We start from the raw sequence: 70,367 nt of genomic DNA, 5'->3' as shown, positions 1-70,367 counted from the left end.
GTTCCCTTGGGACCCACCCACCAATACAGATCATACACTGGGTGTAGGAGGACCCAGCAGGCCAGGGCTGGTCCAGCTTCCAAGCACAGACTCCATGGCCGTGCCCATGATGGTGCTCTGGCTGGTGCTGCAGCTCGGGGAGGCAGATGAGGAACTGGCGGACCAGTATGCAGAGCTGGGGGACTGGTGTGCTGCCAGGGTCCTGCAGCACGTCCAGGTGGGGGCACAAGGTGGGCCCTGTACCAGGCACCCTCAGAGCCAGCCCCCGACCCTCCCCCCCACACCTCCTCTACCCACCCCTGCCCCAAACCCTATCTGGGCCTTTTGATCTCTGTTATAGTGGGGACAGGTGGATAAGGGGTACCCAGTCTTTCACCTCCCCGCTATGGGAGAGAGATCCTGGGGCTGAGGGCTAGACCGGGGACAAAAGAGCCACTGGTGCAAATCCTTCCAGCCTCTGGGCATGCAGGACAGCCTGGGCAGCGGTGGTGCCCAGTCCTGGTTGGAAGTGTGGGTGGCAGGACTGGAGAGTGGGGTGAAGTCGCAGAAAGCCTCATGCAGTTGTCTGGGACACTCAGGAAGGCAGGTGGGTGAGCTATCACCCATGCAAACAGAGTCCCAGCAGCCAAAATCCTCCATACTCCACAATTGCTGCCATGTTCACAGCCAGACTCCACTGCTCAGGACGAGCCTCATTCAGAAGTTGATCTGTTGGAAAAACTCATGTATGTGACTGAAATCTCCAGGCTTTCATGGGGTGGGGATGGGCTACTTCCCCCATCTTCCTGCTCTTCCAGAAGCCTGGTAGTCATACCCATGAACTGCCTCTGGGTCAAATAAGCTCATTAACGGCCATGATCCAGAGATTCAAAATTAAATCTTGAAAGAGATCAACAAGTTGCAGGGATGCTTCCGGACCCCTGCATCAGGCTGAGTTGTCTGGGGCACCCAAAGTCACCATCCAGTTAAGAATTTAACTCCAGCTCAATTATTCCATTCAAAATTTTTTAATTCCTGGAGTGTGACATCTCAAATTCTATACCACCGATAAACCAGGAGTAGCACACCACATTGGATGGGATATAAAGTAGAAGGCAACCAATCTCGATTAAAATAATTATAAACACACAAAGCTTAACCTGAAACAACGTGTTAGTAATCTCTTCTACAAGGGCTCCATGGTGAGATACAACAATATTCACACACCTTCTACGGAAATATTTTTTGATCGTTTTTAGCGAATTATAACAAACAATGTAAAATAGTTCAGGGCTTGCTGAGAATTGGAAATAATGGTGGTGGGAAGGTGCACTGGTGGTGGGATTGGTGTTGAATATTGAATGTAATAAATAATGAGCAACATTATTAAAAATAAATATATATTTTTAATTTTTTATTTTTTATAATAAATTTATTTATTTTTAATTAATGAATCACCATGAGGGTACAGTTACGGATTTATACACATTTGTGCTTATGCTTCCCTCATACAAAGTTCGGGAACCCATCCCTTCACCAGTGCCCATACTCCACCACCAGTAAACCCAGCATCCCTCCCATCCTCCCCAATCCCATCTTCCCCCACCCCACCCTGCCACTGTGGCAGGGCATTCCCTTCTGTTCTCTCCCTCCAATCAGCTGTTGTGGTTTGCAGTAAAGGTGTTGAGTGGCCACTGTGCTCAGTCTCTAGCCCTCATTCAGCCCGCAACTCCCTTCTCCCACATGGCCTTCGACTACATTATAGTTGGTGATCCCTTCTCTGAGTTGCCCTTTCCCCAGAATGTGAGGCCAGTCTCCAAGTCATGGAGTCAACCTCCTGGTACTTATTTCTATAATTCTTGGGTGTTAGTCTCCCACTCTGTTATTCTATATACCATAGATGAGTGCAATCTTATTTTTAAAAGGCCTGTACAGGAAGCATCTGGCCAATAGTAAAGGCAGAAGCTGAGAAGCTGACCCCCAAATCTTACCTTTGGAGGATCTGCTGCCATTTCATAGTGGTCCTGAAATGCATCTCCAAAGGGAATGGTCCTCATGGTTGTCAGAGCTTATAGATGCCCCCTCCCACCCAAGGCTCAGCCCACCCCCCCCCAACAGTTTTTTGCAGCAACTGGATTTCAGGGATTATTTCCCAGGTAGAATTTGGGACCTTGGCTTAACCATGTGGTCCAATCTCAAAAACCCTTTGGTATCTTCCGCCATCCTTGGGAGATTTCTCTTAAAAGGCTCCATAGATTTTCCTGAAGCAGTTTGTCAAAGCTGGTTGGAAATAGTTTTGAGAACTTCATTTTCCTTTCAAATTTCATTCTTTCCTGTCCACGTTCATGTTCTGTTCTTTCTGAGTCAGAGACAATTTCTGAAAGTCACAGTGCTGTGCGACCGTGCACGTTTCCTCCTGAAGCTTGGGCCTCTTTCACCCTTGCCAAAGGAGTCCCTGCATGAGTTTTTTACTGAAAACACTTGGGGCCACAGATGTAATCCGAAAATTAAATACTAAGTCCCATTCCACAAGTTCCTTCACCAGTGCCCAATTGCAAATAGTGAGAGAGATTATGATCTGTCTTATTAAACTCATCTAACCATTCTCTAGTTTGTATTCCTTGAAATTTGTTTTTGATTACACAAGCAGAACATGAATCTCATCTCTTTTACAAATATTAAACAAGAAACAAAATACAAGAAAGTCAAGGTAAATAAAAGATTGAATCGGGATCAAGCAGTTAGATGGGTCTGACTTCAGCTTCACCTGCTTCCAGAGAGCTTGGACCGTCCGTGCACTTCACAGCAGTCAGGTGGGTCAGGCTATGCTCCCACTCTAGAACTCCTCCCGGAGGAGCCTCCACAGAATATTCTGCACTTTCCACATGCAGCTCCTCTGGCTCATTCCATGTTGGCTCTGCCATTTGCCTTCTGCACACAGGGATGTGCTGCAGATTTCTGCTCGAAATGCTGCGACCTGGGCAGCATTGGCAGCTCACACCAAGCAGGAGGAAGCGAAAATGGCTTCCACGGGAGCCGTGGCAACTGGGCAGAGGCAGGGAGAAGCATGAAAATGGCAGCTCCATGATGGGCTTCCAGCCAAGCAGGAAGGTTGTTGGAGTGGCTCTGCTCAACACCCTCACTCAGGGACCCCAGCTCCTTGCCTGTTTTTTCTCTCTCCTTTCTTCTGAGAACATCCCTGGTGAAAACCCAGTGAACCAGCATGGACCAAGATTCTCATCACCACTTGCCGAGGACGCTGAGTCCCTAGAGAGGCTCCACGTGGCTTCTCTTCTGGTGCTCCAAGCCTCGTCAGGAATGCCAAGAGATGCCAAAGGCAGGCCAGGAAGCACAGCCCAGCCCATCCAACTGGTCTGGAAGCCGGTGACTCCTCTCTCTGCTCTCTTCCACTGGTATGCAGCAGGACAGGAGATAGATGCCCAGGCTTGGGTTGGGGGGGGCACAACAAACTGTGTCTGCCACAGATATCCAGATGCTATACAGGGCCAGATAGATAGCTCAACAGGCCAAAAGCACAAAAACATACCTCCTGTGAGGAAGGCCCAGGTCTGAGCTCAAGCACCATCTAGTCCCCCAAGCACCTGCAGGATTGACCTTCTGAGCACAGACCCAGGAGCATCCCTGGAGCCCCGCCAAGTTTGGCAGCCCAAAAACACAAAGAGTAAAAATAGAATTCCTAGTAATGAGCCTGAGAAGTGGCTCAAGGGACTGAGGGGCATGCAAAGCAGACCTTGCATGTGGAGCACTGGGTTTGATCCCCAATACTACACGGTCCTCCCAAGCCTCCAGGAACAACCCATAGCACAGAGCCAGAAAAAGTTCTCGAACACTGCTGGGTGCATTCTCCCAAAAAAAGAAAATAAAAACTTTGAATGGTCTGATGAAGGTCTGGAAGCATGGTTCAATGGGAAGAATGCAGGCCTGGTGCAAGCCACAGCACTTTATGACCTCCTATGAGTAGCTCCTGAGTACTGCTGACCACAAAACAACATCATAAAACATGTGATAAGGACACTGGGGACAGCTCAGTGACCAAAAACAGCTACCCGGCAAGTATGAGGTCATGAGTTCAAGTCCCAGTGCCACTCACCTAAGTTGAGCAAGGTCCCAATGACTTCTGTGTGTGGGAACATGTCGCTGAAACTGTGTGAAATCTCTGGCACACAGGTGTGCACAGATTCTTCCAAATCATTGCAAAAAAAGCAACAAAGAGAAGAGTAGAAGGGAAATAGATACCACTATCAAATTTCCTCCCAAGGGGCCTGGCAAGTGTACATCAGGGTTCCCATTTTCTCCCATCAAGATGCTTCTCATTATTACAGCTTTTTTCCTGATTCCTGGTGCAGTCAGGTAGAGCTTCTTTTCAAATATTTCTAGGCTATTTGTATCCAGTGAACTGCTTGTTCATTTACTTGTCATCTGAGTGATTTTTCAGTGTCTTCATATGCCTCTTCTGTCTTTATGTTCTTCATCTGGTAGCCATGTTGCATAGACTTTCTTTCATATTCTTGATCTCCATTTAGTCTCTCTGCATTCGTTGCCATGCAAAAGTTATATCTTTCATTGTTTAGACTGTCAAGTGTATCAGACTTTTCTAATTTTGCATTTTGTGCATGTCTTAATAAACTCTTCTTTACACAAGGAATAAAAAGATACTTTCCTCGGGTCCAGGAATGTGACACAGTGGCAAAGCACTTGCCTTGCATGTGTGAGGCCCTGGACTCAATTTATGGCACCATATGGTCCCCTGAGCACCACAAGATGTGGCCCCCCTCAACCAAAGAAAATATATACTTAATTAATATTAAAATAAAAATAAAAGACACAATCCTCTAGTTTTGTTTATTAGGAATTTACTTTTAGCATTTCAGGGTTTTTTTGTACTTGGATTTTAAGTTATTTGGGGATCTCTATGACTCTTTAGTATCTGGTTAGAATTTACTGTTTTCATGGCTGGAGAAATAGTACAGTGGGTAGGCCTTGCACACAGCCTACCTGGATTTGATCTCCAATGTCCTATATGGTCCCCCAAGCCCTGCCAGGAGTCTTCCCTGGCACAGATTCAAGAGTAATCTCTGAATCCCTCTGGGTGTGGCCCCTCAATAAAAACAGGGAAAAATTAATTCCTTTTTTCCTATGACTAGCCAAGTGTCTCTCAACACCATCCTTTCCCTCACTAATTTCAGTAACCAAATTCATCATCTATAGCATAAGCTCCTTGAGAACAGACTTTGTTTTATTCACCCCTAAATGCTATCTGAAACAGCAAACACAATCATAGTCAAATGGAAGGGTGGAGGGAAGGAAGGAGAGACGAATACTACTTTGCTTTATTTTTATGGGGTTTCTGGAATATCTTCTGTCCCATCAATTAATACATTGATTATACGTTTTGCTATCTAGTGGGTTCTTTTAAACCTATCTTAACATCTTTCAGGTTTTACAATCTTGTGCATTTGTCTTTCAAATGAATTTAACAGTTAGTGTCCATGAAAATCCTCTTGGGATTTTTATTGGGACTGAATTTGGCATCATATGTCAGGGAAGGTGCATCTCTCATGAACATTGAGTCATCTCCAGAAACATGATATACCTCTCTGTAGCTGTAGCACTGCACTGTTGTCCCGTTGTTCATCGATTTGCTCGAGTGAGCACCAGTAACATCTCCATTGTGAGACTTCTTGTTACTGTTTTTGGCATATTAAATACACCACGGGTAACTTGCCAGGCTCTGCTCTGCAAGCGGCATACTCTCGGTAGTTTGCCAGGCTCTCTGAGAGGGGCAGAGAAATTGAACCCGGGTTGGCCGCGTGCAAGGCAAAGGCTCTACCCGCTGTGCTATCTAGTGCCCATGATATATCTCATTTATTCAAATTTGCTTTTATGTCCAATTGTGAGGGTTTCTGTGGTTTGTTCTGTTTTCTGTGTTAGTCCTATATGTTTTAAGACATTATAGTTCAAAGCATTGTATAGATTGTGTTTCTCTTGAATAGAGATCAGGGTTTTTTAAAGATTATATTTGTCAATAGCTAATTGCAGGAGAGTCAGAATTAGAAAGCTCATCTGACCTCTAATGATTTGCCATGCATTTCTTTTAGACCAATACACATAGCATCGTGAAGTAGTTTCCATCTTTCTCCATTTCTTTCTTCGACTACATTGATCAGAATGAGTCATTGCAGAAGAGAGGCAAGGATGACGTGAGGAGCTGTTCACATTCATCAAATGCTTTTCCGACATCATTTGGGAGGATATATTTGTGTTCCTTTTCAACAGCAATGAAATTACTTATACTATTCACTTGTTGATATTCATCTTAGTATTCTTAAAAAAACTGATTTAGCCATGGTAAAGGATGTGATGTAGTACCTTCTTGTTTGTGTTCATAAGCATGATTATGTTCTTAAGAGCTTTCACTTCACTCTCTGTATCGAATTTTGGAGTCAGATTTATAATAGCCTCAGATTATATGGGTTTGGATGTTTTCCATATTATCCAATCCAAGAAAGAGGAGTGTAGACAATATGAGAATTACCTGTGTCTTGTTACCTAGAATTGAGCCATAAAACCATGTGGGTGGACCTGGGGAAGTTTTGAAGACTAGATCATGAATCTCTTTTCATTTCATTTCTTTTATGGGTATTATTGGTCCTTGTGATTTTTTTGCTTGTTGTGTGGGGGCTTGAGAGGCCCACATGCCGTTCCCCGTGGTTCTTGGCCGACCATGCTGAGAATTCAATGTGAGGACCTGAGGATGTGGTGCTGCTTGGGCCCTGCTGTGCCAGGGATTACCAGGCCACCCAGCAGTGCTCACGGGCTTCCAGAACGATGTTTGGGGACTTTCAGGGTTGTATCTGAAGATGACACCCATGGGACTACTTGGTGCCAGGGATTGAACCAGTGTCAGCTGCACACAAGGTGAGCAATTTAAGCCCTGAAGTAACTCTCTGACCCTTGAGTTCCTGCTTCTTGACCAATTATTCTAGCTTACATTTTCTTAGAATCACGAATCATGAAATCCCGTTAATCGTCGATTTCTCGAGCAGGCTCAGTAATCTCTCATTCATCTTTTCCCTGAGACCTTAGAAGTCTCTCTTGACTCGGCCCTCCCAGCGATGTCGCACTGGAGGCTCTTTCAGGGTCAGGGGAATAAGATGCAGCTTGTTACTGGATTTAGCATATGAATACACCATGGGAAGCTTGCAAGGCTGTCCCACGTGGGCAGGAAACTCTCAGAAGCTTGCCAATTTCTCCCAGAGGGAGAAGCAAGCTACAAGATATCTGCACGGCCACAAAGCGGCCGCGTGCTCTGGGAGCTTGCTTTTAAGTCTCTGGATTTTGGCCATTGATGGGATTACACACACCTGGGTTCCTCTGCTGGTACCTTCATGCATGAGGCCTGTCCAAACGTGTGGAGAGGGGCCTCGAGCATGGTTGTAGCTAGGTTCTGGTGGTCTTTGGCTGCCGGGAGCTCTGCTCAGGGCGGGGAGGGAAGCTGGAGCCCAACCCCTCCGGGGGGCCCCAGGGAAGACAGCCAGGCATGCAGGCAAGAGACTCTCTGCATTTTCTTTAGAAAATCATCTAATTTTAGAAAATTACATTTTCTTAGAAAATCATCTATTTTTATCTACTTTCCAATATAAACTTATAAAGCTGTATAAAGTATTTTATTATAATTTTAGAAAAAGTGTACCTCTGAAAATATCCCTGCATTCTGTTTGTTATTTTATGCATTTCTTCACCTCCTTCTGAGCAAAATTGCCTAGAACTTCACACTCACACTCTTTATTTTGAATTTCCAATCTCTAAGTTTAATGTTACGCATTCAATGAGTAGGATTTCTGATTTGGTACTTGGGATTTTCTTTGGAACCAGGTATATAGCTTTGGATACTGTTCAGTACAAATGGGAGTTTGTTCTCCTTGGTGGTTCAGCACAGTTCTCATTACACTGTGCGTCTGTTAGGTTGAGCTTATAGCTTGTGTTATTGGCTCTAGCATTGGCTCTAGGTTCTTAATTTGTGTCTACTGTCCTCTTGGTGTTAATTCCTTACAGAAGTACAGTAAATCTCTTTCACTCTGTTTATGAGCTTGTCCATTTCCTTTTGGCTTTTTGGTCTTTTTTTCCTTTCCAAAATTTTATTTTGATAAAGAACCATGAGTTTCAAAATTGTTTTATTTTGACTGCTTATTATTATTAGGGAAGAGCCTGGCAAGCTCCCCGTGGCATATTCGATATGCCAAATACAGTAACAATAACAGGTCTCATTCCCTTGACCCTGAAAGAGCCTCCAATCATTGGGAAAGACGAGTAAGGAGAGGCTACTAAAATCTCAGGGCTGACATTATTGGTGCCCGCTTGAGCAAATCGATGAACAATGGGATGATAGTGATGACAGTGATTGGTATTTGGCATACATTCTTCCATTACCAATCCCACCACCAGTTTCAACTTCCCTCCACAAGTACTCCCAGATTCCCTCTCCTACCCTTCCACCCTCAGTCTGCCATTTTGAGAGGCACCTTTTATATCTGGTACTAAAATTTGGGACTCAAAATTTCTGTATTGTTGACTCTGTGGTTTGAATATCTAGCTCTATCTTCCTTATGCCACCCATGTATCTGAGTCCCTTTGAACCCTGCCCCTGTTGCTTCTCGTCTATCTCTTCTCCCCTTCCCCTTCACTCTGTTTCTTTCTCCTCCCTAAACTCTGGGGCCAAGGGTGATCTGTGATGAAATCATGCAATTTGCTGCAATATGGATGGAACTGGAAGACATCATGTTAAATGAAGTAAGCCAGAAGAAGAAAGACAAACACAATATGATATCTCCTCTTGGTTTTTTCTTTCACTATTAAGAAGCTGTGTTGTACACAAAATTTGATGCCTTTTATAGCTTCTTTGGAATTGTATCTCATTTATATTTGTGAATATTCATATTTGTCACTCTGAGTTTGCTTTGAGTTTGTCATTTTACATGACATTATCATTGCTACCTGCTTTCTTTCTATTATTATTTTACTGGCATATAATTTTCATCCATTTATTTATGCCTCTCTTCAGATCTTTTTGGCAACAAGACCCTGAATTTGTTCTGGGAATCCCTGTGCCAACTTTCAAGCCTAGGTTTCCTACCACCCTTGCAGATCTGTGTGGCCAATAAAGTGAGAGTGGAGATGAAGAGGGTGAGGGGGCTTCTGGAAAGTCTTTGATAATGGGCTGGATTCGTGGGAACTGCTCCATTTAGTCTTTTACTTCCTTTTACTTACCCTTTCTCTTTCTCCCGGCCTGGAATACATGTCCAATACACATTCAATGGGGACCATTTCAGCATGACATTGCTAAGAGAATCATGACGACTTGACTTTGACATCCTTGAGCAACTACCTAAAGCAGAAACTGCATGTACTGGGATTTGTTTCTCCATCAAGCTGAAGCATTTGTGAGAGAAAGAGAGAGAGAGGGAGGGATGGAGGGAGGAAGAAAGGGAGGAAGGGAAGATGGGAGGAAGAAAGGAAGAAGGAAGGAAGGAAGGAAGGAAGGAAGGAAGGAAGGAAGGAAGGAAGGAAGGAAGGAAGGAAGGAAGGAAGGAAGGAAGGAAGGAAGGAAGGAAGGAAGGAAGGAAGGAAGGAAGGAAGGAAGGAAGGAAGGAAAAGGAAGGGAGATACACAGAGAGAGAACCTCCCAAGTGTGCTCAGGAGGACTCGGCCACTCTTGGCAGCACTCAGCCAATTGGTCTGGGCTGGATGGTTCGATGCTTAGACTCAAGAATGTGACATTTTTCAGATGCAGGGGGTAGGTCACCTAGACCATGACCAGTAGTACTCTGAGTTGGGGGTAGGGGAACATGTGGTTCCAGGGATCGAACTCAGGCATGCACCCCTCACCCCAAACTCAGTTTCTATTATGGAAAATCTCAGACATGTTTTTTTAAAAACCAGCAAATACTGTAATTGAAATTAACCTCCACGTACTTACCACTCAGTTTCAGCAACTATGTGTGCTCACTGCATGCACGGGCACACACACATGTTCACATGCCATATGCATAGGTCACACTGGGCCTTCCTTTCTTAAACTAAGAGTGTGTGCTGATGATGAGTCTGTAGCACTGCATCAGTTCTTTGTTATCTTAATGTGCGTTTTTATTCCTTTCCTGTCTACCTCTGTCACTTCAGAAATATGCAAATACATCTATGAAATTTATATCTTTGATCTGTCATAGCTGGGGCAAAAGGCAGATGCATGTGCAATTTTGATGTATGTTCCCAAAGTCCCTTCATGGCATTTCTGCGGCTTGCCGTCCCATCAGCAGTACAAGCAGGTGCTGTTTGCCTTCACCCTTGCATTGCTGGGTGGCAGCCAATTTTCCTATTTGGGCCAGTTTTTAAATCCAAAAAGAGTATCTTGCTCTCATTTAAAATTGTATTTACCTGACTTACAAGTCATTTTTATTTCTTTCCTCTTAGCTGTATTTATAGCCTTACAATATTTCCTGAGGGGTTGGCATTTTTCTACTATTTTGTTGGAGCTATTTATCTAATAGTAAAATGAACTGCCTTGTCTCTGAGTTACACATCTCCCCCACAATTCATCCATTTATCATTGGCTTTGGACTTTGCTAACAGTAATTTGTGTGTTAAAGAAACTTTTCGTTATGTGTTGAATGAATGAAGCTTTTTTCTATTTTGGCTTCTGAAGACTGTTGTGCTTAAAAAGTTCTTCCCTCAGGGCTGGAGTGTTAGTACAGGGGATAGGGTGCTTGCCTTACATCCAGCCAACCCGGGTTCAATCCCCGGCATCCCATATGGTGCCCCCCCAGCAATGCCAGGGGGGAATTCTTGAGTTACCCTTGTGAATCTCCAGGTGTGGCCCAAAGACAAACCAAAAACAATTTTTAATATAAAAAAGTCTCTTGCACTCATCTATGGTATATAGAATATCAGAGTGGGAGAGTAATACCCAAGAACTGTAGAAATAAGTACCAGGAGGTTGACCCCATGGCTTCGCGGCTGGCCTCACGTTCCGGGGAAAGGGCAACTCAGAGAAGCGATCACCAACTACATTGTAGTTGAAGGCCATGTGGGGGAAGGGAGTTGCGGGCTGAATGAGGGCTAGAGACTGAGCACAGCGGCCACTCAACACCTTTATTGCAAACCACAACAGCTAATTAGAGAGAGAGAACAGAAGGGAATGCCCTGCCACAGTGGCAGGGTGGGGTGGGGGGGAGATGGGATTGGGGAGGGTGGGAGGGACGCCGGGTTTACGGGTGGTGGAGAATGGGCACTGGTGAAGGGATGGGTTCCCGAACTTTGTATGAGGGAAGTATAAGCACAAAAGTGTATAAATCTGTAACTGTACCCTCACGGTGATTCTCTAATTAAAAATAAATAAATTATATAAAAAAATTAAAAAATAAAGAAAAAATATATATAAAAAAGTCTCCCTCTTCCAATTTCAAATAAATCATAGGGTTTCTAGTATTTTTGTCCTTTTTGGTTTTGGAATAACACCCAGCTGTGTTGGGGCTTATCTCTGGCTCCTGGAGGGTTCAGGGGACCATATGGAATGCAGAATCTGAATCTGGGTCAGCCACGTGTAAAGCAAGTGCCCTACACACTGTACTATCTCTCCAGAACTGATTTTGTGTTTTAGTTTTAGATTTAGTTGGTTGTGTTGTCTTGTAGGGTTGCATATTTTTATTTCCCCCACATGGTCACTTAGGTGCCTTGGTGCCCTTTTTGAGTATCCATTTTCCCCATAGGAATGGAAATTTTTATCATATACTGAATTCTTGTTTTATTTCCTTGAGAGGGAGTTGGGTCACACGTGTTAGTACTCAGGGGCTACTACTGGTTCTGTGCTCAGTGGTCACTACTGATGATGCTCAAGGGACCATATGCAGTGCTTGGGATCAAAGAGAGATTACTCCTGAACTATTTTTGCATCCTCTGGATTCTTCTTCTATCGAGTTCTGTTATAGAGCTCTTTCCCTATTCTTCTGTCATTCTATTCACGTGCCATTCTATTCACTGTGTTTTAAATGTATCAGACCTTTGAACTGGGGATGTGGCTCCACAGTAGAGCACTTACCTTGTATGTGTCAGATTGCCTTGCCCTAGGTTAGATACCTGACAACACAAAGAAGAATTGTTTTAACAGCAATAAATTAATTTCCCTACACTTTTACTCTCTGGTGGGCCTAGTGCTTCTCTCAGTTTTCCTTTAAGAATATTTTGCCGATTTTCACTCCCATTATTTTCAATATTAATATTAGAATCATCTTAATTCTAATATTAAGTTCCAAAATTTCTGATGTCATTTTGGGGGGATGGTATTAAATTTGTAGGTAGGTATAGAGATATTTTTCATCTTTATGAAGTTAAATGTTCCTATTTGAGAATATAATAGAGCTTTGCATTTAATAAGGAAGGTTCTTTAGTATACCAGAACAATTTGCAACTAGATTTTTTAATTGAGATAATCTTTTCTTGGGCCACACTCAGAGATGCTCAGGGCTTACTCTGCATTCAGGGAATGTAGATAACATTGGGTTTGTCATTTCAGCCTTGCTGCAGGGAACTTAGTTTACCTTAAAGCAATGTCCTTTCTGTATGGACACAGGAAGGCCATTAATATTATGCTTTGTAACTTCGGAGCTGATTGACTCCAATAATATTTACTCCTGGGCATCTGCTTTCTCGACTGAGTTGCCCTTAGTTCCTAGCACCCCAAAGGCAGGGTCCCGACGAGGGACTGAATGGACCCAGGGCAAGCTGTGAGCTACCCTGGCATCAAAATGGGCCAGGCCAAAGCACCACAATACTCAATTATAAGTTGAGAACATGGTCATAGACAAATTCTGTCATGATCCAAAAGTAACGATTAAGACTAGGACCCTGCTGGGGTTAGGAAGACTAACCTGGTCTGAGGACTGTGGTCTGGAATATATAGTGAAATGTCCTCAGGAAGAACCAAACTTAAATGATATATCTCTTACTGCACTCATACAGAATGACATTGCTAGAAATATTAGAAGTAAATTTGCTACAACTATTTAAGTGGACTACTAGCTGAGGAAGGAAGAAAGTGACACACCCTTGTTTGGATCCCACCCTTGAGCAGATCTCCTAGTAATCTGGAGTAATCTTCTTAGATGAGATTTTGTTAATCACCTGGAGAAATGGTCTTACCCCTCTTTGTTGATTTGTTAATGTTCAACCCACCTTTGTGTCATCGCCCTATGTGATTGCTATATAAACTAAGACTGTAACAGAAGTAGGGGGAAGACACAGAAGTGAGGGAGAAGAAGCAGAGGTAAGACAGAAGCACGGAGAAGAGACAGAAGCAGAGAGAAGACACAGAGGCAAGACAGAAGAGCACAGAAGCAAGAGACACAGAAGTGGGGGAAGACACAGAAGCAAGGAGAAGACAAAGAAGCAGGGAGAAGACACAGAAGCAGGGAGAAGACACAGACGCAGAGACAGAGAGAGTTTGGAGGAGACCAGAGGAGAGACTACAGAGACAGAGACAAAGATAGAGAGACAGACAGAAGAGAGCACAGCGGCACACACAGAAGCAGAGCACAAGGAGGAGCCATCCCGATCCGGTCCATACACAGCGGCTCGAGAGCACCGAACGCAAGCGTCAAGAGAGAGAGTGCCTCCCCGAGAGCCCAAGAACAACACAACACATATCATCGCACCTTCCGGCGTGCGCGCCTTTATATTTTTTTACAAGGGACACTCCTGGCAGGGCTCGGTAGACCCAAGCCAGCCACATGTAAGACAAATTCCTTAACTCCTATATTATCTCTCCAGACCCTGAACTAATCTCTAGATAGTCCATCTTTTGGTTAGATTTCTCTTTCCTTCTCTCTATATCTTTTTATTTACCAAATCTTATTTTACTTTTAAAACATTTTATTGAGGTATAACTACACAATGAAATACTATGCAACTTCAAGGAAGGGTGAAATCATGCAATTCGATACAACTTGAATGGAACTGGAGAATACCATGTCAATCAAAATAAGTCAACAGAAGAAAGACTAATACTGGATGTTCTCACTCATCTATAGTATACAGAATAATAGGACAAGGAAATGCAATGGAACAAATGGGGAGGTAACTAGATTACCCTTTCCCCTAGATTATAGAGCTGAGAACCCAGGGAAGGAGGCAGGGACCTTGGATATGGTGGCAGTGTAGAGTCGTGGTATATTTATAAATCTCAACTACAGAACCAACACTGAAAGCATAAGATCCAAACTACAACAAGACTTTAAAATGTGCCTGTCAAGGAGGCAGGCTTGGGCATAGTGCAGGGGAATCAGGGGGACTTTGGTGGAAGCTGATAATGGTGATGGGATTAGTGCTAGAAAATAGTGTACTCGAAACTCAGCTAGACTTGTCTTTCTTTACTTGCTTATATAAATGATTTTGTAACTAGCCAATTTGCTGTATTCTTACTTTCTGTAACATCCTGGTTGGGTTTTCCAGATATAGACGCATACTATTAGCAAATAATTATCTTTAGTAGAGGGTTTCTTAAGAACTTCCCAGGGAGCCTGCTGGGGGCCTCTCCAGGTGATTTTCTGCCAACCAGACCAGCAATTCAGTGCTATCACCTGCAATGATTCAAGGGCACTAGGGAGTTCAGAATCACCCCTAGAAGGACCTGAGGCCTCTGGGGTATGCCCTGTGATGTCTCAGGGAACCAAGTCATGCTGGGGATTGAAATGGAGTCAGCTGTATTGCACTTTAACTCCTGAACAATCTCTGCAAACTCAAGTAGTCATCATTTACATTCTGCTTTCTAATATTTCAACCTTTCCAATTGTGTAGCACAACACAGAGAAAATCATGTAAAATACATGTTTGACATGCATTTTCTACATTTTATAACTATCTAGAAAGTAAACATACTCTTATAACAACCCCCCAAATGAGGAATTAGAACCCTATTCCTGGCCCAAGCATCTCACCTGAAACACTTCCATAACTCCTGTGGGTACCATTTCCTGGGTTTTCATCAGCCACCAAAATCAAAATCTGGCCCGTTTTTTAACTTTATATAAATGGAATTACAATATACTCTGTATTTTGCTTCTTGGACTTAACTTTGTCTTCAAAACTCATCCATGCAGGGGGCTGGAGTGATAGTACCATACCCAGGGTACTTGTCTTGCATATGTTCTACCTGGGTTTGATCCCAGCAACCCATATGATCCCCAGGCCCTGCCAGGACTGATTCTTGAGCACAGAGCCAGAAGTAAGCCCTGAGCACAGCTGGGTGTTATCCAAAAGCAAAGACAAAAATCAACCACGCTGTAGTAAATATATTCATAGCTTGTTCCTTTCTTTTCAGTATTCTGCTGCATGACTTGATTTTAGTGTATGTATTCATCAATCCCAGCTGGATGTTTAGTTTTTTTCAGCACCCAAATGCTGGATGAACCATTGTACTGTCTTCCTATGGTTGCTTTAGCAAAATGGGGCCAGAGAGCTAGTACTGGGGTTAAGGCACTTGTCTTGCATATGGCCGACCCGAGTTCAATCCCTGGCACCCTGTATGGTTCTCTGAGCCCCATCAGGAGTGATCCCTGAGCACAGAGTCAGAAGAAATTCCTGAGTGCTTCCACTTCATGTTCTGGAGGCCTTACGACCAAGATCTAGGTGTCATGAGGACTGCAGCTCCTTGGAAGGGAAAGCTACTGCCTGGCCTTTTCCAGCTTCTGGTTGCTGCAGGAGGTGTCCCTTGGCTTGCAGCCTATCACTTCAGTCCTAGTCTCTAAGCCTCCCTCCTGGTCATTTGGCCGCTCCTAACACTCTATAATGACAAATAAAGTCATACACCTATCAATTTTTTGTGGATCCTTTGGATTCTATTGTCAAAAATGTTCAATATAAGGGTCAAAGAGATAGTACAGCAGGAAGGTTCTTGCTTTGCATGTGGCCAACCCAAGTGTGATCCCCAACATTTCATATGGTCCCCCAAAACCTCCAGGAGTGATTCCTGAGCACAAAGCCAGGATTAATCCTTGAGCACCGCCAGGTATGACCCTCAAACCAAAAAAGTTCAATATTTGACCCATTTTTCCATTGTGTTATTTGCCATTATCTTATCATTTTGTCTGTATCCTTTTTTCGAGTTATTGGAACATTGTCAGTTCGACACGTTTTTCCCTCATTTCTCCAAATCTCCTGTTGGAATCTGTCACACTGCCCACCAAATGAAACCTACAGAAAGGGCATTCTGGGGAGTGCAGGTCAATCAAGTCATACATTCCAAAGGCCCCTCCAACCTTTTGATTTCATAAATTTATTCATATGGGCCGTCAGTTTTCTGTCAGGCTGCTGACATATTCATGTTTAATAGCGTTTTAAAACTATTCATTAAACATTTCCTATTTTTATCATGCTATTTTCTTTGAACTATGGATTACTTGAGTGTGTTTCTTCACTCTCAGGTATTTGGGGTCTTTTCTAGTTATTTCCTGCCGAAGAACCCCAGGATCACAGCCGTAGGTAAATTGAGAGAGAGGCATGCCATGGGGATCCAAGTGATGATGGGAAAGAAACCTATAAAATTGAGTCTTTTGTTGGCTTCCTTGGTAGGGAGTTCAAGAAAGTAATAGTTAGCTCTGGCCTGTCAGAAAGTGAAGACAATTTTGTCATTGAAGATCTCAGTAAATCTTGATGGAGAAGGCGGACTTCAGCAAGGTTAATGCCACTTGGGAAAGCAGTATCAGTCACCCCTACTGGCCAAGCAAGAAGGAGATGTTGGCTATTTTGTACATTACACATTGACCTTGGTTTTATCTGTGCTTTAAAAATCACAAGGTGTCCTTGCTTCATCTCTTTTTATCATGGTCTCACAGTAACCTTGTCTGAGGTTGGTAATCTCTGAGATTGTTTATGACCTGACTAAGACAGTTTGCAAATGTCTTTGTATCTTTTATATCTGTTTCCCATGGATTTTTAGCTTAATTGCACTGAGATCAGAGATGCATACACTTGATCCTTTGAGGAAATTTAGAATCATGCTTTCAGTTTTTGTAAATCCTCCAGGTACTCAACTTTTAGGTGCAAAGCTGGCAGGTTTTTTTGATCCATGTTCCATCCATGTTCATTACGGTAACTGCCAAATGTTCAAATCAATAGCCTTGCTTGATCAGCATCAGCTTGATCTGCCATTTACCATGTATGAGTTATAATTGCTGGAAAAATTGAACCTGTATCCAACCCTTCATACCAATGGTTTCAACCTTTTTAAACCTATGGTGGACTGGTACTGATCCATGAATCAGAGGTTGAAAACCAGTGCTCTACAGCAAGGTAGCAAACAATGGGTCAAAGGCATGAGGAAACTAACACACAAAATTGAGTTTGTGAGGTGTGGGTGGTTGGAAGGGAGGGGTGTTGGGGTCCTTGAGAAGGGGAGGTGGGCACACTAGTGGTGGTGTGGTGTTGGAACTATGTACACAGGAAACCATAATTAACAATATTGTAAACCACTGTACCTCATTCAATACATTTTAAAAAGGAAAAAAAATGTGTTCCTGACCTAGCTATCAATTTACAAGAAATATGGCATTCTTAGGAATCTGTCAAATTGCCCCACAAGAATTTAATGAACACTCAGACTGTGGGAACTTAACAGTACAAGCAATATCGTTTTGGAAAAGAAATGCAAAGTAAAAAAGATTTTGAGGAAGACCTACATCCTCGAAAAAAATTAAAAGATACTTACAAATATCTCATCAGGGGCCAGAGAGAGAGCTCAGTGGACTAAGTGGATGCAGGAGGCCCAGGTTCAATCTCTAGCATCACGTAGTCTACCTGAGTGCTGCCAGGAGTGACTCACAAGCACAGGGGTGAAAGTAACCCGTGAGCATCACCAGTGTGGCCTCCCCAAAAGAATCTCATCACATCATCAAGATGGCACTAGAATTTTGGTGATGGATAGATGCAGCATCTACACATCTTTTTGTCTGTTTTGTTTTTGTTTTGGGGTCTCATTCAGCAGTGCACAGGTCTTACTCCTGGCTCTGCACTCAAGGATCCCTCCTGGAGGATTTGGGGCAGGGAGACCATGTGGGGTGCCGGATATTGAACCCAGTTTAGTCCTGTGCAAGGCAAATGCCCTATCCGAAGTATTAACACTCTGCTCCAAAGCACCAGCACCTACACTTCTTTTTTTAAAAAATTATTTATTTTTTTTAATTAGTGAGTCACCCTGAGGGTACAGTTACAAATTTACCCATTTTCGTGCTTGTGTTTCCCTCATACAATATTCGAGAACTTATCCCTCCACTAGTGTCCATTCTCCACCACCAATGAACCCAGTATCCCTTCCACCCTCCAATCCCGTCACCCAGCCCCGCCTCTGCGGCAGGGTATTCCATTTTGTTCTCTCTCTCCTTTTGGGTGTTGTGGTGTGCGATAGGGGCATTGAGTGGCCATCGTGTTCAGTCTCTAGTCTACTTTCAGCTCGCATTTCTGTTCCTGCACGGGATCTCCAACCACATTTTACTTGGTGTTCCCGTCTCTATCCGGACTGCCTTAAGGTGTGAAACTATACTCCCCAAATTATACAATATGGAAATACAACAGTAAACCAATAAAAATTGATTTATAAAAGTATTTTACAATGAATGAGCCCTCACTGGATTCTGGATTCAAACTAGAAAGAAAAAATTATAACAATGAAACTGTGGACATTAACTTGATATACAATGATATTAAAATTATTAATTTTAGGGGCTGGAGCGATAGCACAGCAGGTAGGGCGTTTGCCTTGCACGCAGCCAACCTGGATTTGATTCCCAGCATCCCATATAGTCCTCTGAGCACCGTCAGGGGTGATTCCTGAGGCAGAGCCAGGAGTAACCCCTGTGCATTGCCAGGTGTAACCCATAAAGAAAAAAAAAGGAGCTCCAAAGCTGGAGTGACACAAAGCATCAACGACTGCAGGCCCGGCATGGTACCCACATATGGACAGAAGAAACCACAAGAAAACAAAGAGCTGACCTGAAATCAAAAGATCCCAGGATAGGGAAGAGGTGTTCCGTGGCAAGCCAATCTGAGGAGAGTTTATTCCTTGGTTTGGAGACTCATCATCTCAATCTCTGTCTCATTTTTCAGAGAACAATTTGTTATTTCTTGACTTATAGAATCATCATCTCAGTCTCTGCCTCTATCTTGTCATGGTTCTCACCCTCTCTCTCTCTCTCTCTCTGTTTCTCTCGCTTGTCTCTTTCTCTCTAAATGCTCATTTATAAGGGTACCTGTTATATTATACTAAGGCCACCCTGCCTCACTATGACATGGCCCAATTTCTAAACAAAGTTTATTTTGAAATACTGGGAAGTTAAGATTTTAACATTGAAATTAGGAATATACGATTCAATTCATAATATGAAGGGGAAAATATTAATCAAGGAATTTTTTCATCCAGCCAAACTAACGTTCAAGTGGCATTGTATTGTATCAGAAAGCAATAAACAAAACCATTGGAGTCATGTCAGAAGGAACCAATATAGGCATTCATGAACATATTACAAAAAATATAAACCCATCAAATAAGCTTAAATCTTTAAGCTTGCAATACTTTCAAGCTAATTTATTGCCTTCAGAGGTATAGGAAACCTATTCATAATGTCAATAACTAATCAATTAAGGGAAAGAATCAAACATTCATCTTTAACCACTGGGTGACCAGAAGGGGGTAGTGACCTTTTAGTTGGAACTGGGGATGGATCCAAGGGGTAAAGTGCATGCTCTGCATGCATGAGGTCCTAGGTTGCACCTCTCCCACCAAAAAGGTAATTTGCTATTAATTAATTAAAAAGGAATTGAGAACATCAAAATTCTACCAATTATTGACTCAGTGATTCTTTGAGCACCAACACCTATCAACAACAGCCAAAAAATGTAAAAAAGGAAATAAAGCTGTGTGATGTCCCTCCTGATGGAGAAGTACGCCACCTGGAGCAGGCTGCTCCTGTCCAATGGATGGACCCTCAGTCTGGTGGTGTCTCTAATGCCAGTTAACAACTTAAGTTCAAGACTGAGGTCAGGGGGACCATGAGGTACTTAAAGTTTGTCTCCCTTCAGGGACCTGCCTGATAGGACAGCAGATAGGACAATGGCCTTACTCGCTAGCCTTACATGTGGCTGACCCAGGTTCTATCCCCAGCAGCTCATATGAGCCCCTGATCCCCACCAGGAGTGATCCCTGAGCTCAGAACCAGGAGCAAACCCTGAGCACCGTCAGGTGTGGCTCCAAAACAAAAAATAATAATAATAAAATAAAATTTACCTCCCTTCAAAGAACATAATTTTTTTCATTTTATTAATGTTTACTTTGTCAATATTTTATATTTGTGCTTTGACTGGAGAGATAGGACAGCGAGTAGAGCGTTTGCCTTGCACGCCGCTGACCCGAGTTGATTCCTCCGTCCCTCTCGGAGAGCCCGGCAAGTTACCGAGAGTATCCCACCCGAAAGGTGAGCCTGGCAAGCTTCCGGAGCCGAATTCAATATGCCAAAAACAGTAACAAGTCTCACAATGGAGACGTTACTGGTGCCCGCTCGAGCAAATCGATGAACATCGAGATGACAGTGCTACTTACTGGTGCTTTTATATCATCTAGAAGAAATATATTCTTCTAGATGATTTGTAGTTTTGTTGTTGATTGTGTTGTTGGTCTTAAACTAAGAGTTTCACATATCCAAGGCAAGTGCTCTACCACTGAGCCACATTCCAGGTCCCTTGATGCCTTATAGCCTTAATTTCCGTCTAGATCTAGCTTTCTTTTTATAAGGACTGCCAATAGTGCTTCAGATGACATCTGATGTCAGGACCGAGCCTAGGGTCTTGTACATGTGAGGAATGCACCCATCCTATATCCCTACCCTTGAAGGAACTTATATGTGATCTGAGAGTGTTCGCTGGACTGCAGTGATTCTATACATCAATGTCATGAAACTGCCCTCTTAATGACACTGAGTTTTCTCCATATGTTTGCTCAGTTATCCCATAACCGTTTGCTGAAAAGTCTAATCCTGTTTTCTGGTTCCTTCACAAAAATCAATTGAGTGTATACTCTCTTTCTCTCTCCCTCTCTCTTCCTCTCTCCCCCTCTCCTTATCTCTTTCTTCCCCCCTCTCTCTCTCCAATGTGTTTCTAGGTTCCATTCTATTCCACTGAGGTATGTTTATTGTTGTGCCAATATCATAATGTTTCAACTACTTAAGTTTTACAATAATTATTGAGATCAAGTATGATGATTTCCAATCTTTTTCTTTCTAAGGAATATTTGTATATTATATATCCTTTGCTTTTCAGTGTAAGATTTATAGTCAGTTTGTCAGCTTTCACCAAAAAGCCCAATGAAATTTTTATTGGACTGCAATAACTCTATGGATCAATCTCATGAAACTACCCTCATTATGATATTGAATTTTCTTATGAACCCCTCATTTAAGTCTTTAAGTTCTCTTATTTGTATGTATATTTGTATGTCTTGTATATTTTATGTTAAGTTTGTTTAGAAAATTATATTTGATGCTATTATGAATTAACTGTTTTCTAGTTTTCATTTGTAAATACTTTTATTTGGGGAATTCCAATAAAATAAAAGCTACCAATTTTTATTTTGGAAGGCCTGGGGCCACTCCCAATGGTGATTTGGGCTAGATCCAGGAGTTCTGGGGAACCCTTGCGGTGCTGAAGAGAGAACCACCGTCCTCCACATGTGAGCCATGTCCCCTAGCCCTTTGGGCACCTGGAAATATTTTGAGGGCCCCAGAAAACTTCCTCATCCATAAAAAGACTTTTTAACTCACAGAATAGGAACAAGAATAGCCTTCAAACACCTGTATACACTTTAATCATATTCATCCTATTAACACTTTGCCCCATCAGTCAAATGAATTCTCATGCCTGAAAGCAGGAATTCTGTCCTTTCTTCCCCTCCCCATTTGTTTCTAATGATTGTTGGTTTGAGCTCACATTTTCTAATGGTTCAGAAGTCATCACTGTCCTTACATATTTGATCACTGTATCACTGTCATCCCGTTGTTTGCAGATTTACTCGAGCGGGCACCAGTAACGTCTCTATTCCTCTCAGCCCTGAGATTTTAGCAGCTTGTCCTTACTCGTCTTTCATATTTGATACATATTTTATACTCTAATTATTCCATACTTTGTCAATGTAAAATCATTCAAACTAGATCCAGTGACCTTTGAACATGCCTTAATTTTGTTTTGAGCAATTTTTGCCCATCCCAGTCATGAGATCAGCCTTTCTTTGAAGATCCCTGGTTTATTTTCATTAGCACTGGCATTAGGGAGCTAAGATCTAAATGCTAAATACACTTATTGCTCCCGAGCTATTCCAGAGGAAGGAGCTAAGTAGTACACTCATGTGCTTATCTGTCCATATGTATATACACTCATAGACATATTCACATCTGCATACATTCCCATATTTTAGAAATCCTGAGTTTACAACTCTCCCTTCATTACATACGCATTCCTAATAGGACTCTTTCTCATATTCTCCATTCCATATTTGTCTCTCTCTCCCCTTTTCCACAGTGAGAACAGTCTCTTAACAATGACACATTGACTTACTTGCTCAATCCTATAACACATCAAAAAAATCATTTCAAAACTGCTTCACCACCACCCTTGCCAACAGCAAGCCTCAGAAGAACATGGGGTCTCCAGATGGTCACCTTTGCCCTGCAACCTTACCCATTACTAAGGGTGGTCCAAGAAATTTAAAAATAATTGGGGGGCACACTCTGCTGTTTTAAGACATCTCTCAATGTCTTACTCTTAGCTTTGTACTCAGGGATCACTGTTGGAGGGACTCAGAGGACCATTTGTGGTACTGGGGTTGAAAACTGAGGTGGCCACATGCAAGGCAAATGCTTTAAGCCTTGTACTGTGTCTCCACTTCCTAAAAGAAATTTTTAAAAGTGTTTCAGAGTTACTGAGATGAGCGATGCATTTTCTACCTATGTTGATGGTATGGTTTGCCGTATAATCGGGTTATCTGCTTTCCGTTTGGGGCTTGCCCTGCTTTCCATTATCATTGATTTCATTTAAAACATACATACAAACATGTTTTGCGAAGTCAAACTTCACTAACGACTTCCCCCCTGCAGTCCCTCTGAGCCAACCCCCTCATCCACTTGCTTTTTGGGTGATGACTCCTATGCTGCTTTTTGCCATGGTTAGTCCGTGTGTATGGATTTCCTTATAGTCCCTTGTTGGTACACAGAAGGCACACACATTACACACCATCTTTGCACTTGGCCTCCAGCAACTCTTAGAACTCTGCAGTGGGTGCCGAATGCTTCTTCCTCCTTTCGATTGGCTGCAGAGCACCCAATTTTGTGTGTGGACCATAGTGGGGCCGAACACCCACCTGTGTTTAGACAGGGAGTTTCCGAGAGGCTAGTCTTTGTCATTAAAAGTAAAAATGCAATAAATAGTTTGTGTCTAAATTCATATTATTCAAAATAGAGAAATGTCTGGAAGTGGGGTTTCTGTGTAGAAGGATCAATGCTATATTATCATTTTGCTGTGCTGTCAAATTCCCTTCACAAAGATTTGTACATGTTGTATGAAATTGTTTCTTTTGTAAATTATATTTTGGAATTTTGGGGGGCTAGTATATAGAAATGCAATTAATGTTTGTGTACTTATCTATATTCTGTAGCCTTGGTTAATTCTTAGATTAATACCCTAGAATTTTCTCAGAAATTCTGATGTCAGTGAACAGATATTTACCTTTACCTTATCATTTTTTAAAAGTAGCAATATTTGGCCTTTAGTTGGCCTTTAGAGAACATATACCAACCTGTATTATTGCTGTTAACCCCAAGAATTACTGAAATTTTATTAAAAGGGGTTTATTGTCCTATGAACTTTAATATGGTGTCAAAATAACAATCTCTTTGGCCCTTCCCTTCCCTTGTTGCCATTGTGGTAAACTGGGGAGCATATACACAGCTGTGGCATCAAGGACCTCAGAACAGAACTAGAGACTGCACCTGGCAGTGACATGAGGTTTTAAGGCATCAAACTTGTAGCATCGTATGCAAAGAGATGTCTATACCGCTAGGCGACACAGCCCTCATCCCTGGATCCTAAAAACTTAATCTTTAACATTGTTATGGGGATTTTCTTGGTTTGGCTCTTCAAAGCTTATTCCTAAAACAATATGGACAGTCCTTCAAAAACTAGAAATTGAGTTTCCATATGACCCCGCAATACCACTTCTGGGAATATATCCCGAGGACGCAAAAGAGCACAGTAGAAATGACATCTAGGGGCTGGAGCGATAGCACAGCGGGTAGGGCGTTTGCCTTGCACGCGGCCAACCCGGGTTCAATCCCCGGCATCCCATATGGGCCCCCAAGCACCGCCAGGAGTAATTCCTGAGTGCAAAGCCAGGAGTAACCCCTGAGCATCGCTGGGTGTGGCCCAAAAAGCAAAAAAAAAAAAAAAGAAAGAAATGACATCTATACCTATATATTTATTGCAGCACTGTTCACAATAGCCAAAATATGGAAACAACCTGAGTGCCCTAAAACAGATGACTGGTTAAACGAACTTTGGTACATCTACACAGTGGAATACTATGCAGCTGTTAGGAGAGTTGAAGTCATGAAATTTGCTTATAAATGGATAAACATGGAGAATATCATGCTAAGTGAAATGAGTCAGAAAGAGAGGGACAGACATAGAGGGACTGCACTCATTTGTGGAGTGTAGGGCAGCATCACATGAGGCTGACACCCAAGGACGGTAGATATGAGGGCCAGGGCGATTGCCCCATAGCTGGAAGCCTGCTTCATGAGCGGAGGGGAGAAGGCAGATGGAATAGAGAAAGGATCACTAAGAAAATGATGTCTGGAGGAACCAGTTGGGATGGGGGATGCATGCCAAAAGTATGCTGGGGGATACATGCCAAAACATAATGGACCAAACATGATGACCTCTCAGTGTCTGTGTTGCAAGCTATAATGCCCAAAGGAGAGAGAGAATAGGGGGAATATTGTATGCCATGGAGGCAGAGGGAGGGTGGGAAAGAGGGGGTATATCCGGTATATTGGTGGTGGGGAATGTGCACTGGTAGAGGGATGGGTGTTTGATCATTGTGAGATTGTAACCCAAACATGAAAGCTTGTAACTATCTCACGGTGATTCAATAAAATTTAATTTTTTTAAAAAAAGCTTATACTTAGTTCTGAGTTCAGGAGTAACTCGTGTTGGTGCTCAGGGAACCTTTTTGCAGTGGTGGAAATCAAACCAGGGTTGGCACCATGGGATTGGAGCCATACATGGCAGTGCTTGGGGATTGGTCCCAATGGTGTTTGGGGACCACGTGGTATGGGGGATTGAACTAGGGCTTTATGAGCTCAGCCTTTGAGTTATATGTTTCTTCCTGAGTCCCCAAATCTTGATCTCTAACATGAACCTCCCCCTTGGCTTCCTAACTCAAATCCAAGCCACGTTATCTCTGTGAACCTCAAAATAGAACCTCACTGGGGATAGGGCTATGTGTTGACTCAAGGTCATTAGGTGGCTGTAATGGCCCTGCAACCTTTAACACTGTAGTTGGTGGAAATGACCAAGAATATGAGCTGCTGACTTCAGTCTGGGCCTAGCTGGGCGAAGCTTTCTGTCAATGTAGTTCTGCGTGGTGGCATGCCTTGGGCCAGAGACACCACAACAGCTAGGGCACTTGTCTTGCACACAGCCCACTCCAAGCCTGCCAGGAATCATCTCTGTGCACCAGCCTCCAACTGTGTCCCCAAATCAAAATTAAAAAGCGATCAACCCAATTTCATTTCTGCAGTCTTTGGCTGGCTGTGGCTTCATTTTCTCCTCTGTAGGTAATATGGCCAAATAAGTCTGGACATGCCTGGCATCCGCCCCACTTTTCATATACATCAGCAAGATTCAACCCATGCTACATGACAGTATATGCACAGGGACACCACAGCCAGTTATGTGGAAGTCTGGGCTCAAGGTGGGAGCAGCAGAGCCCCAAGCGAGTGAGCCCTAGTTTTAGGAGCTCTCCTCAGGTCACTTGGGTCTGTCTCTCGAACCCCCTTCCCTGAATGGTACCTTTGCATAGGCCCAGCTCTTTCAGCCACCTCCTGCTACACAAACATGGTACCCAGCCCAAGGATGACAAAGCAGGGTTAGGCCCTGCCAGGAATGGGGATGGGCCGACCACACAGCAAGCCACTGACTAAACCTGCTAATTTCCTTAAGGGACCCACATAACTTACCCAGGGACTCCACACCAGAGGCCCCCTGCACTAGACACGAGTACCAACGGAACAGTAGGACCCAAGTTCCAGGGAATACCAGGGCAGAATGGAATACAGGGGATGTTGCATATGGGGATGGGAGTGAGATCACCCAGCAGCATAACAAGAGCCCCCACAATCAGTCTCATCTAACTGTAGGAGGCAGACTCCTTCCCCATAAAGTTCCAGGATTCCCAGATGTAGTCTAGGCATGATATGGAATATTGGGGGACCCCTTCCTCACAGTAGTGTCTGGGACTGGCGAGCAGATGCGCTCCCACAAAGCAGATGGCAACCAGGCAACGGATCCCTTCATCACTTTAGGGCCTAGGACTAGCAGTTAAGGACTGGAGCTTGCAGGACTTCGGTTAGGGTCCAGCCTCGTGGGAGTCATTTTAGGGCCCGGGGCTTGTGGGACTCAGGGATTTGCGGGATTTGAGATGTGGGCCTGGGACTAGGGTTGGGGCCCAGGTCTCCAGAGACTTGGGGTTGGGGACACGCGGGTCTCGTGGTTAGAGGCTCGCGAGACTCAGGGTGAGGGCCCAGGTCTCGCAAGAGTAGCGGTTGGGGACTAACGGATCTCATGGTTTTAGGCTTGTGAGACTCGCGGTAGGGGACTCTTGGATCTCGTGGTTAGAGATTAGGGTTGGGGCCCAGCACTAGGTTAGGGCCTGGACTCGCCGGACTCGGGGTGAGGGTCCGGGGCTCGCCGACTCGTGGTTAGGGACCTGCTATCAACTCCCAGTGAGGGCTCCGGACTAGGCTTAGGGCCCCGGACAAAACCTAGGTTAGATGCCCTTCCGCAAACCAGTCTGGCAACCAGCTGTCGGGCCCCTTCCTCAGGTGAACGGTGGCGCGCTGTGTCCACACAGTCACTGCAAAAACACTCCACCTTTATTAGAAACATTGCTCCTGGGGCACAGCCCCAAACCTCAAGTGCCTCAACCGTGACTAGGGCGGCAGTCTCGTGGATACGGACTCGCGAGACTCAGGGTAAGGGCCCAGGACTAGGGTTAGGAACCCCGGGCTCGCGGGGCTCAGGATGCGGTGCTGGGGCTCGCAGGACTCGTGGTCAGAGGCTCGCGAGACTAGGGGCGCGGGCCCGCGGAACTCGAGACTCGCGGTTGGGGACTCGCAGGTCTCGTGCTTAGAGGCTCGCGAGACTCGGCGTGACTGCCTGGGGCTCGTGAGACTCGCAGTTGGGGATTCGCGGGTCTCGTAGTGACAGGCTCGCGAGACGAGGTGAGGGTCCGGGGCTTGCGAGACTCGCAGTTAGGGACCTGCTATCAACTCCCAGTGAGGGCTCCGGACTAGGCTTAGGGCCCAGGACAAAACCTAGGTTAGATGCCCTCCCGCAAACCAGTCTGGCAACCAGCTGTCGGGCCCCTTCCTCAGGTGAACGGTGGCGCGCTGTGTCCACACAGTCACTGCAAAAGCACTCCACCTTTATTAGAAACATTGCTCCTGGGGCACAGCCCCAAACCTCAAGTGCCTCAACCGTGACTAGGGCGGCAGTCTCGTGGTTATGGACTCGCGAGACTCAGGGTAAGGGCCCAGGACTAGGGTTAGGAACCCCGGGCTCGCGGGGCTCAGGATGCGGTGCTGGGGCTCGCAGGACTCGTGGTCAGAGGCTCGCGAGACTCGCGATTGGGGACTCGCGGGTCTCGTGCTTAGAGGCTCGCGAGACTCGGCGTGACTGCCTGGGGCTCGCGAGACTCGCAGTTGGGGACTCGCGGGTCTCGTGGTGAGAGGCTCGCGAGGCTGCGGCTAAGGGCGCGGGACTAGGTTAGAGCCCTGGACTCTCGGGGTGAGGGTTCCGGGGCTCGCCGACTCGTGGTTAGGGACTTGCTATCAACTCCAGTGAGGGCCCCGGACAAAACCTAGGTTAGATGCCCTCCCGCAAACCAGTCTGGCAACCAGCTGTCGGGCCCCTTCCTCAGGTGAACGGTGGCGCGCTGTGTCCACACAGTCACTGCAAAAACACTCCACCTTTATTAGAAACATTGCTCCTGGGGCACAGCCCCAAACCTCAAGTGCCTCAACCGTGACTAGGGCGGCAGTCTCGTGGTTATGGACTCGCGAGACTCAGGGTAAGGGGCCCAGGACTAGGGTTTGGAACCCCGGACTCGCGGGGCTCAGGATGAGGTGCTGGGGCTCGCAGGACTCGTGGTCAGAGGCTCGCGAGACTCGGGGCAAGGGTCCGCGGCCCGCGAGACTCGCGGGTCCCATGCTTAAAGGCTCGCGAGTCTGTGGCTAAGGGCGCGGGACTAGGGTTAGAACCCTGGACTCTCGGGATGAGGGCCTGGGGCTCGCCAACTCATGGTTAGGGACTTGCTATCAACTCCCATTGAGGGCTCAGGACTAGGCTTAGGGCCCCGCACAAAACCTAGGTTAGATGCCCTCCCGCAAACCAGTCTGGCATCAAGCTGTCGGGCCCCTTCCTCAGGTGAACGGTGGCGCCCTGTGTCCACACAATAACTGCAAAAACACACTACCTTTATTAAAAACACTGCTCTTGGGGCACAGCCCCCAAAACCTCAGGCGCCTCAACCCTGACTAGGACGGCAGCAACCAAGGTTGGGCAGGACAGGAATCGATATCCTGTCCCGTCAACAGCTCAAAAGTGAGGCTTTAGAAAGCCTGTTTGTAGAAGATGCATCCAGAGCCTTGGTAATGTGGCGACATCAGCCACGAAGACAGTGAAGGCGGCGGCTGTGGTGACTACAGTGACGACGGCTGTTGTGGCGCCGACGACGGCGTCTCCATTAGAAGCAGCAGCAGGAACATCAGGAAAGCAGCGACAGCACCAGTGCCAAGAGCGGGCTTCTTTGGGGATGGTGCGACACCACCCCAGCACGGAACGTGGCCCAGGATGCGACCGCATGGCGGCAGCGGCAGCAAGTTCTGCGGAGAATCAGCAGGAAAGCAGTGGCCAGACACGAAGCTGGAACTTCAGCACATCAGCGACCGTAGATCTGTCGATCTCCTCGGCTTCTTCAGACTGGGCGGGCGGCACCCACAGGCAGTGGCTCCAAGGAAGAGGAGTGGCGGGGGCGGCAGGAGCGGCGGCAAAGATAGCCAAGGCAGTGTTACAGCTCAGTGTTACAGCTCCACGCCGCAGCTCCCCCGATGAGCCTCCTGGAGAAGCGGGTTCCAAAGACTAGGAGGGCGTCAGGACCGCCACTTATATAGGCAAGGGGGGCGTGGCTAGTCTCAGAGCTATGCAAATGAAGTTCCATGGGTCCCAGTTCTGATTGGTGGACTTATGCCCGACAATGATTGGCTGACCCACTTGTACGAGCATGCGCAATCACAGCGCATGTTTTGAACCGGGCCTCGACACCCTCAAAAGTTCTCATCGTTTTCCCTTCACTCTCCACAATTTATGCTCCTAGAGATACTGTCAGTAGAATGAGTAGAATACAGTAGAATGGCCGAACTGCTGTGTGACCTCTGAGTCTAATTATAATTGCCTAGCTGCCTCCTGCTGGGCTTTTAGCCTGGTCCCAGTTTTGTCATTAAAGGTCTCAAATGAAAATCCGCGTGTACATTTTCTTGTGCATACAGTGTGTCCTCGTATTGGACAGACATGAATGTCTTTGCCTGGTGCCACAGCCGGTAGTGCTCAGGGCTTACTTCTGACTCAGGAGTCACTCCTGGAGGGCTCAAGGGACTGTATGGGATGCTGAAGATAGAACCCAGGTTCCAAGGCAAACGCCCTATCTACTGGACCCTCTCTCCAGCCCTGCCCCCAGGTATATCTGAGATAGACACAAAACTTAGATTTATAAAATGGCCATTCACAAAATGACGAGTTATTTCAGGCCAAATTCTGAAAGGGCCTGAGTGTTGGCACAGGAGTCAAGGGGATGGTCTGGTCTGCTACGGAGCCTGCTTCCATCCCCAGTACTGGATGATGTCCCTGAGCAGGAAAAAAGGGACCCCTGAACACTAAGCCAAGAGTAGCCCCCCTGCTGAGAACCACCAGATGTGCTTCAGCCCCCCCCCCCCGCCCAGTTCACTGAGAAAAACATGTTTACCACCTTCAAGCTGTTTTGAAGATGAGTTCACAGAAAGTACAGATGGTCAGAGGACAAGCACCTAGGCTAACCTAGTCAGAGGCCAGGCAGTCGGAGGGAAAATCTAAGCAATAGAGGAGATGTAGCAAGAACTCACAGTAGGTAAAAACACAGAAACACCGACAACCCAGGCTAAGTAAAACATAAACTTTATGCCATAAGAGAGGATAATTCAGCGTTAGGAAGCTGGCCTTGTACATGACCATCGGGTTTTATCCCTGACTCCAGCATACGGTCACCCGAGCCCCACTCGGAATGATCGCTGAGCACAGAGCCAACAGAAACCCCCAAGCAACGCCGAATGTGGTCCATAAGCAAAAAAAAAATGAACTTCACCAATACACTCCTTTATAAAATATAAAATACTCAGAACAGGGCCCAGACTAACATATAGTCAGGGTCTGCAAGGGCCTCTCGCTGCCTTCCCAGCCGCAGCGCTGTCTGGCCACGCAGAACCCCATGCCGGCAAGCCTCCACACTTCACCATTAAGCGGGTAAGGTGCTACAGAAAGACTTTCATCCTTTCATCCTGTACGAAATCGAGCACTAGTTCTGACTGTTACTTGATTAATGAATGTGCTGCTGATTTGTGGTATGTCGCCGCGTCAGAAAGAGCCTGAAGCTGACTTACAAGCATAACATTGTTCGGTGAGACCGCGTGTACACGCTTTACTGCCTCCCTTGCTGAAAGGCCTGAATTTTATCCAAATGCAAACTTGTGCCCTGGCTCCCAAACAGAGATGAGGACGCCATGTGATGCTGTGCTCCCCCTGGGAAGCAGAGACAAGGAATCTATGCTGAATTGAAATGTTTTTTGTTAGAAATGTTTGTGACTGAAAAGTTGTATTTAAAGGCTGGATCGATAGTACAGCAGGCATGGTGCTCGCCATCGTGGTCTATGGGGTTAGATCCCAGGCACCACATATGGTCCCCGGAGTCCGTCAGGAGTCATCCCTGAGTTAGAAACCAGAAGAAAGCCCTGAGTTCAGTCAGATATGGCCACGAGGGGAAAAAAAAACGAAACTTTTTTTTAGTCAACCTAATGAACAAAACTGTACAGTTTGATGTTTTAATGCTATTTCCTTGATAATTAATAAAAGCTATTACCATTTGAGAGGTATTTCTCCAGTGAGTAGTCTGCTTATATATTTGTCTGTTTTCTGTTAAATGGTTTAACATTTTATTCCTAATCTGTGTAGTTCTTTATAAAATCTTGATGATAGGAACAGGAGTGATAGGACACTTGCCTTGCAGGCAGCTGACCCAGGTTTGATCTCAAGCGTCCCAAATGGTCCCCAGAGGCCACCCAAAGTGATTCCTTAGTGCAGAGCCAGAATATTTCAAGAACCACACTGGTTGTAGCAAAAAATCTTGAGATTAATTCCTTGTCTTTTTTATAAATTGGATTTAATGCCTACAAATCTGTTTTCTTTAAAACAATGTTAATAGTGATATTCATCAATATAAAACTCTCCAGGGGCTAGAGCAATAGCACAGCGAGTAGGGCATTTGCCTTGCATGCAGCCAGCCCAGGTTCGATTCCCAGCATCCTATATGGTCCCCTGAGCACCACCAGCGGTAATTCCTGAGGCAGAGCCAGGAGTGACCCTTGTGCATCGCCAGGTGTGACCCAAAAAGCAAATATATATATGATTATATATAATATATAATTTAATATATAATATAATTATATATGATTCTCCATTAATTATATAATATACTATATGTATATTATAATATAATTATATGTTTATATAATATATTATATGTTACAATGTAGTTATATAATATATAATATTATGTATGATTATATTATATTATAATTATATTATAATATAATTATATAATTATCCATTAATAGACTTCTTTTTTGGCTTTTGGGTCATAACAGGGGTCATGGTGAATAATGTTGCAAGGGAAGAAGCCCAGGCCCATCGTGTTCAGTGCATGTATTCCTCCCGCTTCAGCTATCCCATAGCCCATCAACATGAATATCAAGTTCAGTGAAGTGAAATCTATTTTTGTGCCTTGGTAATTTATTTTGGAAATTTTCCTATAAGATCATTTGTCCTGTCTTTTTATTTGAAATGTTCCTCATTTGTATCATTATTTCCTCTGGAAATGAATCTTGAGCATCACATAAATCAGGATTTTCTTTTGAGTGCTGTGCTCTATCGTCCTGTTACTATTTACTGAACACATGCTCCCATTTGCCCTTGCCGCCTCCTCTGTCAGAGGGTGCAGGTGGAAAGGTTGCTTCCTTTTTCTCTCCTGAGCCAGTGCCAGGGTGATTTAATTACTAGCTCTGAAAAAAGCTTGATCTTTGGTTTTTTTAATAAAAAAGTAATCTGCTGCTGCCTAAGAGATAGTGCATCGGGTAAGGCATTTGCCCTGATTGTGGCTGACCTAGGTTTGATCCCCGGCATTCCATATGGTCCCCCTAGCCTGCCCTGGGAGCAGAGTCAGGAGTAAGTGCTGAGCACTGCCAGGCGTTGCCCAAAAACAAAAAGAATTTTTTTTTCCTTTTTGGGTCACACCCGGCGATGCACAGGGGCTACTACTGGCTCTGCACTCAGGAATTACCTCTGGCGGTGCTCAGGGGACCATATGGGACGCTGGGAACCGAACCCAGGTTGGCCGCATGCAAGGCAAACGCCCTACCCTCTGTGTTATTGCTCCAGCCCCCCAAAGAAAAAAATTTAAGTGTCTTTGTCGTTGTTTTTAAAAAAAATCTCCACAATATTCATCTCTATACTTTTCCGTTTATATTTTAGGATCTATGTGTCCAACTTCACGAATATATTGTATTTGTATATAATTTAGGGATTAATTCAGGGAAGAGTTGTCTACGTGTAATGTCACACTTTCTCACAAGCATACTATCAATCTCCATTATCCTAGTGATTGTATCTTTCACTTAGGCTTTTTCATGAGCTATCTCCGCAATGATGTTGAATATTTTTTTACTAGGTTTACTCCTGGGGTCTTCTTATTTTTTCTTTTTGGGTCACACCCAGCGATTCTCAGGAGATACTCCTGGCTTTGCACTCAGGAATTGCTCCTGGCAGTGCTTGGGGGACCATATGGGATGCTGGGGATCGAACCCAGGTCGGCCGCGTGCAAGGCAAACGCCCTACCCGCTGTGCTATCGCTCCGGACCCTTTTTTGCCATTATTTCTCCTGTGAATTTCATCTCTTTTGTCTTGATCTTATTTCTTACTTGATGATTTATAGCATATAGGAATATTAATGATTTATTTCTGTCTCTTCTCTCTCCTTTGGTCATACTCAGCTGTGCTCATAGATTACTCCTTGATTTATCTTCAGGGATAACTCCTGGGTACCTCCTAGCAGGGCTTGAGAGATCCTATGTAATTCCGGGGGTTAATCTGGCTAACCCAGGTTGGCTACATGCAAGGCAAATGCCTTACCCTCTGGACTGGCTCTCTAAACAAATACTCATGATTTCTGTATGTTGAGCAATCTGCCTCCCTTGCCATATTTTTATTTTAATAAGTTAATGATTATTTACATTTTTCTCTCTTTTTTAAATTTTATTGAATCACCGTGAGATAGTTTTTTTTTTTTTTCAAGATGGCTCCGGTGGGTGGCCAACATCGCTGCCAACTCCATGCGCTCGCTTCGCCCCGCTGGTAGGCTGGTAGCGTTGTGGCCTCGAAAGCCCCCCCACAACGGTGCGACTCGCCCCGGTGCACTGGGGACAGACAGTCCGCCGCGCGCCCCTTCGCTGGAGGCGGAGGGGGTGGGGGAGTGGTCGCGCCTGGAAGGGGCTGCTCGCCCCCCTCCCCCCAGAGCTCCTCGAGGGGGTGAGCGCCGGGAAGGGGGAGAGCGCTGCAAAGGGTCTTGGTTCCCTTAGCCCCATGGTTCCGAGAAGCTGCTGCGGGGGGCGGAGGCTGTAACACTGGCGGGGCGTGGGACCCGACCCCCGAGAGGGCCACCGCCACCCCCCAGCCACCTTCCCCTCCGGGCCTTCCCAGCCGTCCTGGAGCCGGTCGCTGCGCACCGCTTTACAGGATAAAACTGTGGGGGTGGTCGTGGGAGAGCGTCAGCTATCCTGAGGGAAACTTGGCAGAGAAGGGGGTGGGGACCAGCTACTAGATGCTTCCATTAGTCTTTTGCCCTTATACCCAGGTCGTCCACCGATTTGCACATCAGGACCACCACGGACCTCCACCAGAGTTTCCTCTAGCTTCGCCAGTTCCCAGGAATAGTTGACCATCTTTCGGGTCCTAACACGTGCACTCCTGCTCCAACTCCCGGGAGTGGGGGGAGGCGGGGGGCGGCGAGACAGGCCGGTGGTGCGCCCTCCGAGAGCTGAAGAGGCCTAGGGATCCCACCTCGCCCGGCCACCCACCCGCCCCCCACGTGACCCCCGCCCTGAGCACGCCCTGACGGATGACAGGAGGGGAGAGGGAGGAGGACTGGGACAGCCGGAAACTTCACCTTCATTGTGCCAAGGGGGTTTTCGCAGAGCCCCTGGCTCGGGCACATGTTAGACTCTTTGGTCCATGTTTCAAGACAGGTCTGGTGGGTGGCCAGCATCGCCTCATGCATGAGTGAATATATTCCTGGATACATCATCATAGAGGGAAATATATATATGCCTCTCAGCCCAGCAAGCTACCGAGAGTATCATGCCCGCACCATAGAGCCTGGCAAGCTGGCAAGCTCCCCTCAGAGTATTTGATATGCCAAATACAGTAACAATAACAAGTCTCATTCTCCTGACCCCGAAAAGAGCCTCCAATCGTTGGGAAAACGGCGTAAGGGGAGGCTGCTAAGATCTGAGGGTTGGGACGAATGGAGACGTTACTGGTGCCCGCTCAAGTAAATCGATGAACAATGGGATGACAGTGATACAGTGATACAGTGAATGATTATTTGCAATATAGAGTTGTCACTGATGGTGGTTCCCGGGTGACTTATGTAAAGTGGGAAGTAGAGAAATGGTAACCTGGAGAAGGAAATCTGCTTGTTTCTTGCTATCCATCTCTGTCACCTTGGCAACAGCTGGGAGATCTAGGACTGGTGAACGTCTGCTAGGAGCCCCTGCACAGTACAGACTCTGTAGGGCAGCCGTCAAGCTGTGCTTGATGTTCACTTGTTCTGGAGCGCTCAGGGGACTATATGGAGTTCTGGGGCTAGAACCCAGGACTGCAGAGTGCAAGGCAAGCACCCTACCCCCTATACTATCTCTCTAGCCCCCTTTTATGTTTGTTTTGGTTTGGGGGTTATTTGTGTGTGTGTGTGTGTGTGTGTGTGGTCACACCCGGGAAGTGCTCAGAACTTGTTCCTGGATCTGAACTCAGGGATCCCACCTGCAGGGTCTCAAAGCACCATATGGGGTGCTGGGCATTGAACCAAGGTCAGTGGCATGCAAGGCAAATGCCTTTCTCTCTGGCCCCCATTTCTTCTTATCTCAGCTCTAGTAACATTAATATATTTAGGTTTGTTTTTGTGCCATACCAGGCAGTGCTCAGGACTTACTCCTGATTCTGCACTCAGGGATCACTTTTGGTTGGGTTTGGCAGGGGGACCATATGGGGTGCCAGGGATGGAACCCGGATCGGCCACCATACCTGCAGTATTATGGCTCTGGCAACATCAATATATTTCAATATTTCACATGCCTTTCAGATTTGATATATCATGGTTGTTTTTATAGTGTTCTCTTATGAATGAAAGGAACCTCAACTATATCTGTACCCACACACTCTTTGCTTAACTCCTATTGTCTATCCTGTAGTTTTGCTTAATCACAGTTCTCCAAAGTTTGCAGATTTCATTCATTTTTCCAGGTAATTAGCATTTGATGGTAGTGATCATTCATTATTTATTTCTCTCTATTTCATTGTTTGTTTTTTGTTAATTTCTACACTTATCTCTTTATTTCACGCCCTTTCTTTGACTTTTTCTGTTGTTTGCTCTTTTTTTAGCTTCCTAAACTAGAGGGTTGCTACTTCAGTTTCCTGATCTTGCCTTTGGAAATAGATGTCTATAAGACTATATATTTTCTTCCATGAACTACCAAAGCTGAATACCACACATTTTGATTTATATCAGTTTTTCTAAGATGCTCAGAATTTTCCTTTTTTGAGTGTGTTTTAAATATTTCTAAATCTGTGGGACAGCTTTTTTGGGTGATTTCTATTTTTATTGCATTGTGGCCAAAGAACATTTTGCGTAGACTGCTGTGTAATGTGTAGTTGAGTTTTAGAAATATTCTGTGGCTTGAAAAGATTTCTCTGTTGGGTATAGGCTTTTATATGAACATATATACATATTAACATATGTATAATGTCTATTTGTTTATAAATATATATTTGATTATTCTAATGTTTAATTATTCTGTATCATTACTCCTATTTTATCTGTTTAGTCTCTAAGTTTCTAAGAAGTCCGTTTAAATATCCTGTGTTTGTCAGTTTGGCCATTTTTTCCTTTAGTTTTTTTTTTCAGTTTAATGGATGGATGATAGACGGTATCATCCATGATATGTGAATGATATACCCATAGATGATGGAAAGATGTAGGTAAAATAGATGGACTGACCTATGAGAGATTGATATATAGATGACAAGAGAGATGGGGAATAGACACACAGACTAACTATGCTGGTAGTAGAGAGCAGATAGCACAGGAGTCACCAATGAAAATTCTATGTTGGGATTGTCAAGTTTTAATTCCTTAGCCTCCATAAACTAGGAAAACCATTTTATTTGTTTGTGCTTCTTTGTCTTCATCTGTAAAATAGGAATAATAGTAGCTTCTTCATAGGATTTTTGCAAACACTAATGTATTATAAGATACTTAGGGGGTCAGTGAGATAGTACAGAGCTTAGGATGCATGCCATGCCTGATATGTGGCCAGGCTTGGTTCTATCCCCCTATGCCACATAGTCCCCTGAGAATCAGTGGGTGCAGCCCTGAAGGCATGGCTCTGGGGATTCTTGAGCACTGCAAGGTGGCGTGGGTAATACCCAGCACTGCAGACCCAGAGCAGCACCATATCCTCCAGATCTACTTGGCCAAGAATCACCTGGAGGGGTCCCCAGGCCTCCTAAACACTACTTAAAAGAGCCCTCCCAGAAAAATACAAAATATATGGTGTATTTTTGGTGGTGTTTGCTATTATGTATGCAGTATTTAATGTAATTTTATTTTAGGCATCATTCAATATTTTTCATGTTTTAAGTATATTGTTTGTCAGTATAAAATTCTTCTAATTCTGTTGGCTTCAAACAGAATGTTTTAAGCTACCATTGTAATATATATTTTATTTGATTAGTATTGACTTGATTCTTTCCTCTATGTCCAAACTTTCCAAATCACTTAATGTTAGGTCTATCCATTGTTTGTTTTATTGCTGCAGTGATAACCTATTTTAATCAATTATTTCAACCTACTTAAATTAACACTTACTATGATTCTTGAAACATTTGGCCTTTGTGTTTTATTAAATATGTTGTTTCTGTTTGTCTCTCCTGCTGTACTTATTATTTTCCATTACTAGTATTAACATTTATTTCCATATTTCATATCAGGTTTTTTTACTGATCATTATTACATTTTAATGTACTTTTAAATTTATCTCTTTCTAAGAAGGATAAAGTTAGGGCTGGAGAGATGCCTTAATGGGCTCAGCATATGCCCTAAATGCTGGAGACCTTGACCCTGGCACCTCATCATCCTTTAAGCACCATTAGGAGTGGTTAAAGGAGCCTCTGAGCACCACCAGGTATGGTTCCCCAAACCCCCCCCCCAGTAAAGCAGCAACATAAGGCTAAAATTAATCCTCATCTCTAGCCTGCTTTAACCAAATATAAAAAAAACTTTCCAGCGGTGCTTATACTTATCTTAGAGTTATGAGACTTTGTACCCTACCCCTAGTACTGAGTTCGAATTTTCAGCATCGTCTGCCAATGTATTTGCTCAGTGCTGCTTTTTTTCTTTAGTTCCAAGATAGGTTTTGTTCTTGAAACGGTCTACCCACTAGTGGTCTTATAAGTAATGACTGTGCTTGTCTTTGCACAGAACAGCAACCACCAGTGTTAGGGTGGATGTGGGGAAAGGGACCCTCACTCACTGCTGGTGAGAATGCCGACTGGTCCAGCCCTTTTGAAAAACATGGACACTTCTCAAAAAACTTAGAATTGGTTCAGCAATTCCCCTTCCTGGCATTTACCCCAAGGTCTAAAAACTCTTCAGAGAAGATAATTTGAATTCTTATGTTCACTGCAACATCGTTCACAGTAGCCAGAATCTGGAAACAACCCAAGTGTTCAAGGACAGATGACTGGTAAAGGAAACTCAGGTACATATATACAATGGACCATAAAAAAGATTAAGCTATGAAATTTGTTGCCATGTTGATGGGTCTGGAGAGCATCATGCTGTGTGAAATTAGAAGGAAAAGGACAGACACAGAATAATCTCCTATATTTTGGATATAAAGAAACATAGTAGGGCTATAATAAAAGTGCAAAGTCAACAGAAACTGCGAACTGGTCTCCAGTAAAAAGCTAAACACAGGGGCCGGAGCGATAGCACAGCGGGTAGGGCGTTTGCCTTGCACGCGGCCGACCCGGGGGTTCGATCCTCGGCATCCCATATGGTCCCCCAAGCACCGCCAGGAGTAATTCCTGAGTGCAAAGCCAGGAGTAACCCCTGAGCATCGCTGGGTGTGACCCAAAAAGCAAAATAAATAAATAAATAAATAAATAAATAAAAGCTTAATTTAAAAAAAAAAAGCTAAACACAGAGGAAGGAAAAGGCTGATGCACGGATGGGGTGAACAATAGACAATGGTGTCAGAAAATGTTAGGCATGAAATCAAATCACCAATGGTATTGCAAACCATGGCATGTAATATGGAAGCTCTTGTAGGTTACATTTATTAAATCACTTTGATCTATAAAGTTGTCATAATTTTTTTGTTTTGGGGGTGCTACACCCAGCTATGCCCAGCAGTTACTCCTAGCTCTGCACTCAGGAATTACTCCTGGTGGTGTACCGAGGACCATAAGGGATGCCGGGGATCAAACCTGTCCAGCCGTGTGCAAGGCAAACACCCTATCCGCTATACTATTACTTCAGCGCTAACGTGTCTTTTTAAGACTTTGCTTGGGGGCTTGTAGAGAGAAGTCCAAGTATATGGCCCAAGATTGTTCCAGAGGTTCAGTATATTTTTCTTTTTGTATTAAAAATTTTATTGAATCACTGTGAGATAGACCCTTACAAAGTTGTTAATGATTAGGTTTCAGCCATACAGTGTTCCAACACCCATCCCTTCACCAGTGTACATTTCTCAGCACCAATGTCCCCAGTTTCCTTCCCATTACCCCACCCCACCCCAGTCTGCCTCTATGGCAGACACTTTTCTCCTCCCTCCCTCATTCTCTCCCTCTCTCTCTTTCTCCTTTTCTCTCTCTTTCTCTCTCTCCTTTTGGGCATTGTGTTTTGCAATAGAGATACTGAAAAGTTATTAGATATATCTCTTTACCTACTTTTAACACTCAGTTCTTGTCCAGCGTGATAATTTCTAGCTATTATTGTCATAGTGGTCCCTTCTCTATCTTACCTATCCTCTGCTCCACACAAAGTTGTGGTTGATTCCAACCATTGACCAGTCCTCCTAGCCCCTGTTTACCCTGGTTGTGGATATTAAACTTCTACTATATATATTATATATATATATCACAAATGAATGCTGTCATTCTATATTTCTGATTCATTCCACTCAGCATGATACTCTCCATGTCCATCCATTCATAGGCATATTTCATTATTTCATTTTTCCTAATAGCTGCATAGTATTCCATTGTATAGATGTTCCACAGTTTCTTTCTCCATTGTTCTGTTCTCAGGCACTCAGGTTGTTTCCAGAATCTGGCGAAGAATCTCCATTCCCAGCCCCGTTGAACAGAGTTCTCAGTCACAAAATTCCACATATCTGGGTTTTCCAGGGGTTCACTCGTGGGTGAGGCTCTGCCCAAGCATGTGGAGAGCAGCCGTGAGCATGGCAGTGGTTGAGTTCTGGAGGTTTTCGGCTGCCAGGGCTGGGATCCACTTTATATTTCTTGCTTAAATATTATCAAAGATTAAATGATCATATATTCGAGGGTGTGTGTCAGGATATTCAACCCTCTTCTATTGATCTGAAGGTCTGTTTTTATCCCAGTACCATGCTCTTTTAATTACTACCACTTTGTAGTGCAGTTTGAAGTTGGGGAATGTGATGCCTCCCATCTTCTTTTTCCCCAGGATTGCTTTAGTTATTGTGGGGTGTTTAGGAATTTCAAGAGTGTTTGATCAATTTCTTTGAAAAATGTCATGAGTATCCTTATAGGGACCACATTGCATCTATAAAATGTTTTGGGGAGTATTGCCATTTTGAGAATACTGATTCTCATGATCCATAAGCAGGGGATGTGTCTCCATTTCCTTACATCTTCTTTTATTTTTTGAAGTAGCAGCTTGTAGTTTTCTATGTACAGGTCCTTTACCTCCTTAATTAAACTAATTCTGATGTGAACAGGACTGTTTTTCATATCACTTTCTTCTCTTTCATTATTTACTTTTTTATTTTTTTATACAACTGGCAGTTTTATTTTTTTAATAAATTTTATTTTTTTAATAAATTTATTTATTTTTAATTAATGAATCACCATGAGGGTACAGTTATGGATTTATACACATCTGTGCTTATGCTTCCCCCATACAAAGTTCGGGAACCCATCCCTTCACCAGTGCCCATACTCCACCACCAGTAAACCCAGCATCCCTCCCATCCTCCCCAATCCCATCTCCCCCCACCCCACCCTGTCACTGTGGCAGGGCATTCCCTTCTGTTCTCTCCCTCTAATTAGCTGTTGTGGTTTGCAATAAAGGTGTTGAGTGGCCACTGTGCTCAGTCTATAGCCCTCATTCAGCCCGCAACTCCCTTCTCCCACATGGCCTTCGACTACATTATAGTTGGTGATCCCTTCTCTGAGTTGCCAGCCTCCTAGCCATGGAGTCAACCTCCTGGTAGTTGTTTCTACAATTCTTGGGTGTTAGTCTCCCACTCTGTTATTCTATATGCCATAGATGAGTGCAATCTTTCTATGTCTGTCTCTCTCTTTCTGACTCATTTCACTTAGCATGAAACTTTTCATGCCGATCCACTTAAATAAAAAATAAAAAAATTGTGAACTCCTTTTTTCTAACAGCTGCATAGTATTCCATTGTATAGATGTACCAAAGTTTCCTCAACCAGTCATCCGTTCTAGGGCATTCGGGTTTTTTCCAGATTCTGGCTAATGTAAACAGTGCTGCGATGAACATACATGTGCAGATGCCATTTCGATTATACTTTTTTGCCTCTCTGGGATATATTCCCAGCAGTGGTATTGCTGGGTCAAATGGGAGCTCAATTTCTAATTTTTTGAGAATCGTCCATATTGTTTTCCAGAAGGGCTGAACCAGTCGGCATTCCCACCAGCAGTGTAGAAGGGTCCCTTTCTCCCCACATCCTCTCCAACAGCGGTTGCTTTTGTTCTTTTGGATGTGTGCTAGTCTCTGTGGTGTGAGGTGGTATCTCATGGTTGTTTTGATCTGCATCTCTCTGATGATTAGTGATGTAGAGCACTTTTTCATGAGCCTTTTGGCCATTCGTATTTCTTCCTTGGTAAAGTTTCTGTTCATTTCTTCGCCCCATTTTTTGATGGGGTTGGATGTTTTCTTCTTGTAGAGTTCAACCAGTGCTTTATATACCATTGATATCAACCCCTTATCTGATGGGTATTGTGTAAATATCCTTTCCCATTCTGTGGATAGTCTTTGTATTCTGGTCACTGTATCTTTTGCGGTGCAGAAGCTTTTTAGTTTAATGTAGTCCCATTTGTTGATCTCTGTTTTTACTAGATTGCTTAGTTCTGTGTCACCTTTGAAGATACCTTTATCTTCAATATCGTGGAGGGTTTTGCCAACCTTGTCTTCAATGTACCTTATGGTTTGTGGTCTAATGTTGAGGTCTTTAATCCATTTTGATCTGACTTTTGTGCATGGTGTCAGGTCAAGGTCTACGCCCATTTTTTTGCATGTGGTTGTCCAGTTGTGCCAGCACCATTTGTTAAAGAGGCTTTCCTTGCTCCACTTCACATCTCTTGCTCCCTTATCAAAGATTAGATGATCATACATTTGGGGTTGTGTGTAAGGGTACCCAAAAATCCATGGCCTTCATATATGCAAACAATGAGGCAGAGGAAAGGGACATAAAAAAAGCAATCCCATTCACAATCGTGCCCCAGAAAATCAAGTACCTCGGAATCAGCTTAACCAAGGAAGTAAAAGACCTCTACAAAGAAAACTACAAAACGCTACTCCATGAAATCAAAGAGGACATGAGGAAATGGAAACATGTACCCTGCTCGTGGATAGGGAGAATCAATGTTGTCAAAATGGCAATACTCCCCAAAGCATTATACAGATTCAACACGATCCCTATAAGTATACCCATGACATTCTTCAAAGAAATGGATCAAGCAATCTTAAAATTCATATGGAACAACAAACGTCCAAGGATAGCTAAAACAATTCTTGGGGAAAAGACGATGGGAGGCATCACCCTCCCCAACCTCAATCTTTACTACAAAGCAGTAACGATTAAAACAGCATGGTACTGGAACAAAGGCAGAGCCGTAGACTATTTACTTTTTTTAAAAGGAATCACTGTGAGATACAGTTACAGAATTATAATCTTTCATGATTACGTTTCAGTCATACAATGATCAAGCACCCATCCCTCTACCAGTGTCCATTTTCCACCACCAATGTTCCCAGTATCCCTTCCGCCACCCCCACCCTTTCCCACCCCCTGCCTCTGTGGTAGGCACATTCCCTCTTATTCTCTCTCTCCTTTTGGGTCTTATGGTTTGCAATACAGGTACTAAATGTCCATTATTTGCATATAGGATAGCCATAGACTTTTGGGTATTGATTTTGTAACCTGCCACTTTACTATACAAATCTGTTGTTTGAAGCTTCTTGGTAGAGGTTTAGGGTTCTCTAAGTATAGTATCATATCATCTGCAAATAGTGAGAGTCAAGGACATTTTTCAAGGACCTTTGATCTTTTTGTCATACCATCACTGAGCATGTGACTCCAGTCCTAAAGGCATAGATGGTCACTGACGCTCCAGAGTGGTGTGCAAATCCTTGGCAAGGCATCCTACTGCCAGTGCAATTGAGAGTAGCAAGAAATTAGGACCCTCCATCTTCCAACCATCAGGAAATGGTTTCCACCCGCAATTGGAATGAGTTCCAAAGAGGATACCGAGTTTCAGGGTGAGACCACAGCTGGCAGAAGTCTCCGTTGCAGCCCCTGGGGACCTTGAGCAGAGAATCAGCACACACTCTTAATCTGGGAGGTTGGGAGGAAATCACTGTGTGATGCTCTGTGTGCCAAAGGTCATGTAAAGGTGTTACAGAGAGTAGAAATTAATACACTTTTTGTAGTAAGTTTAGTGGAAGTAAATATTAATACACACGTTGTAGAGAGTTTAGTGGTGGCCACCCCAAAGAAACATTCATATGGAATCTGTGTTTGTTGATCTGCAAATAGGGTCCTTTTTATTATTTAATCACTGTGAGATCAAGCATTACAAAATTATTCATGATTATGTTCACATGAACATATACAATGTTCCAGCACCCATCCCTCCACCAGTGTAATTTCCCAGCACCAGTGTCCCCAGTTTCCCTCTCACCCCTTCAAGCCACGCTCCACCCCAACCTGCCTCTTTTTCAGGCACCTCTCCTCTCTCTCTCGCTCTCTCTCTCTTTATCTTTCTCTCTCATTTTAGGCATTATGTTTTGCAATACAGCTGCTGAAATGTTAGCATGTATATCCCTTTACCTGCTTTCAACACTCAGTTCTTGTCCAGAGTGATCAGGAAATAGGGTCTCTATAGGTGTAATTTCATTACAAATTTCAAGATGCCATCTCTCCAGATTAGGGAAACCTTAAAGCAAATGATGGGAGGAAGATTAATACACAACCCCAGGACCAGGGATATACACAGACACATAGCCAGAAGAAGTAGAGAAAGGTCTGGACAGACCTGGGGGAAGGGTGGATCATATGGTGGATCAGACCGTTCTGCAGTGCTTCTCTTTCTGCTGGGGACAGAGGGAGAGCACGATGTGACTGGCAGATGTCAAAGACCTGTCAGAGAGGAGGAGGGTGTGGGGAAGAGGGACAGCAGTGTCACATGGTCCTGTAACCTCCACAGAGAGCTGCCCAGGGAACACATCCCTGTGGCACCTGAGCCACCCACCTTCAGAAGGATTGGCACCAGGGTCCCTCACCTTCATGGCTCTTCTTGAATCCTGAGAGGGACCAAAACCCTTTGCGGTTTTATCCTCCTTCCCTTACAGAGAGGCCCCCAAAATTAGTCTGCTTTGGGTCTCACAAACCATGGATCCACCAGGACCATGTCTAAACCACCCACTGGGGAATGCACAGGGACCCTACGAGCAGCCAGCTGTGGCCAGTAGAATTCCAAAGTGGCCCCAAAGACCAAGCTGTCCAGGCTTCTTGTCCTTCTTCTTAATGCAGCCTCAACCTTGACCTGCAGATACTGGAACGACATTCTAGCAGCTCTTAACAGCTCACGTTTGCATCAGGAAAATGACACTTGCCTCCCCCTTGAAGACAATTCAAGAACTGAGACAATTTAAATTGCCTCAAGAACAGTCAGTGTGTGTCCCTCTCCTGCCCGGCACACAAAGCAGGAACCTAGTTCAAAGAGGTCGCAGTTCTCCTGAGTGCCACCCTTGTCCTTCTAAAATGGCACCTCTGAAAATCGTGGGATTTCTCTTCACATGGCATGCATCACTCTAGGAATAGCATGCATCTCTCAAGTACCAACAAGGTCCTTGTCATTTGAGCTAGTGTCCGGCTTTGTTATCTTTGAAAGGCCCCAAATCCCCAACCCTGTCCAGGCCTGTACTTTGGACAGACCTCTAGGTCCTGAGTTGGAGATTTATCCTCAGGATGACAACCAAGTCCCAGGGGCCCTCTAAGTCCTGCCCTAGCGGCCAAGAAGAAAGGAAGTGGGAGATTCACAGCAGGGAAGGGTGTCCGTGAGAAGGAAATTCTCCCAGACAGGAGGGACCACGTGGCAGTGAACAGGAGGCCTCTGACAGTCAGCAGGAAAATATTCCCACAGCCATTGGAGGGAGCTGAATGTGGTCAGGGGCTTTCATAAACCTCCAGACTTTGGGGTGGGAGGTGTGTGCTGGCAGAACCTCAGGCGCAGCTGGGGGTACTGGCGGCGGGGGGGTGCTCGGGCGAGATCCTGCAGCTTCTGAACCCATGGCAGTGGGTCTTCTTGACAGATCCTGACTTAGGAGTGTCTTCTTCGATCGATGACTGGTCGTTGATGCATCGTGCTGGAGTCCTAGGCCAGAGTCTATTTCTTGGCTCCTCTCCTCTCTGAACAGAGCACTGATGTCACCTGGTCTGCTGAGGCAACCCTCCCCCCACCCCCGCCACACCCTCTCCTCCTTGTCTACTGCCAGCCAGCTGGAATTCCCTAGCCTGCTCTTAGCTCTTTCTGCAACCTCAGAAACAACCTCAGGATTCACTCGCTGCTTTCATTTGACTTCCACTCCCGCTACCTGGGGACTGCCTGGGGACCCTCTTTTCACTCTTTCGCCAGGCGCTAGGAGTTTGAGAAACACTGATATGGTTGACCTCCACCCCAATTGGGCTGGGCTGCTCCATGGGTCCTGCTGTTATGTCACATCTTTCCTGTGGTTCTGGTGGTCTTGAAAAGTGGCACTGCTGTGGGCTCCATTACCCAGGCTCCAACGCCTGCAGTTTCCTTGCACGGGTATAAGAAGTGATGTAGAATTGGGGCCCCAAGTTCTGACAGGCAACAACTAGGTGGGGAAATGTACCTACCCTCCTTACCCCCAGCATGAGACACGTGCTTGAACATGGTGCCCAGCCCCTGCTCCGAATGTGGCAGCTCTCAAGCTCAGCCATTCCTCGGTTCCTCCTTCCTGCATGGATTCTTTCCACCCTTTGCTCCTTGGGCCAACAGCTGAATCAGAGCATATCAAGAGAAGACCATTCTGGGGGGGGGTGACTGGCCATGTGGGGTTCCCCAGACCCCCCCAGACCCACAGTCTCCACAACAGCATCGAACCCAGACTTATCAAAACAGGAGGCACTGCCACCTCTCTGCTTTTGGGGGGGGGGGTCAAAGAGGAAAGCTATGGGTACAGAGGGTGGTGACTGACAATTGGCCTCAGGCCAAGCTATTAGGAAGGGGGGCAAATCTTCAGCTAGAAGGTCTTGTTCTAGAAGCACCATTTGTCAGAGCTTCCTCACCAGGACACCCCCCACGCCCTTCTCCCTACTGGCAGCACAATGTTGAGCTGGGGACGAAGCTCGTTAATTCTTGGACAGCCTTGGAACCAGGCTAGTTTGCAAAAGGGCAAGGTGGCTTGCATCGATTTCTAGAGCAAAGCTTAAAGCCTGGTCAGAGTTGGCACAGGACGTGGGCACACCTCTAGGGAATGTACGTGCGCGCTTCCACCCCAGGGAGGTGCGTTTGCAACCCCAGGTGGGTAGGCATGTTGACCACAGTGAGAAGCAGCAGTACATCGTATGTGGCAGCCCCGCGCCGCGCTGCACGTCAGCTGAGCAGTCTGCTGTTGCCGTGGTGAATCGGCATTATGCTGTGACCTTGATTCCGAGCAGAAATGTACGCTGCCTTGACCATGATTACACAAAATGTGTTGTCTAGGAAACAGCACACTTCCGAGAACAGGAAGGGCTAGATCACTCTTGGCTTTGACTGCGAGCTACAGAGTTACCTTGTAAGCAGAGGGCCTCGGGATGGGGGGCTGGGATTAGTATTTGTGTGTGACATGATGGGAGGGGTCGGAGGTGGGGGAGGCGGGAGAGAGGCCTAAGACGCTAAGAGAGAGGCCTGTTTAGCCCCTTTCTCCTCTGCTGGGAAGCTGCCGGGGAGCAGTGGGCAGGCTTCTGGCCTCCTTCCGACTCTCCATCACATGATGCAATGCCAGAGCTGGGCACTGTTGGCCCCCATAGTGGGTGCCGGGCTCCATGTGTGGAACTCTCTCCCACACTCTCACACAGCGCCCCACACCAAGAGCTGACTGGCATAAGAGTAGATGATGATGGGGGCGAGAGGGAGTGATAAGACATCGGGGAGGGCGCTTGCTTTGCACACAGCCCACCCAAGTTCGATCCCCAGCATCCCATTGGGCCCCCGAGCACCTCCAGGAGTGATTCCTGAGTGCAGAGCCAGGAGGAACCCTTGAGCACTGCCAGGTGTGACCCCCAAACTAAAAAAAGAGTAGATGATTGGGACTCAAGTATGCGGGGTCGTGAAAGTCGCCTGGACACAGGAATCCACATAAGGGATCCCACAGGCCTGTGGCCACTGCCTTCCCCAATGGCCTAAGACTTCCCACCCATGGGGTCCCTGTCCTGCATCCATGTGCCCAGGCAGTAGCCCAGGTGAGGAGCACATCCCGCCCCCTGCCACAGTCTCTGTTCCTCCCTCAGGAGGAGTGGGAGTTTCTAGAATAAGCGTTTGAGCAGGAGCCAGAGAAAGCCCTGAGGTAGTAGGCAAGGGAAGGAGAGTGAGCTCATGTTGAAGGAGTTGAGTGCTCCAGAAAGTCCAGAAATGAGGTAGAATTCTCCTGCCCCAAATTTCAGCACCCGGGGCTGGAGCAATAGCAGAGCGGGTAGGGCGTTTTCCTTGCGCACGGCCCACCCAGGTTCGATTCCCAGAATCCCATATGGTCCCCTGAGCACTGCCAGGGGTGATTCCTGAGTGCAGAGCCAGGAGTGACCCCTGTGCATTGCCGGATGTGACCCAAAAATAAAAATAAAATAAAATAAAATAAATACCAAATTTCAACACCAGAACTCCCCACATGATCATCATTCCAGAGAGAAAGATGGGCAGGGATAAAAAGGTATCACCTGACACCAGTGAGAGTGGGGATATAGGGAAAAGGAACCCTCACTCGCTACTGTGGGAGTGTGTGGTCCAGCCCTTATGGATGAGATGCTCAAACTCCCATCTGACCCAGTCATGCTAACCCCAATACACAAAACATTAGAAATGTAGCATCACACTCTGTCCGTGGCATTGCCGGTGCCATAGCCAGAATGTGGAAACAACCTATGTCCAGTGACAGACCAACGGGCAAATTAGCTGCAGCACATCCATACACCAAAGCCCTGTGCGGCCAGAAAGGTGAGTTTGTGCGATTTGCTGCAACCAGGGGCACCAGAGGATGACAGCATGAGTGAAGCAAGTCAGAGAGAAGAATGACAAACTCCAGAGGTTCTAATTTATCTGTGGCGTGAGGTCACTGCACATTAGAACCATGAGTTAATGCAAGTGGAAGCATGTGACCCAAAATGCAATAAGTAAACTTTTTTTAAAAAACGGTTTTTTTTTAAGTTTTTTAAAAAATCTTTTTTTATAAAATCTTTTTTTAAAAAAAAGTTTACTTGATTTAGATTCTGTGGTGGCCAATACTGTTTGTGGTTCCTCGGACACCTACTTTCAACACCATGCCCACTGCCCGAGAGGTAGAAAGTTCTCATCAGTTTTCTAAAGAGGCAGGGTGGGGTCTCTGATGTCAGCACGGGTCAAATGCCAGCTGCCTCCCCGAGTCTGCACTGTGTGCTTGCTTCTGAGGGTCCCTTCAGCCCAGGAACCCCTTCTTTTTCCTATCCGGTTCCTTTCATGCTTCCCCATACCTCTCCTTTCCTTTTGCTTTCTTGGAAACCCGTTTTTTCAACCCTGCGCCTCTTTCCACTTCCTCTGGAATTTCTAGGCAGCTCGGGTGGGGATTCTGGCTCAAGTGTCCCTCTGTTGTTGCTTCTCCCCTGCAATTTCTTCTCTTCTAATCTCTGTTCTTGGTGTGGCACCCTGGAGGGCACAGGCTCCTCGTTAAGAGTCGGGGTTCCCAGCCCCAATGCCTCAGCAGGGTGCCTCTGTGCCAGGTGAAGCCTGAAGCTCCTCGAATCGACTCAGCAGCCTCTTTCCTCGCTGTCATGACTTTGGCAGGGGTGTGGGACTGAATGCTGGCTGGCTTGTCCTCAGGGTGGCTGCTGTCCTCGATGGTGCTTGGCCCTTCGAAGCTGTGTTTGAAGTGAGGCCAAGCACCAGGCTTCCGCAGGGCTGGCAAAGACCAGCGCCCAACGCCCAGGCTGAATTTACCATCAGGATCTGATAGCTTTTGCAGGCAGCTCAAATTGGACACCCCACAGGGCACCCCAGCTCTCTGCTGCTGCTTGAAGGCCGCAGGAAGGGGGTGCTTGTACCAAATAAGACCAGGGAGGGTCGCTGGGTGTCTCGCATGAGGATGCAGTCAGTATGTCAATGAAATGTCGCAAGAGGCCTCTGGAAGAGTTTCCAGTTACACTGGGAGGCAGCCCTGCTAGCCTTCAAGGGCCCGAGGGAGCTGGAGACAGCAGATGACCCATGACCCCAAGCACAGGGCCTGGCAGATGGGCAGCCAGCCCTGGCCTCTGGCCCCCTCCCTGGGCCAGCTGGGAGCTTCCTGAAGCAGTGCCCAGGCCCCAACATTGCAGATCTTCTCACCCACTTGGAAGAAGTTCAAGGGAATGTGGCCCAGAGTAACCCCAAGAGGCAGGCAAAGCAGTCCCGAACGAAGGCAGTTGACAGGCGCCCCAAAAGGACGCAGCGGAGAAAGAGGCTCAGAACCAGCCCAGAAGGAGTGGCAAGAGAGGGTTCTGGCAGGAGCAGGAAAGGTACCAGGGACTCCCACCACCTCAGCCTCACAAGGGACCTGCCCCCCCCAAACCACTACCCCAGCCCCTTGGGGGTCTGAACCCCAAACCAACTACCCCAACCTCACAGGGGGCCTGCCTCCCGAAAACCCACCACCCCAGCACCACAGGGGGCCTGCCTCCCAATAACCCACCACCCCAGCACCACAGGGGGCCTGCCCCCCAAACCCACTACCCCAGCCCCACAGGGTACCTGACTCCCAAACCCGCTAACTTGGCACCACAGGGGGCTTGCCCCCCCAAACTCACTACCCTAGAAGCACAGGTGCCTCCCGAAAACTATTACCCCAGCCACATAGGGTGCCTTCCCACCAAACCCACTAACCCAGCAGTACAGGGAGCCTGCCCCCCAAACTCACTACCCCAACCCCACAGGGGCTCTGTCCCCCAAACCCATCAGCCCAGCCCTACGTGGGAACTGAACCCCAAACCCACTAGTCCAGCCCCACGGGGGGGGGCCTGAACCTCAAACCCACTACCCCAGCACTACAGCGGGACTGCTCCCCTATACCCACTACCCCAACCCCACAGGAGGTCTGACCCCCTAAACCTATTACCCCAGCCCCACAGGAGACCTGCCCCGCCAAACCCAAACCCCAGTACCACAGGGTGCCTGCCTCCATAAACCCACTACCCCAGCAACACAGGGGGCCTGCCCACCAAACACTACCCCTGCCCCATGTGGGCCTGCCCCCCAAACACTACCCCAGCCTCACAGAGGGCCTGTCTCCCCCAACCCCCTACTCCAACCCCACAGGGGGCCTGAGTCCCCAAACCCCCTACCCCAGCCCCACAGGGACCTGCCTCTTGAAACCCACTACCCCAGCCCCACAGGAAGCCTGAACCCCTAAATCCACTACCCAAACTCCACGGGAAACCTCTACCCCTAAAAATTCACTGTCCCAGTCCACAGGGGGCTGGACATATGAACCACTCCCTACTCCAGCCCCATAATGGGGCTGACCCCCAAACCACTGAGTTCCACAGCTCCACAGGTGTCTTGTCCCCCCAAATTCTCACTGCCCCAGCCCCACAGGGGTCTGCCCTCCAACCACTCACTGCCCCCATCCCACAGGGAGCCTGTATCCCAGAACCACTCACTGGCCCAGCATCTCAAAGCCCAGCAATGAATGACACATGACCTGCAGGGTCCTGGGGCAATGGAACCATCACAGTCTGGGGCAGCATCAGGTCCACAGACAAGAAAGACTCCTGATGCATCCAGGCCCTCCAGACACCGCACGTTTGTCTTGTGCCAACTGGAGCACAGAGAGAACCAGCCACAGCTCATCTGGTGGGCATGGGGCTCTCCCGTCTGCCACAGCCCCTCTGAGCCCCCAGAAACCCCCCTGTGCTTCAAAGGTACCCTGGCTGGAGTTGGCAGTGAATGCCCAGTGCAAAACTCGGACGGCTAATGCAGCTGCCAGGATCCCAGATGGTGAGAGTGACAACAGAGCCAATGGCAGGCGGATGCACCCCAAGGCAGAGCTGCCCCCACTTCAAGACCCCTGGAGCTCTAGAAATCCAGCTTGGTCACCCAAGTGCATTCCCAGAAGCCAGACGGAGTCCCATGTGGGGCAGGCTGCTACCCCAGGGACAGGTAGGTGCCCACCATACAAGCCATTGGCAGGGGCAGCCGGGCCAGGACTTGGGCACTGGTAGCATGTGCCCCAGACTTCCGCAAAGGCTGTCCATTCACTGTCCTCTCGACCGACAGGAAGCCCAGCATAGGGGGAGTGACACCCGAGGGCACAAATAGGACACCCAAAGGGGAACAAGAAGAGCCTTGGAAGGCTGTGCACCCTGAGGTCCGCACCGGAAGCTGGGGCGCTGAGCATGGCCTCTCTGGCTTCAGTGTGCTCTGACTCCTGAGGACGCCTGCATGAGGGGAGGGCAGAGAGGGGCACACCTGGGACTGTGAGGCTCACGTCAGAGGGAGCAGCATTGGAGAAGCCCCCTGGCCACATCACATGCGGACCACACACACCCACCGTGTGCCACACAAATGAGTCTCACTCACCCTGTACATCACACACACAAATCACACTCACCCTGTCCATCACCCTAAATCACACTCAACCTCTCACACACACTCACATGTGCACAAGCCCTGGCTCCCTGCTTCAGGCAGGCTGTGTTCTGCCCCCACACCCCATGGGAGCACCCGTCGGCCAGGCTGAGTCCCCAACAGATTTAAGCCATAGAAAGGCAAGGGGCCTCCAACCTGAGACATGCCCCTGCTCAACAGGACCCTCTAATTTCTATCCCAGGCAGGAGTTCTAGGCCATGCACATGGACACCCCTAAACTGCAGGGTCATGGGGAGTTCTGGCAGTGACAAGGCAGAGGCCTCACTCATTCCCAAAGGTGGTGCAGGCTCCAGGACTGGCCCATGGACACTCCAGGTAGTGTCTCTGCTCCTGCTGCACTGGGCCGGCCCAAGCCCGAGCCCCGTCCCATCTCCAGCCAGGTCAGGTGCTCTCATTCTGGCAGACAGGGAGGCTGGCGGGCACCCTGGCAGCACTACATCCCCACCGACATCATAAACTGACAGCATTGGGGGCGCTGTTCTTGGCTGAAGCCCGACCCTACCCCAGGTGGGGTCTCAGGAGGTGAAACCATGGGGTTTCACCTGTGCCCAACTGCTTCTCCATCCCACGGTGCCGAGCTGATTCCCCCCATTTCCAACACCATCGATGAGACGGGGACCCCAGAGACCGTATAGGGGCCACACCCAGCGGCTGCTTGGCATTATCTCTGAGCACCCCTGCCGGAAGTGGCAAGAGCTGCCCTGCTCAGGAGGGCGGGTGCTTTTGCCCCTTCACCCAGAAACTCCAGATCTCCTAATACCGTCAGTTCCCCCAACAGCACCGTCACTGCTGTGGCCCAGGGCTGACAGTGCGGGAGTTTAGGTGCATGCCTTGGATGCGCCAACCTGGGTTCGATCCCTGGCACCACCAGGGGCAGCCCAAGAGCTCCCAAGTACTGTCAGGTGGTCTGGACTGCTCAGACCCTTGGCAGCACGCAGACTGCTTGGCTGAGTCTCTGGGAAGGGCCACAGGGCCTACTGAGCACTGCGTGGGGGCCCCCACCCCAAATACTTGCCATTGAGGATCCATTTCAGAGCTGCCAGGTCTCATCCCATCTTCCTCACCAACAGTGCTGCAGTCAGCGCCTGCCCTCGGCTCCCGTCCCTTAACCCTGGTACCACTGCCCTCCTCCCAAGCCTACCACACCAGGACCACCCTCACCCATTCTCAACCACCCAATCCACAGGGCCATTCCAAGGAACCCCCTCATTTCACTTGCCTGGAAACCAGTGTGGAAGGCACAAGCCTCTGCTGGCTGTCCCGAGGCCCCACTCCCATCCCACAGTCCTCTCGACTGCCCCGAGGCGAGACCAGCTGAAACAGTCGACAAGTTTATTGAGCAAAACTAGCTCTGAAAACTGCGGTAACAGGAAGAGAGAAAGCAGCGTACAGTAACAGCACATGACCCCCAACAAGGTGTCTTCAGGTGAGCCTCACCCCTGCCCCACATCCAGTCTCCTCGTCGGGGCCCCACAGTGAAACTTTTGCAGAAACAGTGGATGCTGCATGTCCACTCACTGCTGAGCGTGGCCCAGTCCTACGGCCAGGAAAGTCATGCGGTGGAAAACACAGCAGGGGACACTCAGAGTGAAAATGAGTGACCCCAGGGTGGTACGCAGCACAGACCATTGTCTCCAGGGACTGGGCTCAGGCGTTCCGCATGTGAGCTGCGAACTGTCGGGGAAGAACGAGCACACCTCCACCAGCACCCCCACTGCGAGCTCTATCTCCGAGGGCAGCAGTGGGACCCACATGCTGCATGACGTCTGCTGGGTGTGGCTGCCCCAAGGTCCCACACACCCCACGGGGTTCTGCACAAACTGTGGCTATGGGGCCATGGTTACTTTTAGGGGGTCTCTCCTAGATTGGCAGATTCAGGGGCAGAGGGACTTCCAAATAAAGAATGCCTGAACCGAGGGATAGTGAGGGGGCTCTTGCTAGGGCACAGGCAGGGAGATCCTGCAGACAGCCCAACATCCCAGACAGACATCTTTAGGGTTCCTCACAGAGGAGAGGGGCTCCTGGGTGTGCTGCCCAAGTGAGGGGGTGGGGCTGAGATTGGGTGCAGTGCCGCCAGAAGTGGGCAATACAGAGACACCTCTAAAGGGCTGAGGGTGGTGATCAGGCCCCATGCCACCCTGGCCTGGCACTGGGAGCCTCGGGACCTACTTGTTGGCTGGGCCATGTGGCTGGCTCTGCTGCCCAGCCTGGCTCCCCAACTGCCCAGCCTGGCAGTCCTGGGCACCAATGTCAGGTTCCTTGCTTGCACCCTCCTCCTTACCCTCCTGGCCTTCTGCCCAGACCGTGCTCTCAGGCTCACTGACCACCTGGCCCAGAGTGGCCATGGGAGCACTCTCCTCTCTCCCAGCAGAGTGGGCTCCAGGCGCCATCTCAGCACCATGGCCAGGGCCAGCAACCGCCCCCTGGACTCCTTCACTGACTTGGCCGGCTCTGCAGACTACGGGGGCAGCTTCTGGGCTCACAGGTTCAGCCTTCCAGGCCTCGGTCTCGCGGATGAGCTGCAGTATGTCCATGAAGCCCGGCGGCTTCCGCTCCAGCCGCAGCCGCGTCAGCTTCTTCCGCAGCATGTCGTTGGGGCGCGCCTGCATCAGCACCTGCCGCGCCCGCATCTGGTTGACCACGGCAGGGTTGATGGCACCCTTCTCCAGGGCAATCTGCAGCAGGCCTTCCAGACGCATCACGTAGGCAAACAGAGTCTCTTGAGACCTCTGTGCGCAGGTTACAAACTTCAGCCGGGCAGTGACCTGGGGGTCCTGGCTCCCAAACACCTGCACCAGGGCCACCAGGCAGTCCTGGACATCGATGTGGGGGTTTCTGCCCAGGAGATCGAACACCACGTCGAGCGCGGGGCCGCCCAGGCTCTCGAGCAGCCGTCGACGCCTCTCCTTCTCTGGCACATCGCGCCACAGGAACATCATGTCATTGGCATGGTGCAGCCAGCTCTCGAATGCTTCATTATAGCCATCGGCCTCCTGCAGCCCGGAGAAGGTTCTCAGCTCCTGGTAGGCTGAGCTCTCCAGCATTGGCTGCAGGACCTGACGCCACTGCTGCGTCCAGGCTTCCTCCTGCCCTGCTCCTGCCCTGCCTGTCACTCCAGCCTCCCCAGCTGTGCCTGCCTCCTCAGCTGTGACCACCTCCCCAGCCACTGCAGCCACGTCTGGGGAGCCCGCCTCACCTGCTGCTCCACTGTCACCAGCAGCTCCTTCCTCATATGACACCTCATCACCTCCAGCTCCCTCCTCACCTCCATGACCCTCCTCAACCAGATCTCTGGGGGCCACCTCCCCAGCCCCAAACACCTCTCCTGCCTCACTGGCACCGGCCTCAGCTGCAGCCTCCTGCTCACCAGAAGCTGCGGCTTCACTTGGAAATTGGGCAGCCGTTTCTGCCCGGCCATCAGCCCCTTCCTCCCCAGTCTCACCAGCCAAGGAGTGCCCCTGAGCACCTGGGAGGCTGCCTCCCTCCTGAGACTCCAAATCAGGTGTCTGGGAAGGGACTATCACACTCCAGGGCCCTCCCTTGCCCTGGATCTGCTGGGGGATCAGAGCCCGGTTTAAACACTCAGCAAACTCCACCAAGGCAATCTTGGCACTGATCTCCTTTCGGTAGACTTTACCCAGCACCCGGTATCTGCCCAGGGGTTTCAGGGCAGCATGCAGTGTCTCCTGGAACTCTAGATCCTCGCAGTCTTCAGGGATGCCCATGATGAGCATCGAACGCTGCTCATTGACGCTCAGCCAGCGGCACCAGTCGCTCAGAATCGCCAAAGGCTGCATCACAGCAGAGGCGGAAGGATGGAGCAGCGGTCGGGATCAGACAGGTAGGAAGATGGTGTCTGTGGCTACAAAAAACAAGTAGGACCTGGGTGTGAGTCACTGGGCCTGTGATGCCTCCACATCCCACTTGATTTCTCTGCTACTGGGAAACTGTCTTGATCACTAAGCTCAGCTACAGAAGATAAAGCACATTGTGTAATTTGGCCAATACTGATTTGAGGAAGTTCCCTTTTCTTCCTAAGAAAGGTGTGAAGTATTCAAATTTTCTGGCATAGGTACTTCCAGAACATTGCTTCACTCCTGTTTTACTCTCTCTCAGGTCCAGAGAGCTTCCCCTCTGCCCCTCCGCCATGCAAAGTTTCAGTCTTTCTCTTTTTGGTCAGTCTTACTAGGTCAGTGCTACTTGTTCCCTGCTCTACTCTGCTCCCCCAATCCCTCTCCTCATTTCCCTGTGCTCTTTTTCTAGCTTCTCTTGCTAAAACTTTTTAGATAGTTGCTCCTCTGGTTGTGGGGGCAGCAATGCCAGGATGGAAGGTCCCTAGATCCGAGGCAGGTGCTTGCTTACTTGAGCCTGATGACTCCTTTCCCTAGCCTGACTTGCTGCCTCTCTCCCTTTGTTAGGCTCGGTGAGAGCGTGCCCTTTTCCTAATTCCTCTGGGCCTATCTGCCACAAACCCCACTCATTTCTACTCCTTGGATCAAAGGGAAAATATTTTCTAAGTTTTTGGTGACTGATCCAAGGATTTCCAATATATATGTCATTATTCATGTCAAATCAAACTGCACTGTGCTCATAGGAATCGCTCTTGCCATTTTTGACTGCTAATGACTCAACTGCTCCTGAAGGTTGGTGAATTGCCCCCGATAAAAGTTCTGTCCTGGGGCTGGAGCAATAGCACAGCAGGGAGGGCGTTTGCCTTGCATGCGGCCGACCCGGGTTCGATTCCCAGCATCCCACATGGTCCCCTGAGCACCGTCAGGAGTAATTTCTGAGTGCAGAGCCAGGAGGAACCCCTGTGCATTGCCGGGTGTGACCCAAAAAGCAAAAAAAAAAACAGTTCTGTCCTACAGAAAACAAAGCTTGCCCCTCCCCCCACCATGCCAGGAACAAGATCTACCACCTCCAGCTCCTGCTGTCCCAGATTCTCCCTGCCCCCTTCTACTTGCCCATCTCAGCTGCACAGCTCCAACACTACACCCCTGCCCCCCACTCCAGCTCACTCGAAAGGCATACTCCCCAGGCAGGCCCCCTCGGCCCATGAGCTAAGTCTCTTTGGAGTCCACCCTCCCAAACAGCCCATCCTGCCTCCATCCCTAGCCCAGTACACTCTTCCCTGAGGCCCACTGAGAAAGCACTTTCCTAGGAGCTCACCCTTGCTCCTTGCTCCAGCTCCAACAAGCCTGCAGCTGAGTCCTTCCCGTCCTCCCTGTCGTGTGAGAAGAACAAGTACTTTCTTCTTTTGGCCCCTAAACGTGTGGGGGACACCCAGAACAGGCACACTCCCCTGGATAGTCTTTGGACCTTCCAAAACGCCTATCACTAAAGCCTGAGCTGCAATCCTCCCACAGTTGCCCACCAGTAACTCTGCACTGTAGCTCTTTCTCGGAGGGGAAGCACCCCGTCTTAGTCTTGGCCTCCCAAAGTGCCCAGGCCCTGAAAGACCTAATCCCTGAGTCCTCCTTGAAGCCATCCCAAACCCATCACCTACCGTTTCTGGCCCGCTTAATAGAAGCAGCCCTGTACAGTACCACGGAACTGGAACACTCACCCAGGTCGCCTTTCGATCCTGCAATGCAAAGCATCAAACTTCCAGAAGCTGTCCCAAGACCAAACTCATTCCTCTCCCCTCCCTGCCTACACCCGCCCCACTTCTCCCGACCCCAACCCCCGCCTCCTGCCACCAGCAACCCGCCACTAGAGTCATCTGAAGAAAAACAGTGCCCGGGTGGGTGATCCCCGAAGCGAGCACCCCCTCTTGGATAGTCTTTTAACCTGCCAAAGCACCTATCACTGAAAGTGAAACTCGACCATCTTCCCCCGATACCAGTGGAAGTAGCCATCCCTTGCCCATCCCACTGCTGCTCGTGAAGCATTGGTAACTTGCCAGTGCAGACCCAGAGAAAAATCTCCCCCTGTGTGGGGCCCCCCACCGAGTGCACACCCTCAATCACTATGTCTTTCGACCTCCCTAAAGGCCCATCACCAAAGCTCAAGGCCAAGTCCTCCCAGATGTCGACTGAAGTCGGCCCCTTCCCCCTCAAGCGTGCACAAGTAGTCCCCCTCTCTAGCCTACTGAGAAAAAGCATCCACTATGTGGGGGTCCGTCTTGTGTAGTCATGCAACCTCCCAAAGCCCCTATCACTAAAGCCCTCCCTTTTGAGCCCTCCCTTCTGCCACCCACAGCGACTGGGCCCCCACCAGCTCCCCACCACCCCCACTGGTAGAGCGAACACCCCCATGCCAGAGCTGCCCAAGCGTCCCAAAGTACTTGTCGGGAAAGCCGGACGCTTCCCCATGCAGCTCTGGCCCAGCCCCAAGAAGCCTTCTGACTACAGGCTGCCCTCCACCTTCTGTGTCGGGCATCCGGCCGTACGGCCCAGACCTCGCCCTCCTCGCCGCTCCCCCCAGGCCGCCATTTTCTTCCAATTCGACCACCTTTCTTCCCCCGAAGAATGCCAGTGGGCATGCCGCAGAGGCAGGGTGGGGTGGTGGGGGATGGGGTGGGGGTAGTGAGAGGGATACTGGGATCATTAGTGAAGGAGAATGGGCACTGGGGGAGGGATGGGTAAACGATCACTGTATGAGTGAAATGCAAACACAGAAGTTCATAAGTTTGTAACTGTACATAACGGTTATTCTCTAATAAAAAAAATTTTTTAAAAGAAAGCCAGTGGGCATCCTCCCATGTACAACCCCATGGCGGCCCCCACGTTCGAGTCATGGCCCCCCGGCTGCAGACTCCTCCCTATCCTTACCCGCCAGCCTCCCTCCCCTCTGACCTCAGACCCCCCTACCTGCGCCGTACCCCGGCAAGCCTTGCCGTCCCCGATCCCATGCACAGCCTTCTCCCCTGGGCCCCAGAAAACACCAGCTGCCATCTCGGACCCCCAACCGCGGGCCCCGGCTGAACCAGAAGCCCCCCTTACTGTGTCTGCCCCTCTAACTCTAACCGGAAGGATCCGCGGAACCCGCTTGGCGGTTGCAGCCAGGAACCGCGTGGCCCTCTCCTCCGCAGGCTGTTGAGTGAAGGGCCGAGCGATGCGCCCTCCCACAATTCTCCAAATAAGGACAGAAAGTTCTAGAGCTCGTGCCAGACAGACAGGTGATTGGCTGAAAAGAGCATGTGACAAGGCGCCGTCCTACTATAACAGCGAATAGCGGAGGCCAGATCTCTGGGTGTGGGCGTGGCTGCGCCCCTCCCAGCAAGGCGAGCCCCCGGGGCTTGCGTGCAGCGGTTCTGGCGCCTCGACCAACAGAACAAAGCCACAAAGTAATGGATTTGGGGAGCAAGCTTGCAAATGGACAGCCCCTGTGCCAAATTGATCTGTCACTTTATGTTTGTTTGCCAGTGAGACTAGCCAGTACATATGTCTATACTTTTGCTGGTTTCTTGTCTCTTCTCATTTACTGAGTCAGGAGTGTTAGATTTTGCAATAACATTGTGGAGATACTCATTTCTTCCTTTGTTTCTGTCAAAGTTCATTTCCCATACGCGCAGAAGCTGCTTTCGGATACACAAATATTGTTGTAACCTACAGTTACCATCAGAGAGCCTAGCAAGCTACCAATAGTATCCCGCCCACCCGGCAGAGCCTGGCAAGCTACCCGTGGTGTATTCGAGATGCCAAAAACAGTAACAACAAGTCTCACAATGAACTCACAGTGGAGACGTTACTGGTGCCCGCTCGAGCAAATCGATTAGCAGGATAACACAGGATAACAGTGCTACAGTTACCTTCATGGCATTATTGCCTTTTATTTGTCTGCTGTTAGTAGGTTCAGTCCCATTTTCTTTAAATAAACTTGGCTTCTTTCTTCGTTTTCATAAACTGCCATTTCATGGGCATGTTTAGCCTTTTAACACTGAGTGTATTCTTTCCTACAACCAGATTCACATCTCTACTTTTCTGACTGCCTGAATCCTTTTGGGCTTCTAGTTTTTAAAAAATGCCAACAAGGCACCCCTCGATTCTGGTTTCTGGTAAGTCCAAATTCAAGAACTAGAAGATTCTCTGCTGAAAAACCCAGGTCTGCGGGACTTGTGACTGAAATCTCCAGCCTAGCACAGAGTCAGGAATGGGCACCCCCCCATCTCCCTGTGCTTCTAGTAGCCAGGCAGTCACGCCCAGGAACTGCCTCTGGCACCATATGATCTCATTAAGGGCCATGATCCAGAGACTCAGAAATAAATCTCTTGGAAGACAGCAACAAAGAGAAGCCTCTGTACCCCAAAGTCACCATCCAGTTAAAAAATAAATTAACCTTACCTGTATAACAGTATTTAAAATTTTAGAATTCCTGGAGAGTGTGGCCGCAAATGATATCTCATTCTTATGCAAGGGCTTAATGGCTCCATAGTGAAATACCACAATCTTCACAAACTTTCCTCTAAGGAAATTTTTAGTGGATTATTCATAACAAGCAATACAAAATAAATTATTTAGGTTCTGATTTGGGGGCAGAGTTTGGAGATCAGGGTGGAAACATTTGAAATATGGTGGTGGGATTGGTGTTAGAATATTAAACGTAACAAATTACTGTGAACAACTTTATACAAATAAAATATACAATGGAATACTATGCAGCTGTAAGAAAAAAGGAGGTCAAGAATTTTGTAGTTAAGTGGATGGGCATGAAAAGTTTCATGCTGAGTGAAATGAGTCAGAAAGAGAGAGACAGACATAGAAATATTGCACTCATCTATGGTATATAGAATATCAGAGTGGGAGACTAATACCCAAGAACCGTAGAAATAAGTACCAGGAGGTTGACCCCATGGCTTCGCGGCTGGCCTCACGTTCCGGGGAAAGGGCAACTCAGAGAAGCGATCACCAACTACATTGTAGTTGAAGGCCATGTGGGGGAAGGGAGTTGCGGGCTGAATGAGGGCTAGAGACTGAGCACAGCGGCCACTGAACACCTTTATTGCAAACCACAACAGCTAATTAGAGAGAGAGAACAGAAGGGAATGCCCTGCCACAGTGGCAGGGTGGGTGGGGGGGAGATGGGATTGGGGAGAGTGGGAGGGACGCCGGATTTACGGGTGGTGGAGAATGGGCACTGGTGAAGGGATGGGTTCCCGAACTTTGTATGAGGGAAGTATAAGCACAAAAGTGTATAAATCTGTAACTGTACCCTCACAGTGATTCTCTAATTAAAAATAAATAAATTATAAAAAAAAATTTAAAAATAACCAAAAATGTTAAAAAGAACTAGAAAATTCTGTGTCTGGCAAAACCCCACTTTCTAATTTATGGATGGGTGTGGCAAACAAACCCAGGAAATTCTAGGGGCCTTGGGAAGGAAGGGGGCTCCCAAGCAGTGCTCAGGAATCCAGGGGCCCACCTAGAGGTGTGCTGTTCATCATGAGGGTCCTAAAGTGGCGGAAAACCTCCTGAAGTACTAAGGTGCTGATTGCTTTAAACACCCTGAGAACCACCCTCTTCCAGGAACAGAGCCTAGTACTATACATGTGAGATATATACCTGAACTGCCATCTTCTCTCTCTCTCTCTTTCTCTCTCTCTCTCTTTCTCTCTCTCTCATGGTCTCTATTACCATTGTTTCATTTGTTTTTGTTGTTGTTATTTTGGGGCCACACCTGACAGTGCTCAGGGCTTACTCGTGGCTCTTCACTCAGAGATCACTTCTGGCAGATTTGGGGTTCCATACGGGGTTCTGGGGATCGAAGGAGTGTCTGCCGCATGCAGGGCAAGTGCATTAGCCACTGTACTATCCGGTCCTGCTGCTGTCACTTTTATAAGGGCATAAATCCCATTCACAAGCACTGCGCCCTCATAACCTAGTCACCCCCAAAGGCCCCATCTACAAAAGCCATAACATTCGGGATTAGGATTGAATATGAAAATTTAACACAAACACTCAGTCTATCTAGTTTGATTCTTATGCTCCCCCTTCCTGACTAGGATAAAAACAATTTATTTTAAAATTTCTCCTTTAGGGGCTGGAGCGATAGTAAAAGGGGTAGGGAATTTGCCTTGCTCGTGGCTGACCTGGGTTCAATCCACAACATCCCATATGGTCCCCCAAGCACTGCCAGGAGTAATTTCTGAGTGCAGAGTTAGGAGTTAGCCTTGAGCACTTCCAGGTGTAAGCAAAAAAAAACACTATTTTTTTAGTGCTTGCTCTAGATGTTAAAATATATATTCTTAATTTTTCACTATTGTGCTTGGCTGCTTCACACAAATAATGTAAGACTCTCTACTGTGTACATTTATTCCCCATCCACCCATTTCTTTGTATCCAGCTACACATATTACAAACCCCACACTATGTCATTCTCACTTTCACTTTGAATAGCTGTACGCATTATAAAGAGATTAAGAAAAACAAGTGTCTTTATGCTTCCCGCATAGGCGCCAACTCCGCCTCCAGATGAAGGTTTCCCTCTGCTCTCAGTGTTTCCTCAAGCTGCCCCAGCTCCTTTAGCATCTTTAGTGCAGCCCTGTTGATGAATTCTCTTGGTTTTCATCTGCTATCAAAGGGTACTCACTTCCCCTCCTTCATTTCCGAAGGATCTTTTCTCTGGATCGAGGCAGGGACTGAGGGAGTAAAAGCTGTTTGTGTGCTGGTCGGTTTGTGCGTGTGCTTGTTTTGCACTTTGAAGCCCCTGCTCTCCGTTGCTGCCAACGAGAATCAGAGGAGATTCTTGTTAATATTTGCCTGCACGGTGGTGCTTTGCCGCATACTGTCTGCTTTCAAGATTTTCTATTTATGTTCCCTTTCAGCGACTGGACTATGATGCGTGTGCCTCCATGTGGCTTCTCTGTGGATTTATTCTTGACGTCCTGAGAGCTTCTAGAATCTGATCATATTTATCTCCCAATCTGGGGAATAGCCATCCTCTTTCTCATTGCCTGATTGCTCCTGTGATCCCACACTCGCTAATGAATTTCTTTGCATTGTTCTCGCCAAGACACTGTCCTTTTCTCCTCCTCTCACTCTGTCCCAGCAGATCTTTTCCCTGACATGCACATCTTTTCTGTGGCGCTCCAGTCATCACCCTTCTGACATGCACACCTTTCCCTTCTGCAGCTATTTGCAATTCACAAAGTTAGCATTGGTTCCTCTCAGGAGAGATTTTCCTCCCTGTTGAGATATTCTCTTTCAAAGGTGAATTCTGAGAAAGTTCCAAGTCAGGTGTGTTTTCTGCCACTGCTTTAAGCACCCTGGAAAAAAGTATACTCCCTGCCTCCCAGGGGGCCTCAGCAGCACGCTTGTGGCCCCCGGCTCTCGTTTTCTCTGGTTTCTCCAGAGTGAGATACTTGCTGCTTTTGGAAGAATGGCCGTGAGGCTTCCCACTACCCACACGAGATGCAGCATGGATGGTGGAACGGGTCAGGGAGCTACATCAAGGACCAGTGGGGAACCTCTCCAGCAAACCGAGGGCCAGGTGCACAGCTGCAGTAGGGGCTGTGTGTGGGGGTCTGCTCTGCCTGGAAGTGTGGCTCCCTTCTGGGGTATAAGCCTGGCCCCAGAGGCTGGCCGCTGTGTGTCCTGTCACTCCCGGGGTTTCCCAGGGCCCCAAGTCCTACGGCATAAAGGACCAGGCTAGAGAGTCATTTGTTCCCCATTCCAGCCCTGCCACCCACCTGCAGGGAACTCCCCCTACACACACACGGTGTGCCCACCCTTTTCCCCAACTGCCTGGGCTGGCAACATTCCCTGTTAGTCTCTGGGACTCTGAAGACACATGTGCAGGACCTGCATGCACCACACATCCTGTCAGCCACAGCAGGCCTACCCTCAGGATGGGGGCCGCTGCCTGAGCCATTGCCAGAAGCCCCCGAGCTGGCCTTCTCTGCCCCCCAAAACCCTCCCAAGCCAAGACCTCACTCATGTCCAGCTAGCGATTCCCCTGGACCCTTTCTCCTGGCCCCAGGGGTCCTGGAGACCAGCTGCAGAGCCAGAAAATGTGGGCTGAGCACTGAGCAGGCCCAGTGGAGCCCCAAAGATTCCAGGGTTCCTGCATGTGGTCAGAGGAGGTTGGGCAACCTGGCATGCTGTCAATGAGGCAAATCCTTGGAATTCTTCCAACGGCATGGGGCAGAGAGAGAGCACTGGATTTGAGGTGCTTGTCACACACAGTTAACCTGGGTTCCATTCCCTGAGCCCCATAAGGTTCCCTGAGCCCCACCAGGAGTGATCCCGGAGGTCAAAGTCAGGAGGAAGCCTTGAGCACTGCCAGGTATGGCCCACAAACAAAACAACATCAAAATTAAAAAAGTTTTGGAGCCAGAGAGATAGTGCAGTAGGTAGGGTGTTTGCCTTGCATGTGACCAACCAGGTTCGATCCCTGGCATCCTATATAGTTCCCCCAAGCACCTCCAGGAGTGATTCCTGAGTTCAGGGTCAGGAGAAACTCCTGAGAATTGCCTAAAAATAAAAAAGAAAGAAAGTTCATATTGTAAAGGTAAAAGAGTTCTGCAGGGCTGCTCAATGGCCCCAGGACGATGGGAACTCATTTGTTTCTCTGCAGAAGTGGCCCTGTGGCTTCTACTCAGACAAGGTGTCTTCTCTACAAGCAAAGTTTTTTTGAGGCGGGGCAGTGGCAATAAAGTACCCCACATGGGTAACACTGGGCCACTGCCAGTCTGTGGCCGAGACATGCCCCTCATAATTCCCAGTGGCCCCATTCATTGCTCTCTCGACCTTGTCAGGCTGCTTTATGATCGCTGCTTAATCCTCAGTTCAGATCTTTAGATCTGAACCTCTTTGTGTCTGAAAAGATCATTTTCCCCCAAAATCATCAGTCACCTGATGCTTAGGGCGAGGCTCTCCCCTATTCAACCCCCACCCCGAAAAGGGCCAGACTACAGTGGGATCCAGTGGCCACGAGGGCCTTCCCCACTGTTTGAGGGCTGATCTCCCACTCCTCTGAACCGGAAACACCCTAAAGAGGTGCCCTGGAAAGCAGGCTGCGTGGGAACACAGACACGGAGACCCCTCACTGCAAGAGGGGCACTGACACTGGGGGGTGGAGGGCAGGTGGGCAGGGCTGAGCCCATTCCAGGCAAAGCCAGGGATCCCACCGGCTGGGAAGGAGCCTGCTGCCCACCTCCCTGCCATGGCCTCCTTTGTCTCCTCTGCCCATCCCTCCCCACGATCCCCCGTCCAATCTCACTGGACGCCCATTTCATCCTGACTCTGGGGAGTTGGTCCCCTGCCTGCTGGCTGACTGGACAAAAGGATCCGGATCAAATCCAGGAGAGCTTCTTGACCCAGACACTTTCTCTCCCCCCCACCCCTGTCCCTTTGGGGGGGGGGGGCTGCGCTGGACAAACTACTGCCTCCCGGAATCCTTGGAGAGGACTGGGTAGCTATGGAAAATCCCTGGGGTGAGCAAGAGACGGGCCAGAACCCCTGTGGGGCGTAGGGCGGGAGCGGGGTTGGGCATCCCTCCCACCGTGCCGCGCATGCTCCGTGCCCCCCCCCATTACCACACCGGGGCTGCCCCGGCCCCGCCCGCTCCGGCCCGCGCCCGAGACCGTGGCATGGGTGCCAGACAGGACTGGCATGCGGGTTCTCTCTTGGAGGATGCGCCTCGCGGGCAGCGCTCCCAACCAAGTTAAGACTCGGTGGAAGCCCAGCCGTCTCCTGGTGGCAACGCCCGGGAGGGCTGCTTGGAGGCGGCAGCCTTGGTTTCTGTCTGCCTGAGATCGTGAGACAGACACCCGCGGGCGCCTGCGGAGCCCCCCCCCCACCCCTCCGGTACACGACGCAGGTAGAAGGGCTGGGAGGGAGCGAGCATCGGGACGCCCCAGCGTGCCCCGGGCACTCCCCTCCGTCTAGACGCTCTGAGGGACGAGAGGAGACGGCCCGTAGGCCGCCCACGCCCCGGCTTGCTCCGAGCGCGCCTCGCCGCTGTCCCGAGACTGGGAGAGACGCCGTCCTGCGAGCTGCCGGGTAAGTTCGGGTTTGGCACCTGAGCGGGCCACCGCGGGCACCGGCGTTGGGGCGGGTGCACTCCTGCGCGGACGCTCTAGCCCGTTGCCCGCAGGTCTCTGCTCCAGAGGTCCTAAGTGTGCCCCCGCCAGTGGGGGCAGTGTCACCTAGGTGATGCGGGATCGGCAGCGAGCAGTCTGCCAAGGAAGCCTGGGAAGGAAGGAGGCCGGGCTCCAGGGGGAGTGAGCGGCTGGCGCTGGCCCGGACAGTTCGCCGTGCGCAAGCCCGCCCCGGCTGCCCAGCGGAGTGGGCCTTCCAGATCCAGGAAACTGAGCCCAGGGTGGTCCCTCCACCCCTCCCCCGCGCGGGCCACACACGGTAAACAGCAAACGCTGGGGGAGAGATCCAGGTGGGAAACGGTGGGGGCGGGGAGACAGCTTAAATCGCGTGGCTAGAAGGCTTCATTGAGAAAACTCCCAGACAGCTCCGTGCTCGCTGGGAATAGCCGTCCGGGCAAAAGCACTGTGGCCACGAAGCCACTTGAGTGAGAGAAATGGGGAGCCGGGAAGGTGGAGGATTTGGACGCAGAGATGCACATGGGGAGGTCTGGGAGTACGGGGCCGCACCCCATCAAAAGGAACGCTTCCTGACGTCCTAGCAGAGCCTGGGGCCACCAGCACAGACGTGCCAAACTCCAGGGTGCCTGACCCAACCCCGGGCCTGGGGTCCTTTCTCCAGGGAGATGGCCGGTGATCTAAGTTCAGGGAAGCTCAGAGGGAGCCCCGAGGCGACACTAAGTGTTGACTTGCCGGATCCCAGAGGATGGCTCCTCGGTAGGAATATGCCCAGGGCAGGAGCCTGCCTATCCCTACAAGGGTTGAGGGCCTGTCGAGCCGGTGGCTCGCTGGCTTTCTCTTGGAGGGAGAGCGCCCTCTTGTGCTGTCCGGGGACATGGGCGCAGGAGCTCTGCTCGGCTTCCGCCGCCGCCGCCGCCCGTGCTGGTATGATTCTGCGGGCTGACACCTGTGGGCGCCTTCCTAGCTTCTGGTGTCAGCCCCCCCCTCCCGTGCCAGATGGACCCTATATCAGTTTCGGGGAAGCCTTTGCCCACCCCGCTCCCCCACCTTCAATTCTCTGCTCAAAAATCACGGGTTTGAGATGAAGCCACGCCCCCTTCTACAGGATCTTTCCAGATTCTTCCTTCTGTTTCATCTCTCCAGTGTCGCCCCCTCCCCCGCGGGGCTGCGTTGCATTAGGGGACATGGCGATGAGGCGCACATGACTCTGCATACCCCTCTGGCTCGGCTGGCACCTTGTTCTTCCCGGTACTCAGCCCAAGTGCCCTCTTGTGCAAGCTCGCAACCCCGTCCATCTTGGCTTTGGGGGACAAAAGAGAATATCTTTTTCTTCTTTCAAAATGTCTTCCAAAAATGACTCAAGAACTAGACGTACAGCCACTTTTCAAAACTTGAGCAGACCAGAGTTAGCTCCCGTGACCAGCCCCTGCAGCACACACATCCACTGGATACAGGGCAGGGGGTGGGGTGGGAGGTCACAGTGACACAGATGTAGCCAGAGGATGTGATCATCCCAGCCTGTTTTGGGAGGGGCTGGGAAGCACTCCTAACAGTGCTCAGGGCTTACTGCTGTCTCTGGGCTCGGGGATCACTCCTGGCGGGGCTCAGGGTACCCTGTGGGGTACCAGGGATGGAACCCATGTTGGCTGAGTGCAAGGCAAGTGCCTTCCACAGTGCATGATCTCTCCATACCCTCCTCTACAGATTTTACTGAGGCAAGGTTCACTTAACAGAAGGGGTGTCAGGTGGCCTTGGAGACCCGCCCTTGGTAAGGAGGTCAGTTGTGTGTGAGAAGAGTGGAGAAAAGATTTCCAAGAACATGGCTGCAATAGTAGTTCAAGTTCGCACTCAAAAAAAAAAAACGTGCCATTCTGCCAGGCCACAGGGGTGTGACGGCTTCGCCTCTGGGTTGGGTTCTTTGTCTTCAGCAGCTATAGCCAAACCTCCCCAGTTGCCATTCTGTTTCCTTTCTTCTCCAGGGACAGGCCGGGGGTCTCAGGTGACAGCTGCTTCCTTCCCATGGCACACCCGTTTATTTTTTTCTGATTTGGATGCTGCCCTGCAGGCAGGTAGAGTGACCAGGCTGCAGAGTACAGACTGCCTCCCGGTGGGAATGGTCATCTGCTTGCCCTCCTGGCTTGCTTCTTTCTTTATCTTCCTCTTTTCCCTTGGTTTTTGCTGAACTCATTTCATGTGAGATGAAGACCCAGCATTTTCAGGCCCATTTCTTGTAAGACAGCTGTATCTGTCACCTGGTGCCACTGGCCCTCCAGCTTTCGGGCACCAGTGCGGCCACATCACCCAGCCACGCCCCTGACTCTTCCCCTTGTTTCTGCCCAACCAGGAGAATGACTCATCTTTTTATTTTTTTTGGGGGGGGTCACACCCGGCAATGCACAGCGGTTCCTCCTGGCTCTGCACTCAGAAATTACCCCTGGCGGTGCTCAGGGGACCATATGGGATGCTGGGAATCGAACCTGGATCGGCCGCGTGCAAGGCAAATGTCCTACCCGCTGTGCTATCGCTCCAGCTCCAGAATGACTCATCTTTTGGGTGTCACCCCATGGCGGTGTCTTTAAGTGGTTCTCAGGCATCTCTACACAGTGGAGCTCAGGTCCAAAGGCCGTTTAGAATGGGGCAGCCACTACCCTCCACATGTGCGCCCATTGCTGATGTATCCCCTATGCCTTTGCCAGCTTAGGGCAACAGAGGATGGGGAGGCAACTTGAGGCCCCGTGGTCTCTGATTGGTGACTGGGTTCGGCATGTCGTCTTGCAGGAGCACTCCTAGGGTCAACCCAGAACTCCAGACACAGGGCTCACAAGTTCCTTCTTGGCAGTGCTGGCCATGGCAGGGTGCAGTGATTGTAAGGGAGGCCTGGCCCTGCATGGCACTTGCAGCCACGCCCCAGCTGGGTTCCCCTCACTCTAATGTCCATCAGGTGGGACACAACCCACTGCCTGGCCCGATCTGCTTTGCCACTGGAAAAACCTTTTCAGACCTTTCATGACGCTCAGCTCTCGCCAGCTACTGTGGCTGCCCACTTTCAGTGCCACGGACACCAAGCTTGGGGCTGTACCCTTGACCCACCCTGTGGCAGTGCCCACCCCTGTGGATCTACCGAGCCAGGTCTTTCTCTTCTCCAGAGCCCAGCTCTGTGTAGTGGAAGCTGGTTGCACAGCAGTTTTCCAGAGGCAGCAATTGGGGTCCCAGTGGAGCTCCCCAGGGTGGGGTGCTGGGAGGAAGGGTGGGCTGGTCCCCGGGCAGTGTGAGGAAAGAGCCACTTCTGTCACCTGGCTTCTACTCTGGAGGGGACAGAAGCCCAGCACGGAAAGTGGGATGCCCCACCCCCCCAGCATGCCTGTTGGTTCTGATCTGTGGTACCTGGAGGGAGGCTCCCAAGGAAGCCACTGGAGTGGCAGGGACAAGCCCAGGGACCCAGATCAGTGGCACAGGGACAAGTGCTGGATGGCCCTCATGCTGCCCTCTCCTCCTCAGCTCTGGGGTACCCAGCCATGGAGGTCCCCTTCCCAAAGGCCAAACCCAAGGTAAGTGGGGTTTCCCGACTAGGGAGCCGTCACCTCTGCCTCTTCCCCTCCATTGCCACTCTGCTCCTCTTCTGCCAGCCGAGGCTGCACTGAGCACCCCCACTTCTTAGTTCCAGATGCTTATTTGGTTGCTTTATTTCCATTTGGTTTGGTTTTGGCTTGGGGGCCACACCTGGCTGTGCTCAGGCTTACTCCTGGCTCTGTGTTTAGGGATCACTGCTGGCAGTGCTCAAAGACCATATGGGATGCCGGGAATGGAACCCAGTTCCACACATGCACGGCAAGCATCCTCCCCGCTGTTCTGTCTTTCTCCGGCCCCCCAGCAGCTGCTTGCTTCTGCATCACTGGACCGCCCCCAGCTACTGAGCCCCTTGTGTTCCCTTTCCTCGCTGCCAGTGCCTCCGGGATGCTTGTGTCGTGCCAAACTGTCTCGA

At 48.4% G+C, this 70,367-nt stretch overlaps 2 protein-coding genes across 8 annotated transcripts in view; one reads left to right on the top strand and one right to left on the bottom strand.

Annotated features, from left to right (window-relative positions):
- Positions 1–29,063: 29,063 nt before the first annotated feature.
- Positions 29,064–56,183, bottom strand: LOC129399730 (paraneoplastic antigen Ma6F-like). Its single transcript, XM_055121089.1, has 2 exons — positions 54,870–56,183; positions 29,064–29,246 (listed from the first exon to the last, which is right to left on the bottom strand). Exons 1-2 carry the CDS (start codon positions 56,181–56,183, stop codon positions 29,064–29,066), a joined length of 1,497 nt encoding a protein of 498 aa, XP_054977064.1.
- A 9,728-nt stretch (positions 56,184–65,911) lies between these two features.
- Positions 65,912–70,367, top strand: part of ZFP92 (ZFP92 zinc finger protein) — a 10,718-nt gene continuing 6,262 nt past the window's right edge. For 4 of the 7 annotated variants that reach the window (XR_008627465.1, XM_055123534.1, XM_055123533.1 and 1 more), the window contains exons 1-2: positions 65,912–66,329; positions 69,884–69,933. Coding sequence is in view for 3 of the 7 variants with exons in the window: in XM_055123534.1 (XP_054979509.1) it covers positions 69,901–69,933 (33 nt within the window). In the remaining 4 variants the exon portion in view is untranslated. Of the gene's footprint in view, positions 66,330–66,570; positions 66,687–69,883; positions 69,934–70,256 lie in introns of those variants that run through there. The other 3 variants (XM_055123535.1, XM_055123536.1, XM_055123537.1) reach the window with 3 other exon arrangements.

Source organism: Sorex araneus, chromosome X (assembly GCF_027595985.1).
Source record: "Sorex araneus isolate mSorAra2 chromosome X, mSorAra2.pri, whole genome shotgun sequence".
In the NCBI taxonomy this organism is placed as follows: Eukaryota; Metazoa; Chordata; class Mammalia; order Eulipotyphla; family Soricidae; genus Sorex; species Sorex araneus.
This window is presented reverse-complemented; position numbering and strand designations above follow the sequence as displayed.

Coding starts and splice junctions, on each gene's coding strand:
- LOC129399730 (XM_055121089.1), bottom strand. CDS start 56,183: ATGCAGCCTTTGGCGATTCTGAGCGACTGGTGCCGCTGGCTGAGCGTC. Junction 29,247..54,869: donor AGGCCTGGAAGGCTGAACCT/GTGAGCCCAGAA, acceptor GATTCTCCGCAG/AACTTGCTGCCGCTGCCGCC.